Below are 57,532 nucleotides of genomic sequence, written 5' to 3' on the forward strand. Positions count from 1 at the left end.
TGAAGGTTTGCATTTACATCAGGGAGTATTGTAGGTTATTTTACATGCTCCGGCTGTGAACGGCCAATTGTGAAGTGGCTTTGCAAATACATGATGTTGTTCATGAGGCAAGCACCAATAAACCTTTTTATGGTTCTGCAGAAAATGAAAATACAAAACTATTTGAAATGCCTAACCCCTTCAAACCAATTGCCTTGGTGTCAGAACTTATTAGTGTTGGTGTTTCACAATGGCTGAATGCATAGGTGCAGCCAGATTCTTGGTTTGGGCAAGGGGGCACCAGGCTCACAGAGGCCTCCTGATTGTGATTGCCTCCCTAAGAAAGAATCACTTGACATCATGAAATCATTAAAACCACTTAGATTTAAATGGACATAATTTTCTGCATTTCATTATTCTCTCTGTCTTTTGTGTCACAAGCGGAAGCTAGAAGTCACCAGGAGATGTAATTATTTTCATATTTTGAAGTCAACAAATTGAAGGAACCAGGTGTTCAATGACTGCATGGAAGAAACTGCCAGCACTACTCTCATTTCATGTCTGTCCCTACTCTGTATATAGTTCATACTTCATATTCAGTACTGCTGTCATTTCACATTTCATATCTCATCATATACTTTTCCTGGTCATCATCTCATTCTCTGTGGCCTGCCTCATTTAACAATGACTCAGTGGACTCCTAATCTTTTGGAACTCAGGTGCTTGGATGTAATTTTTCTAGGTTCTGTACAGAGATGTTTAGGATATAATAAACATACATTGTGGATTGAAATCATGTCAATATTGCAGATTTATGTCACCAACTCATGTTTGTCTGGAGTTATTTGGCATGCATTGATAGTTGAGTAGTGAAAAGGCTGTGTGATACATGCATGCTTGCAATGTTGAGAGGCAAAAAAACCCAGCACTGCACTATCCGCGAGCTGTGCGGCACCAGCCTTGCTGCTTAAGTTAGATGGTAGCTATCAGCTGGATGAAAACTATAGGGTATCTGAAAAACATACCTTTGAATGCTTTTAGGAAACCAAGTCCCATCAATTTGTGCCTTCAGAAGGTGGTCTGGCATATATTTGGTATGTGTGCCCTTTAGATAAGTGATGAAACAGATAAGCAGTTACAGCACAGCAAACTAGGGTTGGAATATGGTTAATTTGCAATAATAAATGTAAAATAGCGATTTTTCATGTTGCTGTAGCTGGCAATCTGTCTTGAGAATGGCCTTAGAATAAGACAGGTGAAATGTATGCCCTAGTGCAGCCTTTGAGTGGCACAAATTGATTTTCAAAAACATTCTGAAGCATTATTGTACGGGGGTCGCTCTCGCGCGTCCGGCGCCTGCCGCCTCATCTTAGCTGCAGCGACCAGTTCCGTTCGTTTTAACGGGGAGTGCATCCCCGACCATCAGGGCTCTTGCTTCTAATGTTGCCAGCGTGCAGGCTCAGAGTCCTTATACATAATTTGTTTCACTAGTCAATTCTGTAACAGGATGAAAATCCTCAGGTAAACATGGGCGGCATTGTTTATTTTCGAAGGATTTCTACTCACCATATTGAACATCGACCCTTGCCTTTTGCGGGCAAGGGGTCCCGTCGGAAGCACACTAGTGGGTACATTGTAACAGTCAGCGAATGAAGGGCCACTCCGTCCTAGCACATGGTGCCCACTGGCTACCACTAACAGCCAGTGATAACATGGCCATCCAGATGCCTTCAGAGAGATGCATCATACATTTGCCTCCTCACCAACTCGGAGGCCGTTTGGCCTTGGAGGTTGGTCCCGGATTGGCGCAGTGACCTTCATTGACACAGAAAGATCCCTCATCGCCGCAAGGGGTTCAATAGTTGGTGAAGAGGCTCCAGCTCAGCTTAACAAACCCCTGGCTGAAATGTGGTGGACGGTCCGTTCGGTACTAAGTCCCCTGACTGACACAGGGCCCTTCTATTGCATCATTGTGGACTCTCGTTGTAAGTCTTTGTGACAACTCTTCTTGTCTCACTGTTGTCATGTCTCCTTTCATTGTCAGAGGACCCCAACCAACGTGAGAGGCCCTCTGGCATTTGGGATCCCGTCCGTGTTCCTGTACAGAAAATGTTCCACGGGCCGACTCAGGGCTCCTTGCAGACGTGGGAACCCCGGTTAGACATTGTGGGCTCTGACCAACACAGGCGCCCGCCATCGTTCAATGCAAAGACCGTGTACCGGCCTTCTCCCTTCTTGAGAAATGGCCCCCAAGGCTCAGAGCTACATGGAACCGACTGTTCGGTGCTGGGGGTGCCTGACCAACATAGAGGGCTTCGTCGACCCAGAGCGTCCCCGATTGGCGCAAAGGGCCCCCTAACTGATATTTGAGGGCCCGACACCGCGCACCAGGGCCCGATTCGGACCCGGCTAGCCCGTCAGGTTCCTTAGAACACTGCCCTTGGCCAAGTCGGGATCAATGGCTAACACAGGGCTCCCTGTAAGGCTCTCGGCACCTGACGGACACACGGACCCCTCGTTGACTCGGGGTCCCGACCAATGTAAATCGTGAGCGCTAGCCTGATTCCTGCTTGGGAAATGGACGCTTAAAACGAGACCTACATGGAGCCAACTGTAGGTCCAGTTGGTTCCTGACTGACAAGGAAACACTCATCGACGCAGCGGACCTATTGGACCCCTGTGTGGGAAATGGGCCCCAGGCTCAGACTTACACGAAGCTGGCTGTTTGATACTGGTGGTGCTTAACCGACACAGAGCAGTGATACGACAATTTTGTTCTTATCTAACAAGAAGCCAAAGCAAATACCAAACTGGGTGTAGGCAAAGTAAGGAACCTCGTTGGCTTCTATTCCCCAGCTCCGCAAAAATGTTAATGCGCCCAAGCTCCGGAATGGCGTTGGTGTTGTTGATAATCGGGCAAATGCCCCTGTTGGTAAACACGCTGCGAAGAACTTGTTCGTTGTTTGACCTTGTGAGAATCCAGGCTGGTTTTAGAGTAGTCTCCGTCGCAGAGATCTCTCGTTGAGGACTTGTTCTTTATCCGGGAATTTGCCGGTCGCTGGAAACCTGTTTGGTGTGTTTCACGTCACACGCAATGTTTTTGTACACACACACACACACACACACACACACACACACACATATATATATATATATATATATATATATATATATATATATATATATATGTATATATATATATATATAATATACGCAACGTTTTGATATACGTAACCTTATAATATATATAAGTTATACGTAACCTTGTATTTCATGGAAGCGATGCATGAAGTCATCATTGGTTGCCTGTGTCATAATGTCCCTCACCACCCCGTCTCGTGGGAAATGGCTCCGATGGGTGTCATGATCACGCGGCGAGCCGTGGTACCCGTCACGTTGCCGCAGCACTTCCGCTTGCAATAAACCTCAGATGATAGGCTCAGGTACATCACTAGGTTTGAAAGGTTGAGGCGACAAAACATGTTGCCAGAAATGGCAACGTTGTGATAAATGTTGCTTAATAATTTAACATGCCATGTGCTGAATGACATCATGCATGGCGTCACTCTTACTTTCATTTTAGTTATGACTGCTTTCGTTTTACTTTATTTCCTTTCACTCACTGCTCACTGCTGTAGAGAGCACAGGGCTGCATTCGGTCCGTTTGACTGGTTGATCCTCTGTCTGTGTTTCAGCCCGCGGGCGCACGGCGTCGGAGGTGTGGACTGTACAAGGCATGTGACCCTTGACACTGGACAATGATGGCGTTCAACCAGTCGACCTCGGTGAGTGTTCCCGCGTCCCTCAGCGCCGAAAGCGATGGGAAGTTCCGTGGCGTTTACCTGGCGCTGATGCCTCCTCACCGCAATGTGAAATGGCAGGCATGCCATCACGGCGCGCGCACCGCAGACGAGACTGCCGGGTGCTAGCACCCCCACGCTGGCCGGCGAAGCGTAGCGACGTCGGGCGCGGCTGGAACGGGCCTGCGGTGGCGGCCGCCGGAGCAAGCCCGCGCGGCGCTCGCGGCCCGCCGGCGCCGTCTGCAGGCGCGGCGGTGGCGCCATCTGCATGACGTCGCCGAGTACGTGCGAGCTGCGGCAACAATCAGAGCGCAGCGGCCCGGCAGAGCCTGCAGGCTTCTGACGACGTGTCCGCCTCCGGCGCGGAGCCGCCGCGGTGGCCGCTGCTGCCCGCCGGGCCCGGCTGCCGTCCCGCGCGCGGCGGCGGCCGACAGCAGCAGGCGGCGCGAGCTGGGCGTCACGAGCGACAAGTGTGCTGGGCTGGGCTCTCCCGGCTGAGCAGGCCAGCTTCTGTCGCTCCGTTGTCTCTGATGCACGCCCGGGCTGTTTTCTTTGCTGCTGTGGCCAGTGGAGTGTTAAAGCTTGTAGCGCCAACGGACCGGCGATCACGGGGCGATAAATGAACATGCTCTGGGTGACATCGCTGGTCGTGACGGTCTTTCGCAAATTTCCCTAAAGTGTGCTTGAATTATGATTTCGCAACGCATCCGCGATTATGTGGCATTGCCATCGCATTGCACAATCCTGGAAACAAAGAGTCACCCACGTTTTCAAATCACCGGTCCCGGCGTCAGAGACATTCCAAATGCATTGCGAATGCCGAACAGGTACCAGTGCTCCGACATTTTTCACTGGTTTCGGTATGGCGTGTGCCATGTGGGCTGAACCGGTTGCATTCAAGCCTTTTCCATCTCGGACCAAGGCCGCGCGCCCGCCGGACTCGGAGCAGACGGCCGCCGTGGGAGCGACCCCTGTCGCCGGCCGGTCGGGCCGGGCCGGGGCGGGCCGGGGCGGTGTCGGGTGCCGGCGGCCGCGCGGCCGCTGGCGCCGGCTATGGCGCGGCACGCCCCGCAGGCACAGTCACGGCGGACCGGCACGTGCGTGACCGGTCGCCGCCGGGCCGCACCGCTAATCGGGCGGCGCGCGCCGGCCGGGGCGACGCCGAGTCATGGCAAGCGCGCGACACGGCGCGGCGCCCGTCGGCAGGCGGCGCGCCGCTCGCCCAGCCAGCCAGCGCGGACCGCGCTGGGGACGAGCTAATCTCCTCGGTCGTAGCCTGGCGGATGTGGGTGTGATGTGTCTGGATCATGGCCATTTGTAATTAACTGGATCGTGTCCACGGGTCTCTCAGACATGATACGTAGACCGGAACCTGCTGAACATGTCCTAGACGCCGCTGATCCTAGAGGAGCGCCCATAAGCCGAGTCATCACCATTGCCGTCGTTGCCAGTCGGCGGAGCTTGTCGTTGCTAAGTCGCGTCGGTGCTGAGAGTTGGCAGTGCCATTTCCGTCTCTGACGACACCCTCGCGCGTGACGGCGTTGCAACTCGCCCGCGTTCCGTGCCACCGAATGTGATGGTCTGCGGGAATTAAACGGCAGCTTACCGCCGGGCTGGCGCTGGAAGTCATGCCAAAGAGCCCGCGTGACTGGCCCATTACCGCCGAAGCGAGCCGGCGTGGGCTTTTATCGCTCAGTAACGCTTGCTTTACCCTCGCGTTGTGGAAGATGAGAGTGCAGGAACGCGCGTGTTTTGTTTTGCGTGGGGGCTGGCCGGCAGGACTTCTTTGATCCGTGCTCATCATGCAACGCCATTGGGCCTCCAACGCACGCTATCAAAGCGAGCTCTTCCGGCACGGCTGCTTCCAGCAGCGAGTCGGCGGGTTGGTCCGCTGGCTGTTCCTGCCGGGCGGTGGTTCGTGCCTGCATGTCCGGTGGGTAGTGAGCCAGGAGCGTGGCGGAATCCGGTCCGGCCGGCGTTGCCCGGTTTTTACGCTGCCTCGCCTCGGCATGTGCCGTATGACGGCTGTGACTGACCGCGCCGTCCGCCGGTCGACGGGCGCGCGCGCGCGTAAGGCCGGCCTGCGCTGCCGCGCTGCTCCAGCGCGGCAGCTGCTGCGGGAGCCTGCGAGGCCAGCTGACCTGACCTCGACCGTGGTGGGCGCAGAGTGGGCCGACTGGAGGGGTGCGGGCCTGCCGGGCCGGCCGGCCTGGATGGCGTATCACAGCGAGCGCGGCCGCTCACGCCGCCCGGCCGGCTAACGGTGTGAGAACGGACCGCCGCCAGAGGCTCCCACGGCGCGCATACCTGGCCGGACAGCGGCCTGACCAGGACGTCATTGCGGCCGGCCCGACCCGACCCGCGGCCCCGGCGGCCGCTCGCCTGCCCGCTGACCGGGTCGTGTCGGCCGGTGACCGTCGGTGGCCGAGGGACGGCGGCGCCGGCGGCTGCCGCGCGCCGCCTGCCGGCCGGCCGTCGGCGGCCCTGGCCGGCGCGGCTGTGATGTGGCACGGCCATCCCGGCGGCCGGCCGGCGCCGCTCGAGCGCTGGCGGCGGCGCATCCCGGCGCGCCGCGCAGTGTCGGGCGTTGCCACCAGTCCACGGCCGCGCGGCCGCGTCCGGCGCCGCCCGCGTCACAGTCAGCCGCCAGCGGTCGCCGCGCGCTGCGAGTGTGAGTGCAGTGAGAGGTGCCGGCGAGCGCCGCCGCCGGCCGTGGCGCGGCCGCCGCCTCCGCGTCCGTCCGCCCGACCGGTGACCTTGCCCGTGGACTGACCACACCGGGCCTGACTGGACCCTCGCCACCGCTGCCGCGGCCGTCGTCGCTGCCGCCGCCGCCACCCGCCCACGCGCCGCGCCGCCACCTGTGGCTGTTTAGCGGCAGGCAGGCCCCGGGCAGGGGCAGATGCGGCCGCCGGCGGGGTCGCAGTGTAGCCGCCGGCGCGGGGTCGGCAGTCGGCGTGGGAACGGCGCCCTTGGTCGGGCCGTTCGGACATCGACGCCGCGCGTCCGGCCGGGAGCGGGTTGCCGCGCCGCCGGGCGGGGTCCTCCCGCCGGCCCGAGCCGCGTGTGGTCCCGGACATCACGGTTAGCTCTCCGCCTGCCGCCGCGGCCAAACCCAGCACCGTGACGGCGCGACCTCCCGGATGTCCGGCCGGCAGCCGGTCAGGCCCCGCTTCCAACAACAGGGAGCCAACGTCGGTTCGTGTCTGACAACAGGGAGCCGGCTCCGGTCCGTGTCTGACAATGCGAGTCAGCGCCGGTCCGTGACTGACAGTACGAGTCGGCGCCAGTCTGTGTCTGACAACACGGAGGCGGCGCCAGTCCGTGCCTGACAACAGGGAGGCGGCGCCAGTCCGTGCCTGACAACAGGGAGGCGGCGCCGGTCCGTGTCTGACAACGGAGAGTCGGCGTCGGTCCGTGTCTGACAATACGAGTTGGCTTTGGTCCGTGTCTGACAACAGGGAGTCGGCGCTGGTCCGTGTCTGACCGTACGAGTCAGTGCCGGTCCGTGTCTTACAGTACGAGTCGGCGCCAGCCCGTGTCTGACAGCACGAGTCAGCGTCGGTCCGTGTCTGACAACGGGGAGGCGGCGCCGGCCCGTGTCTGACAGCACGAGTCAGCGTCGGTCCGTGTCTGACAACGGGGAGGCGGCGCCGGTCCGTGTCTGACAACAGAGACTGGGCGTCGGTCCGTGTCTGACAATACGAGTTGGCTTCGGTCCGTGTCTGACAACAGGGAGTCGGCGCCGGTCCGTGTCGTCAACAGGGAGTCGGCGTCGGTCCGTTTCTGGCGGTGGGAGTTGGTGCTGGTCCGTGTCTGACAGCACGAGTCAGCGTCGGTCCGTATCCGACAAGGGGGAGGCGGCGCCGGCTTGTGTCCGACAACAGGGACTCGGCGTCCGTCCGTGTCTGGCAATACGAGTTGGCTTCGGTCCGTGTCTGACAGCAGGGTGTCGGCGCCGGTCCGTGTCTGAAAACAGGGACTCGGCGTCGATCCGTGTCTGACCATACGAGTTGGCGTCAGTCCGTGTCTGCCAGTAGGGAGTCGGTGCCGGTCCGTGTCTGACAACAGACACTCGGCGTCGGTCCGTGTCTGACGATACGAGTTGGCTTCGGTCCGTATGTGACAACAGGTGCTCGGCGTCGATCCGTGTCTGACCATACGAGTTGGCGTCGGTCCGTGTCTGCCAGTAGGGAGTCGGTGCCGGTTCGTGTCTGACAGTACGAGTCGGCGTCGGTCTGTGTCTGACAACACGAGTCGGCATCGGTCCGCCTCCACCAGCGCCTCTCGCTTCTGAGTGGCCTACTCCAAGCCTCACGCTGTTCGGCCGGCCCCGGGCGCGTCCGGCCAGTCCGGCGCGGCCGCCCCGCCGCCGTCGGCCGGTGCTGACATCTGTGTGGGCCGCGCGCGGTCGGCGCCGGCGGGCGGTGACTCACGCAGCCTGTATCGTGCGTGGGCACGGACAGCCCCGCCCGATAATGCTGGTCACGGCTGGCGGACGCGGTCCGCGGCGCACTTGGGTCTGGCACCGCAGGAGCAGCCAGATCGCGTGGATGGCAGTGCGGTCTGGTTCTTGGTGTGACGTCTCGACTTTCATTCGACCTGAAAATGCAAGCATTTGTATCGAGCACTGTGCTTACTTGTTCCGAAGACTTGGGTTTCTTTGGAGCGTAGGATGGATGTGCAATCTACCAGCCTCGAGTTACGTCCCAGTCAGCCTACGAATGCCCAAGCGTTTGACGGGATTGTCTGCATGAAAGACCTCTCAGGGAAAAGGAGAAAATATGTGCCGGTCATTTCGTTGCAATGCTTGGTTGGTGACCACATAAACTGCCGAAAACACCAGCGGGAATGTTCCCACATGGTCCGTGTTCGTCGGCCGCCAGCGGAGCAGCGGTCGTCAGACACGGACTCTGCATCCATTGGCCGTTCAGAGCATCAGACGGCCCGTGGCGGTCCGCAGTACAGCGACGTCCGCTCGTCTCAGATAGCTGGTCATTGGCTTCTGCTTTAATGATGGCTGAGTAATCCGCTTTTTGGTTCGCAGAGCAGATTAATGCGACCGGCTTCTCCCGTTGCTTTGTGTTCTCGATGTTTGTGGAAACAACGCAGACAGTTTGTTCGGCATAATCCGACTGTCTCAGCCTGTCCAGCTTGTCTCAGGCAGTTTTAGCCTGTATCAGCCTTTTTCTGCCTGTCTCAGCTTGTTAAGCCGCTTCACTCGCTTCACCGGTATATCGGTGTCAAGAGCAGACTCCTGTTCAGCGCTTTCAGCCTTTCTCAGCCTGTTTTGGCCTGTCTCAACATGCCCAGCATGTCTCAGCCTGCTCATCCTGGTCATTGTGCTCGGACTGGCACAGTCTGTTTCCGCCTGCGAGTCGTCAGTTATCCTGCTCGCGATCGGTCCGCAACCTCTTTGCTGTCGGACCTGGCTCGACGCCGCGGTCGTTCGGAGCGTGCTGTGAGAGCGATCTCCGCGCCGTCAATCTCTGTGTGGTCATCTGTAGCAGCTGTCAGCCCTGTGTCCTGTGGTTCTCTGCGCTGTGTCGCGACCTTGACCGTACAACCTTGACCGTACGACCTTGACCGCTCTCTGTTGCCGCCCTGACCCCTCTGTTGCCCAGCTCCGCCCTCCGCCCAGCGCGCCGCCGTCGCCGGCCCCGGAGGCCCCGACCTGGCCCGGTTCGGAGCCGCGCTCCCCGCGGGCGGACCGCGGATGTGCGTGACGCCGCCGTTTGTCAGGTGTCAGTCGGGTGTCAGCGGCGGCGGCGCCAGCCGTGCCGCCAGCCTGCCGACTCGCTCCCCTCCCCTCCTCTCCCCTCCCGTCCCTCTCCCCCTCCCCCTGCGGTAGACCGTCACGATCCGCCCGCGGCCTGCGTCGGCAGCAGGGGAGGGGTGACCTCTTCCCCTCCACGCGCGCAAGGCCGCGGTGGACTGGCCCGGTCAGATCAGACCAGGGGCTGCTCTACCAGAGCGCTGCCCAGTTCCCTGTGGGCCTCTCTGGGTGCGTCGAACGCGCGTTTTGTGGTCTTTTGGGTGTTGGATTGATTTGGACGAGGACTTAACAAACCGATGGCACCCAGTGTCGTCAGCCGTCGGTCACTGGGCCGCTGGGCGACGTCCTGACTTGTCACTGGGCCGCTGAGCGACGTCCTGACTTGTTACTGGGCTGATGAGCGGCGTCCTGACCTGCCACTGGGCTGATGAGCGGCGTCCTGACTTGTCACTGGGCTAATGAGCGGCGTCCTGACTTGCCACTGGGCTGATGCGTCCTGCCATTGGCGTCCTGCCGCACTGATCGTCAATAGCCCTGTTCCGCCAGGGTTCCAGGGACCGACGGCAGTTCTGGCCGCAGGAAGCGACGCGGTCCAATTTGCAATCGTTACCCGACAGGGAGCCGTCCATTCGGGAGATCGACAACTAATCCGCGTCGCCTGGCGCTGCGGCGCCGCGTCGTAAGCGACGTTCCATTGGTCAAGTCCGAGCGGCGCCGGCTCCTGATCGGATTTGGGCGTCGTGACGGCGGCGCGCTCCGTGGTCTCTCGTCATCTCGGCTCGGGGCCGGCGGGAGGTCGGCGGCGGCGCCCGTGCTGGCGCCGCGCCCCGCTTGACGGCGTCGGCCGGACGACGGCAGCTGCAGCGACCCTTCCGGTCCGGAGAGTCGCACGTCCTGCTCCGGCCGGCGCTCTCGCTGGCGCTGCGTTCGTCTCCGGAGCGCCCTGCGCCGAGACCGCGCTGTTGTCGGGGGATCAGGGCGGCCGCGGCTCATCGGTGCGTCACAGATCGCCGATAGCGGCCTGTGGTGTGCTCCGCGTATCTAATCGGCGATGGCTGCGTGCGGCGGCGGGGGCCGGACGGCGGGGGGCGACGGTGCGTCCCTGTCGGGCTGGACGGGGGCGGCGGGCGGACGTGACGCACGCGCGCTCCACAGTCGGCCGGCGGCAGCGCTGTGACGTCGCGGCGAAGCCTTACGGACGGGGTGCCGGGTGGGGCCGCGGGGCCTGCGCGCGCGGCACGAGCCGCCGGCGCCGGCGGGCTGAAGATGAGGTCGCTCTCGCGCAGCTCGGTGAAGATGGAGCCGAGCGACACCGACTCGCTCACCGACGGCGAGGTAAGTGCGGCTGGCGCGGGAGAGGCGGCCGACGGTGTGGCGGGGTGCCGACTGGCACCGCTGCGCTGCGTTGGACCAGGGCTACAAAGCCGAGAGGCTGTTCTGATGGGCGCCAGATCACCAATGTGATCAGGCGATGGACTCAAAATGCTGAGCAGCCTATGTCTGGCTAGCATGAGTGATGCGGCGAACCGCACAGAGCGCCCTCAAGGCCGGAGAGTGGCGCCGACCCTGCAGTGCGTAGCAATGTCCTGTCTGATACGTGGCCGGCGTATGGGGCCGGTGTCAATGTGCTGCTTTTATGCATGACTTTCAAGCTTCGCAGAAACGGTCCGGCGCCCGTGTCGGGTGTCTATGCAGCACGAGCGACTGGTGACGCGCGGCGGCCAAAGACCACCATCTGTGGGAGGTGTTACTGGGGTGGGATAGGGGGAGGGGGCTGCGGGCGTTGGGCGCGCTGTACACCTGTGTGACCCCGCGGAGCCGGTCGATGTGGCCTTGAACCGTCAGTGGAACGACCGACATTGCATGTGTGGTACCACTCAGCGGCGCTCCCAGCGCATGCGCGCTGATTTCTCAACGCTGAAGCATTTCTGCCCGCGTTTCGCCGGTTGCCTGTCCAGCATGACGAAGCGGCGTCTTATCGCGGTGTCACATCGGCTTCACGTGCGGAGCGTATCTCTTCAGAGCTCGGAGCATTCCTGCCAGCGCTGATCCGCCGATAACGGCATCTGTCCTCTCCTTGGGCCCCGGGATCTGGGTGCGGCGGTCCGCGTCATCGGGGAAGGTCAGCCGTCGGGCGTCGGGCGTCTCTGTCGCCGTGCTGAGGGTCGGCTGGAGCCGCTGGACACGGGACGCCGGGCAGGGCCTGCAGACGCAGGGAAGCTGGGACTGTGGCGCCTGTCATCACACGTGCGCTGCACTTCACTCATTGGTACTTGGCACTTCACCCATTGGAACACTCGTTGGTAATTGGTATAACATTGCAGTACATGTGCGTGCCATTACGTTGTATTGGCGTTGGACCACGTTGGTGTCCCCCACAGGTAGATAAATGCTCTGGAGCCTCCCCCCCCCAAAAAAAAATAACACAGGATCCGATGGCAAGACCCCATACACATGAGACTCGATGGTAGCCTGCATCCACCTTACGGAGCGTTCGATGCCGTTCCCGCATGAAGTATCCGTTACGTTGCCTTTGGATTTGTCTTGGGGACAAGTGACTTTGAATTACCCTACGATTATGAGCATTGAAGGAAGCAAACATGAACACAAACGACCATCCAAGTTGTCACACTACCTAGCCAGAGAAGCTATGTTAAGTGCAAAAGGCCGCGATCTCGTGGTCTGGCTTCGTTTGCACCCGCCCCACGCCTTCCTGTCCCGGCCTTGCTTCGGCCCTGCTCTCCCCCCCCCCCACGAGCGGGGGGGGGGGGGGCGCCCGCCGCGTGCCTCCACGTACCCGTCTGCTGGCGTCGGTCGCTGTGTCGGCGGCGGACAGGTGGACCCAGTGCGCAGATGTGAGGCGGCGCACGCCGCTGTCGGGCCCGGCTGGCGTCAGTCGGGGCTGCGCGCAGTCACCGCCGGCTGCCTGCCAGCGGGCCGCAAGGCACCGTCCCGAAGCTAGCATGGCCCTCGGCACGAGGTGACCCGTGCAAAGTGCAGGCGGCACCTCCGGGGCATGATAGTATTGTTTGAATGGAATGTTCCAAGTTGACGCATAGTTTTGAACTGAAGTAACCATATTGAAGACCTTTCGGTGCTGTTCACAATCCTACCCTTCTTAAGACCTGAGCCCCTCTAGTTCCTGAGCTACACACCCGCGAAAATGGGGGGAGCTATGTGGGAAAGAGCATTTCAAGGTCACCTGGCATTCATGATGTCATAATAACGTCATTCAAATCCTGCTCAAGGCTGCTCAAATCCACAGGGCATATGGCGATCAGGGCTAAGGCAAATGTAATTGTCGAGGCGTTCATATCAGACGTTCGTCAGTGTGATTGCCCGATATAACGGTCTTCGATTCCTTTCCAATTCAAGTTCAGTATAACGGCCTAACGGCTCTCAATCATTGTGGAAGGTACGATGATGTTATCAAACCATGATGCACTGAACAGCACATTTACTAAAAGAGAATTGTGCCGTCTGGCGCCATCGTTTCCACTTCAGAAGCATACCAATAGTTATAAGTGAGCCTGTTTCATCATATCTGATGCTTGCTTCACTTTATTCGAACAAAGGCGAAGCATTTCCTTGAAGGGTGCGGGCCGATGTCACGGCGAACCGAAGGTCTCGTTATCTGCACTCAACTGTGGGGAGCGCGCCGACGTCCTGTGCCGTATCAGCGTCGGTGACGTATTGTTCAACGTCGTGGCCGTTATCCGCCGGGCGACAAAGGCGTCCCCGCTGCAGCACTCCTTCGTCACAATGCTCGACACGAAGCAGCTCTCTATCCGCCTATCGGGGTGTCCTGCACCCCTCCAGCTTTGTGTGGGGTTCGAGAGCGCGACCGCAGGGTTCGCGACGCTGGCCGGTTCTTCTCGCCATAGCCGTATCACAGTCAGATTTGTCAGATCGGTAAGGGCACGTCCCCATGTCATATATGTCAGCTGCACGTCCGGAGAGGGGTTCGATTTGCGCGGAGCGGTGCGCGGAGCAGGCTGCTTCGGTGCGACGTCGTGTGGAACGGAGACTCGCTCTGCACGCCGCTGTCTCGGGTTGCTGCGCCATCTATACGGATCTGCACCTTGGAAGGCGGCTCCACCTGTACGGATCTGTGCCACGATAGGATTCTTTGTAGGCGGTTATCTGTACCGAGAGAGGGCTTCGTCTGGGGACAATGTTCAGCGAGAGCCTCCCCTCCCCCCCCCCCCCCCCCCCCCCCCCATCTGCTCGGCTATGCGCGGCAGGGCGATGTTGCACCTATGAGGCGCCGTGCCACGAGAGCAGGCTCAACAAAACGCGATGTGACTCGAAAGAAGACACCAATGCGTGCTCGCCCCGGAAATGGTTCCATCTATTTTGCTCTCTGTCTCGAGATCGAGGCGATTCTCGAGATTGTGAGACTGTGTCTCCGTGGAGCCGGAGAATACACCATTCACGCGATCCGTGTGGCTAGCTATGGATCCGTATGCTGTGCTCTCTGTGTAGGGCTTTGTGTCTTGAGGGAAGATCCACCTGTACGGCCGTGTCCAGAAGTGCCATCGGCACAACGACGTGCAGCGGGAGGTGGCGTCATCTGCACCGCTCCGCGTGTCTGGAAGAAGCTTCATTTGAACGGATCTCCGTGGAGAGAGGCGAATCCATCGGCACAGCCCTGCCTCTCGAGAGGAGCTTCTCTTTGTTCTACCATGTATTGTTTTTTTGTGTACTTGTGTACCATCCTGGATCTCGAGAAAAATCGCACGGCTGCGCGTTGAGGGGGGTTTCTTTTCGTGCGGTTCTATGCGTGTCTAGTGAATGCAGCATTAGTGTGGCCCCGTGCCCCTGGAGGGAGCCGTATCGGTGCGACTGCGGCTAAAAAGATCCATCGGTATTGTTTTGTGTCTCGAGCGGAGACCCCATCTGTGCGTCCGGGGTATCGAACTTCATCTGTGCCGCTGCGTCTCAATAGGAGGCTCCATCTCTGGGGTCTTGATGTCAAGAAAACCCCTATTTGTGCTAGGCTTGCTCTGGAAGGGAAGTTTAATCTGTACATTTCAGTGCCCTAAAAGTGCTCAATCGGTTCTATTTCGTGTGTGTGGAAAGAGGCCTCATGTGTGAGGCTGGGTATTTCAAGAAGAGGCTTCATTCGTACTGGTCTTAAAAGTTGCATATGTTGTGCTCCATACGTCGAGGGGAAACTCCACCTCTTCGACTCCGCGCGTTGAAAGGAGCTTTGTGTTTGGAAAGAACGCTCGGTCAGCCCGCTCCATCTCCATACCTCGAGAGCTGGCCTCAGCCGCATGGCTGCACGCGTGTCCAGAGGAGGCTGCTGGAGTGCCCGGCGCGTCTCGAGAGGGGGCTGCACCCGTACCGGTCTGTGTGCTGAGCGTGTCGGCAGGCGAGGCGGCGCGGCCGGTCACGCGTCTCGAGCCGGACCGCCGGCGGCTGACGCGCGGGCACCGGCACGTCCGCCGCCCCGGCGCCCCTCCGGCCTCGGGAGGTGCAACAGGGTCCCGGTCGGAAATGCTCGGCACCTGGCCGCGGCGGCCGCCAGCGCAGTGGCGGCGCGGGGCGTGGAAACGACCAGGGCCGCGCCGGCCGGGGCATACAGACGAGCTGATTTGCTCACCGGGTTATTCGCTATGCATGAACTGAGACCAACCGGAGCGACACTGGAGCTCGCTCGAAATGGCACATGAACGCCGAGTGGAACCCGGTACGCGGAAGCCATCGCGCTGCCTGCAGCCGGGGGTGATATTGTGGCTGTCGGGCCGGCCGTTTTGCGCAGTCCCTCGTGCTGGTAGGCTGACGTGTCATCGGCGTTAGCTGGCGTTGTTTTGCAAGGTGAGTTTCGAAAGCAATGCCACCCGGCTGCACTGGCTTGCCCGCCCGTCAGCTGGTGACGGCCGGATACCGGCGCTGCCGAGGAGCTCATGTGTTGCATCCGCCGATTATTGTCGCGGCACTCTCGTGCGGAGTGCCTCACGCAGTCACGAAGGCCGGCCGGTCCGTACCCCCGGCACGTGAGCGGCGCTCGGCAGCGCCGGGTCCATGCCGCGGGCTGCCGGGTCGGCTGACGCCGCGCTCCTGCACCGAGGTCCGCAGGGGACAGTGTTGACCCGGGGCTCCCCGTCCGTCGGCGGTGCGTGATCGGCCAGGTGCGGCCGGCCGCGCCGCCGCGCCGCCGCGCCGCCGGCAGGGGCCGGCTAACGGAGCCGGCCGGCCCTCGGCGCGCCGCCGCTCCATTGGTCGGCGGCGGACGACGCGCGCCGCCGCCGCGTCAGTGTGGGCCGCGAGCGCCGGCGGGGAGGACGCGTGGACGCTGCTGTCGCCGCCGCGCTGCGTTGTGACGTGACGTGACGTGACGTGACGGGACGGGACGCCGCGGGCAGCATGTGAGAGGGGGGAGAGAGAGGCGTCGGCATGCCGTTCCTCTCGGGCGGCAGCCTGTTCTGGGAGAAGCGCTCCAACTTCAGCCTCAATCTGAATGGCAGCGGCAAGTCGAGCAAGTATTATGAGTCCAAGAGCGCCAGCCTGGACAAAGTGCGCAGTGTGTCGGCGCACGACCTGGGCACCGACGTCAACTGCATCCCATACGGCCGCGGCGGCGGCGCGCCCAACCGGCACAGCTCGTACCTGGACGTGCGCGCGCCGCCGTCGCGCGAGTCGGGCGGCCGCGGCCGGCGCGACCCTCGCGGCCCCGGCCCCTTCCTGGCGCCCTACTGCGCCGGCTGGGAGCAGTGGACCGCGCAGCGGCCGGCCAGCCAGCCGGCCAGCCAGCCGGCCGCCCCCTCCCGGGTGAGTCTGCTGTTTACGTTGGCGGCGCGGCGACGACGACAGCCGCCGGTGGCCGCGCCGGGGCGGCGGCTCCGGCCGACGACACCGGTCACCGCCTCGACGCTAACTGCTGTCATGATGTGGCCGCTGGCGCTCATAACAGTTGACCCGCCGCCTCTCGGCGCAGTCAGATTCTCCGCGCCGGCAGTGAACGGCTGGTAATCAAGGCGTGTTTCAAAGCCGTGGTTGGTGCATTTCGGCGTCGTGATTGTTGGCTGACTTTTGTTTGAAAACCAAGTAGCACGTGTCAGTGGTGCGTCGAACCTATGCCTCGCCGGTCATGACGAAGTCATTCTCATTCTCTGTCACGGCGTTCCCGAGACAGGCGGTTCAAACGCTCATCGCGATCCCGGGCCCATGCGGCGTAGCTGTTGGCTAGCCGGCTGACCTGCGCACGTAATACGGGAATCGGGTCGCCAGTCGGCGGGGTTGTCCGTCGCTGTCGCGCCGGGCTAACGTGCGCAGCTTCCTCTCGGTGTGGCAGTCAGCAGAACCCGCGTAATTTACGACCGCCGGGAAAACGCTGCGTTTTAGACAGCTGTGCAGCTGGTTGGCTTTCCGACGCCCGGGGCGTTTGTCTCGCGGCGGACGAGCTCGCCCGTTCCCCTCCCCTCCCCAGTTAGTCAGTCACGGTGTCAGTTAGTCGGGCCGTCGCTCGAGCGGGCTGCACGCTTGGTCGTCCGACCGGCCGGCCGGCCGGGCGGTACAGACGAGCCAGACGAGCCGGCAGGCCGGGCCCGCCGCCGCCGCCGGTCCGGTGCCGCTGGCCGGCTGTGGGTCAGCGGTCGCCCCGCCCCGACCCGACCTGACCCGACCTAACCAGACCCGTTTGATCTCTGGTGCCGCCGCTGGCGGGAGCGGCGGCACGCGGCCGGCGCGGCGCCGTCGCACCGCCCCGGCCGGCGCTTGGTCAATACCCGACGCCAAGACTGGCGCCCTATGCTAGGGAACGCATCAGCGGCGGCGCGCGATTTAGGAAGGTGACGCCGGTCCGAGGCGGGCTGACGGCGGAGCGGCCCGGCTGATGCAATATCGACCGGCGGTGGCCGAGGCGGAACAACCCGGGGCCCGTCGGTGCCCAGCCCGAGGCCGCCGCTGCGAGTAGTCGAGCTCCAGTTCCAGTTCCAGTTCCAGTTCCAGGCGCCGCTCCCCCTCCGCCAGCTGCATCCGGGTGTACAGCACGCCATCAGCGGCGCGTGCTGACCGGCCGCGCCGAACGCACCGGCGCGGCGACCGGCGGCGCCCGCTGCCGGCCTGCCCGGGGAGGCCGGGGCGGCCGGGGCGGCCGGCGGCTGAGGGCCGCCCCGTGTGCCGCTCACGAGCCGCAGCGGCTCAGCGGCCCATCGGCGGCGCCATCAGGCCGCGGGGGGGGGGGGGGCGATCCGCGGGGCCGGTCGGGGCGGCGGCCGGCTGCCGGCTCAACTTTCAGCCCGAGCCAAGGTCGGCCCGGCGGCGGCCGACAATGCAGCCCGGCCGGCGGCACAGCGCGCGCGGCTCCCAAAGGTCGGCAAAGGATCGCGATCGAAGCCGCGCACAATGGCCGAGGTCGCCCGGCGCCCGGTGCCCGCGGCGGGCATGGCGGCGCCGCGCGCCCGCCGGCGCTGTGGGGGACCGGCACCGATAGGTCGAAGCCCCAGGCTCGCGCGGGCTCGGCTGCCACAGCCCAGAGGTGGACTGGGGCTTCATGGGCTCGGTTGTTCCAGTCCGGAGTGAGACTGGGGCTTCATAGGCTCGGTTGTTCCAGTCTGGAATGAGACTGGGGCTTCATAGGCTCGGTTGTTCCAGTCCGTGATGGTACTGGAGGCCTCACGGGCTGGGCTGCCACAGTCCGGAGTGGGGCATGGGCTTCACGGCGCTCCGTCATCGCTCAGTCCCGTTATGCCCAATGCCGGTTTAGAGTGAAGCTGAACCCTCGCTTTAAGTGACGACATTGACACCATAGGGACATAGTGAGCCCCTACGGTGCTTCAATTTCGCACAGACTCGTCCACTTGGTAAGCCACGGTGCAGGGCTGTGGGCGTCTAGACAGGTCCAGCCCCGATGGATCCACAGCTGCAGCCAGCCTTCAGTCAGGACCAGTTCCTGGCCTGACAGACGTCGTCACTTACCCTCCGTCCGGAATTGTTGTGGTTTGCAGCGTGCTATCGCATGCAGCCACTTTCCTCGGTTGTTGGCCGCGGCTGACCCTGAACCCTTGACCGGAATACCGCCCGAGGCACGTCGATACCGACTGGAGCGATGTTTTGGTGGGCCGTGATTGGTCGGTGCGCTGCGAGGGGAGGAGCGGCCGGGTGAGGCGACGCTCCGGAGGACGCTAAGCAGCATACTCGCGGACACCTGGCCGGTGGGCAGGGAGGGAGGGGGTGCTGAGACAGCTGACCGGCTCAGGCCGCGCCGCCTCACCTGTGCGATCTCCGCGCTCGTGCGGCCCGCGGCAAGCCCGCCGACCGGGCGCTGCCCTGGCCCGCCCAGCGTGCATGCGGGCGTGCTGAGCCCGGGCGCCCTGGCAGGCGGCGGCAGATCGGTGGCCTCGTTTTCAAAGTGCTGTTGTTCGCGTTTACAGGTGTTTTGAGTCGCTCCGCCTTCGGCCGAAATGGCGGATGTTTGTGCATCCGAGCGGCAGCGGAATGGATTGTTGTGTAGCGCGGCGGCGTCATCAGCGGCGGAGATTGGGCTGGACGCCATTTGTGGGCGGGAGATACCGACTTTCCAGGGACGTGCCATGCCACTGGAGCGCTCAGTGGGCAAACTCGAACGACGCCAGAAACGTTATTCGGGCGTGCACTGTTGGGCTCGCTGGACCGGCGTGGATACGGACCGGCGCCGGTTTAGTATGACTCGAGCCTGGCTATCGCCGATCTGACCCGGCCGGCGGCTGGGTCCGCAGCTTCGCCACAGCTTCAGACTTCGTGTCGGTGACGGCGACGGTCGGCGGCCGCGCGGCTGCCGTTTCTCCGCGGCCTCGCCGCCGCGGCGAGCGGCGGGCGGCTATGACTCAGCTCGCGCCCGAACCGGAGGCGATCGATCCTTGGCGGTGGACGCCATCTGTTCACGCCGGTGCCGTCCCGTGATTAGGGACGTGCTGCCGCCACAGGTGCCCCTGTCAGAGCTTGCCGGGCGGCCAGGTGGTCCCTCTCCGCCCGCGGCGGCTGACGCGGCGGAGGCGCTCCCGTCCGGTGACGTCATGCACGAGGCGAGCCCAGGCGGGATCAAGACAACGGGTCTGCACGGGCACACCTGTCCGCATTTGGGACGTCTTCAGAGCAGCGCTCCCCCACTGCCTCCGGCTCCGTCTGCCGGGCGTTAATGCGCTGCGTGAACGGTCCTGGTGGTGGGTTCTTTGGGGGTCTGCCTGTGGATTCCTCTGATGGTGGTGCCGGTCGGCTCCGCCGAAGCGGCCTGCCTAGTTTACATACGTCATCACCTGGTTCCGCCACGCTGTCGGGGTTTCCCACGCCTTCCCACGGCGGCGCCGGCGCCGGCGGGTTCCACTGGCCGCGTCGGCGTCCCTGGCGGCCGGGCGCGGCTGCCGGTCGTGTGCGACGGCGGTTAGCGCGCCCGGACGGTGGCCGGCATTCCGTGCCGGCAGGGCGCGGCCGGCCCGCCCCGACCCGGCGGAACGGCCTTCGGTCAGTGGGGCCGAAGCTCGGCCGGGCGGCGCCGGCGCGCCTGCGGTCCCGGCCCGGTCAGGCCGTCTGGTCACCGGCTCACCGCAGCACCCACTCAGGCTGGGACTCAGGCTCGCAGACTGCTGGGCTCAGGCACCGTCGCCGCCGACCCAGCAGCATCTCAGCCAGCTGCTTCTCAGCCGGTCGCCTCTCAGCCAGCCGCCTCTTAGCCAGCCGCCTCTCAGCCAGCCGCCTCTTAGCCAGCCGCCTCTCTGTCTGCAGCCTCTCAGCCAGCCGCCCCTCAGCCAACAGCCTCTCAGCCTACGGCCTCTCAACCAGCAGGCTCTCAGCCAGCCGCCTCTCAGCCAGCAGCCTCTCAGCCTGCAGCCCCTCAGCCAGCCGCCTCTCAGCCAACGGCCTCCCACCCAGCCGCCTCTTTGTCTGCAGCCTCTCAGCCAGCTGTCGCTCATCCAACGGCTTCTCAGCCAGCCGCCTCTCAGCCAGCAGCCTCTTAGCCAGACACCTCTCAACCAGCAGGCTCTCAGCCAGCAGTCTCTCAGCCAGCCGCCTCTCAACCAGCAGGCTCTCAGCCAGCAGTCTCTCAGCCAGCCACCTCTCAACCAGCAGCCCCTCAGCCAGCAGAATCTCAGCCAGCCGCCTCTCAGCCAACGGCCTGCCAGCCAGCCGCCTCTTTGTCTGCAGCCTCTCAGCCAGCTGTCGCTCATCCAGCCACCTCTCAGCCAGCGGCCTCTCAGCCAGCAGCCTCTTAGCCAGACACCTCTCAACCAGCAGGCTCTCAGCCAGCAGTCTCTCAGCCAGCCGCCTCTCAACCAGCAGGCTCTCAGCCAGCAGGCTTTCAGCCAGCCACCTCTCAACCAGCAGCCCCTCAGCCAGCAGAATCTCAGCCAGCCGCCTCTCAGCCACCGGCCTTTCAGCCAGCCGGCTCTTTGTCTGCAGCCTCTCAGCCAGCTGCCGCTCATCCAGCCACCTCTCAGCCAGCGGCCTCGCAGCCAGCCGCCTCTCTGTCTGCAGCCTCTCAGCCAGCCGCTTCTTAGCCCGCGGCCGCTCACCCAGCATCCTCTCAGCCGGTATCCTCTCAGTCGGCCGCCTCTCAGTCAGCAGCCTCTCAGCCAAGGGCCTCTCAGCCAGCCGCCTTATAGCCCGCAGTCTCTGAACCAGAAGCTTCTCAGCCAGTTGCCTCTCAACCAGGCGCTTTCCAGCCTGCAGCCTCTCAGCCAGCAGCCTCTCAGCCATCCACCTCTCAGACTGCAGCTTCTCAGCCTGCAATCTCTCAGCCAACCATCTCTCACCCAGCCGCCTCTCAGCCAGCCGCCTCTCAACCAGAAGCTTCTCAGCCAGCCGCCTCTCAGCCGGCGGCCGCTCAGCTCGTCAGTCAGGCGGCGCAGGCCGATCGTCCGGAACGAGAGTCGGTTCGTGCGGCGGCCGCACGCGCTGACCTCGATCGCTCGGCCGCGCCCGACGGCGGCGGGACCGGCGGCCGGGCGCCCCCAGCCGTACCGGGCGCGGCGGCCGAGCCACCGGCTGATGAACTGGTCTGTCGGCCGTTCCGCTGCGGTGAGAGCCGCTGATGAGAACGCTCTGCCGACGGTTCCGCATCCTTACTCCTGTCGCTCATCGAACGAGAGCAAGCCTGCCGAAGCAGCGGAAAGCAGCCATAGAGCGGGCTAGTTAAAGAAATGGTGTAGTTGGAGCTCCTACCTTCTGTTGGGTCGTCATGAACAGCTTTGTGTCAGCCGCTTGATTGTGAAGTCCACACCCAGCATGTTAGCTGTCACGATGTTTGGAATAGGCGGAACAATTATTCCAGCATGATGTGATTGCTGACACTTAACGGCGGGAGCCGGGTGCGCTGTATTCCGACAAGAAAGTCGCTGTGACGAGCGACTGAACGTAGCGCTCTGAAAACATTTGCTCACAATGTGAGCGCGCGAGGCGAACGTGCGCCCCAATGCGGCGACATTGGCGATGGAGATGAAGCTCTCCGCTTGCGGTCAGTTTGTCGTCTGCTGCTGCTTTCTTGCCATGCGTATTACTTTTAGCTCTTGTGTCGGGATGAGGTCGTCTCCTCCCGCTGCGAGGCGGACAGAGCCCCTGTCAGTCGCTGGCCCGCCCTGTCGGACATTTCCCTCGCGTCGCGTTCGGGCCCGGTTGATGGTGGTCGACAAATGAGTCTCGGCGGGCGGCCGGGCCGAGCCCGCGCCCCGCTCCCGCTCCCGCTCCCGCTCCCGCTGATTGGGCGGGGGCTGGCGTGCCGGGGGCGACGGAGAGGACACGCCAGGGACGGGCCTGCGTCCGCGTCATGGGACGGTGACGGAAGAGAAGACGAGTGGCCGATTATGCGACGAATACCGCGGCGCAGCATTCCCGTTCACTGTAAAGGACGGCAGGAAACGACGGACCGAGATAGGAAGAGCGGGAGCGAAAGGAGAGAGAGAAAGAGAAAGGGAGAGGGAGAGGCGGCTGCACGCGTGCCAGAGCCGCCATGGGGCCTGGCTGATCTGCGGCGGCGGCGGCGGCCGTAAAAGCGCGGTCGACTTTCACATTGACGTGGAATGGCGGGACGGCGCTGGCCGGCCGGCTCGCGGGTCGGCTCGGTGTCACGTCGCCGCCGCCGGCCTGTTGACGAGCCGTTTGTTCGGCCGGCGCTGGGACACGGCGAAGCGGCGGCCCGGCGTGCCGCGCCGCGCCGCACGCGCCCGACAGACCGGACGTCCCCTCCAGTGTAAGTGGACGGGTGGCTCGATGTTTGACGTGCGTTGTCTCGTGCTGATGCATTCACGCACACCCTCACACACGCGTGAGTTCATTGTTGCACTTATTTACCGACTCATTCAGCCACTCGCTTGTTCGGACAGCCCCCTCCCCCACTCACTTCTGCACTGATTCACTCATTCACCTTTGACTTATTTGTCAATACGGTCATTTATCAATTTCCTCACTCACTCTTTTGCCCACGCATCCACTTCAAGCTTTGCTTTCCTCTTCACTCCCCTCTGTTTGGCTGCCTTCTGCCTTGTGCCGTGCTCTTTTTCCACGCTTCATGTTCTGCTCTAGGTCCCGGCAATATCGCGTACTAAAACTCGCGTCTCGCTCCACTCTGGTCTATTGTACATTGTTCCTGGCTGAAGGGGGTTCCGATGTTTTCGTTGCGCTGCTCTCTGTCCCTTTGTCTGCCTGCTCTGCCTCTCCATTCGCCCCGCTCTCTCCGGCCGGGCGGGCGGCACGGCGCGTCTGTGCGGTCGCTTCGTCGGCCGGTGGGTGCGCCGTCGCCGGGGGCGGCGGGCCCCGCACTGCCCTGCGCGCCTCGCGAGCGGCCGAGCCGGCTGCCGCGCCGCCGCGGAGCCACCGCCGGGACGGCACTCGCCGGCACGGACAGCGCACCGCACCCCGTCGTGAACGGGCGCCCGGTCCGCACAGCGGCCTAGTACCCAGCACGGAGCCCCTGCAGGCGCGCTCTTTGTTTGGGAGGGACTGCAAAGAAGGGTGGACATTATCACGAAATCCGCGACTTTTGTCGGCGAAACGAGATTGAACCTTGTATGACAGCTTGGAGCATCCGTTGCGTGCAAGATTGCTGCTATTGTAATGCAAATATGCGTGATGTCAACGCCGGCGTGCTACCCACGAACAATCGCGAAGGCATGATGGTTCGTGCACTGTTCTGTTCCTCCCGGTTTTAACGTCGTTTCGTCATTAAATCTCGATCCGGCATCACCGGTCAGGGCACCGAACAGCACGCCGCTGTCAGCAGTAGCGGGAGTTCGGAGCCCGGTCAGCAGCCCAGTAACCCACTGGGCAGGTGAGCCTCAAGGCCGGCGCGGGCCGCCGAGCCGAGAGCCGCGCCGAGTCCCGTCACCTCCGCCCGGACCCAATCACGTCCGCGTGTCTCCGATCGGACCGCGGAGCCGAGCCGAGTCCCGTCACCTCCGCCCGGGCCCAATCACGTCCGCGTGTCTCCGATCGGACCGCTGAGCCGAGTCCCGTCACCTCCGCCCGGGCCCAATTACGTCCGCGTGTCTCCGAGCGGGCCGCCAAGCCGAGCCTTCCCGTCACCTCCGCCCGGGCCCAGTCACGTCCGCGTGTCTCCGAGCGGGCCGCTGAGCCGAGCCTTCCCGTCACCTCCGCCCGGGCCCAATCACGTCCGCGTGTCTCCGATCGGACCGCTGAGCCGAGCCGAGTCCCGTCACCTCCGCCCGGGCCCAATCACGTCCGCGTGTCTCCGATCGGACCGCTGAGCCGAGTCCCGTCACCTCCGCCCGGACCCAATCACGTCCGCGTGTCTCCGAGCGGGCCGCCGAGCCGAGCCTTCCCGTCACCTCCGCCCGGACCCAATCACGTCCGCGTGTCTCCGAGCGGGCCGGCCGCGCCGCCGTGGCGCCGGGTTTGTGGGCCGGGCGGGGCGCGGCCGGCGGCTGGTGCGACGTCTGATGTCGCCAGGCGTCTTGGTCCGAGCCTCGGCGGCGGAATGCGGACGCCGAAGGGTGCGGGCGTTCATGCTGCCGCAGCGCCCGAGTTTGGGGAGGGCATGACGCAGGACGGTGGCGGCGTGTTCGGCACGAAGGCAGGCTCCGGCATCGGAAAGGTTTTTCGTGTCGCGCTCGGCAGCGAGGCCCAGCGTGGCACGCTGCCGGCACGTGTGACGCTGCTAGGAGCTGCGGACACCTCCGGCCGGCGCTGCGGTGAGGCTTGGGTGGCAGGGAGCGGCCGCGCGACGCGGCGCACAGGTGGGCCGGCGGACGAGCGGCCGCCGGCCAAGGTCGGTCTGCGGGGGCGGCGCTGACGCGGCCCGTGACGCGGCCCCGGCCGGATCGGGGAGCGGCCGGCCGCTCGGGCCGCGGCCGGACCTGCGCGATCGGTCGTGTCTGCGGTACCGTTGTCGCCGCCGACACCGCCAGTCGGCGTGCGTCGTCACACCGAGAGAGCGCAGGGGCCGGCGCCGCGAGCGGGCGGTGCCGGCTCGGCCGTGACGGCGCGGCCGGACCCGCACGCCGCCGACCGGCTCGGGAGAGCGCCGGCAGCTGGTCCGCCGGAGAATGGAGTGTGGTGCCGGGAGAGGGCAGACGCGAGCGAACTGCGTCACACGGCTCCAGGTGAATGTTGGCCGCTGCTGGGGCGCTGCTGATGACTCAGCCCGGCACTGGGCGCCGCAGTGAACGCCGAGGAGCCAAGTCCCCAGCCGGTCAAGTATGACTGCGTAGCAAAAGGCCTGCATCACGGACAGTCGGCGCCGGTGGCCGCGGCGTCAGTTTCCGGGAGTGGCCGCGCCGGCCGCTGCCCTCCCCGCACGGCTGTGTTCCCCGCAGCGCCCGCCGCCCCTCGCACCGGCCCTTCGGGGCGGAAGCAGCAGCCTTGGTGGTCACGCCCCGTGCGCGGACCACCTGTCATCGTTATTTCTCCTCACCTGATGGCCGGGAGCGGTTAGCGCCACCTGCGATCAGTGCGGCCGTACCCAGAGCCGGATCTGGGGGTTGAACGCCGGTTTGCGGCGCGTGCCGAGTACCGTGCAGACACTGCCAGCGCGGTCCAGGCGTCACGGAGAACGTTCACGAGCGGCGTGCTGGGAACGGCGGCCGCCGCCGCCGCCGCCGGCCCGCCCACCAGCCCGCGCCGGCGCCGTGACATGCATTTTCAGCCGTCGAAATGCACTGTCGTGACAATTATTTAAGGCAGCGAACGGAACGCTAGTTTGTATGTCGAAAAATGCAATGAAGTTTTCTAAGCGAGCCTTTATGCGCCTCTGTACCGGGCTTGTGGCGGGCTGCTAATGGTCGTGCCGTGCAACACACTGCTCCATATTACCGGCCATGTTACCGGCAACGCCAATCCGATGGCTACATGCACTCCGTCACGGACCAGAAACGGATCCGTGTCCTGCACGACGGCCGAGCCAAAGCATTTCTAGCGCGCGGAGCTCAGCCAAAAGCGCCACACGGTGCGTCTCGGTCCGCTGGAGGAAAACTTTCGGCCAAGGAAAGCCGGCGCCAGGCCGTCGCGGCGGGCTTGGCGCGTCCTGCGGAGTTCGGCGGCGTGACCCGGCGCCCGTGCCGACCGCCGCCGTCGGCAGGGTCGCGGGCGACGCTCGTCCTCGCCCCGTAACGGCGGGGAGGTGCGAGAGGCGCGTTGGCGCCCACCGCGCGGCGGCCGAACCCCCGCTCTCGGGCTGGGCCCCGGCGGCGGGCGGGTGCGGCGCCGGCAGAATGCCGTCCGGTCGTCCTTGCGGCTGCAGTCCGAAGTCGCGGACCAAGGCAGCGCGGCGCCGCCCGCCCCGACCGGCTGCCGGCCATGCCGCGTCAGAAGGTGCGCGCTCCTGACGTCGACGGAGGGCCTGCCGGCGCCCTGTGCCGTGCCGGACAGGCTGTGCTAGACCAGTGAGGCGTGGGAACCCCGGGCTGCGACCAGCCCCGTTAAATATGCGAAGGATGTATGAGAGGCACGAGAGACGACCGCGCTCGCCGGTCCACGCCGTGTCGCCTGCAGCTGCGCCGCTCCCATCCGGGGCTCCACCTGTGCTGGCCGACGCCGAGCGCGGCCCCTGTGACGTCACGCCGGCAGATGACTCGAGGGGCTCGGCCAGCGGCCGGGGAGCGGAGCCCTTGGTACCGGTGCTGGGCGCGCCGCCGCTGGTGCCGGCCGCCGCTCCGACCTCGGTTGGTGGGGGGCGCAGCGCGCGGCGTCACCACGCCGCGGCGCTGAGGGGTCGGTCTCGCCTCATCGGACCGGCCCGCTCAGACCCGCCGGCAGCCAGAGAGCCGGGGAGACGCGGAGCCGCTCGCTGCGGTGGGGCTGCCCGACGCTATCGGAGAAGCGCTCCGAGTCTGAAAGCCGTCTGGGGCTGGGCCGTTCGGCGCTGGAGGGCTTCAGGGAATGGGACATTTGTCGGCTGTTGCAGGGCTCCGGCGAGCCGGAGATCTGCCCGCCGCCAGACGGCCGCTGACAGCGAGATAGAGCATCGCGGCGGTGTCCAGCCGCCGTAATCGCCCCGATATGGATTGGCTCTCGCCCTGAGCTGACGGAGTGGACCCACCAGCCCCCTGCTCTCTCCCGGCGCCTGCGAGCCGTCTCCGAGGACGTCCAGACGGTGCTGGGTACCCGCGCCGCCCTCCGGCACGCGGCCCGGCGTCTCCGCCGTGTGTTCGCCCGCGCGGGGCCGGGACCTCAGTCAGGCTCGCGGCTCTGTTCGGCTTGTGTAATGCCATTGAAATCCATCGCGATCTGGCGTCTGGGGCCTCCACGCGAGCAGTCGAACATGGTCATCCACTGGGAATGCGGTTTTGCAGGGTCTGTATTTGGGATGTGTGCCATGTCGGAGTGAGCCGAGTCGGGGTTTGTATGGGCGGAGTTCCGCACGCCGGCGTTCAAATGTCGAGATGTGGGCTCGGTTACTGCAGCCACCCTTGCATTGCACGTCGCTTTTCCGCCGGTGTACGCCATGTTCTCGCATGTAGCAGTGCGGGTCACGCTATGGACGGAGTGCTGCGTGAACACTGGGCGCTGAGCATGCTGTGGGCACGGTCCGTGGGAGAGTGCGGTCGGCCGTTCCGGCGCCAGCTCGCGCTCTCCGTGTCAAACGGAGGTCGCCATGCGTCGGCGTCGTGCCCGCGGGGGCGGGCGGGTCTGGACGGCCGTGAGTGTGCCGCTGCGCGCCGACCCCTCTGCTGTGGCGACCCGGCCCGCGCCGCGACCCGCCGCGCCCGCGGCGAGCGGCGCGGTGCTGACCTCCGCAGCGACATTACCCTCCCCGGAACAAAGGCGCCCGTCGGCTGGGGAGATGCGGACTGTCGGCTGGGAACCGGTCGAGGACTCGCTACGGCCGGCGAGGCCCGGCCCGGCTGCGCATGACTCAGCTTGCCTGGCTGCGTTGCGATGAGCGTGGTGTGGCCCTCTGGCCTCTTGCCGACGCTCGCGGCAGCTCCCGAGCCGGACGCCCAGGCGTGGGCCCGCCGTGCCGTCCTCGCCTCTGCTCGCCGTCCACCGAGCGCGTGTCGGCCAGCCAGGCGTCCCCGAAAGCCGCCGCTGTTGATCGCGACATGTGGAATTCAGCGTGTGCCGCCCCGGGCTCAGCCAGATCCTCTTGATCTCCACAAAAAGCGGCTCTCCCGCGGCGGCTCGCGCTGTTTTCGGGGGCGCTCACGCCGGACCGGGCGCGCGGGCGGCGGATCCTCCACACAGAGCCTCCCTCGTCGCAACTGGGATCTGTCTGAGGAGCGCTGCCGGCCGACCCCGGACTCCGAGGAGCGCTGCCGGCTGTGCCGGCCGCCGCTCGGGACGTGCGCCGCTGGAGACATCGGTGGCGCTGAGCGCACGCGCGGCCATCACCTGCGCCGGATCGCATCAGACGGGTCGTGTCCAATCACGCCACAGATGGCGCTTTGCGGCACCAGAACTGATTGGTGCATTGTGGGCCGGCGGACGAGGCGGCGCCGGCCGGCCCGCGCGCTGTCACGCAGGCGGCGACACAGCTGCGTCGCTCCCGCGGCCCGCTGCAGATCTTATCAGGCAGCTGCGGCCGCCCCGCAGGGCCGCCCCCGGGAAACCGCGCAGGCGAACGCGCAACTCTGCGCGCAGATTTGTGATCGGGTGACCGGACTGGCCGTGGGAAAGGGCGTCGCGACTGGACTCGGCTCTGCGTCCGCAGCGGAAGCTTGGCGGAGCTGTCCCGCGCCCGGCGGACCGTGCGGACAAGCGGACAGTCGTGGCGCGGTGGAGGCGCTTCTGCGCGGCGTCTATGTGCCTGTGTGTTTGAACGCCGAGCGCGGGCCATGCAAGTGACAAACTTGTTTGTTTTCCCAACGCGGCTGGTCGGTCGGACGTCGAGCCGTTGCTGCATCGCCGCGTGCTAGCGGGGGGCGCGACGCCGCGGCCCGCGTGGCCGTCATATGACCGTTCGTTCCGCTCTCTTGCAGAAGATCGACCCCGAGCTGATATTCACCAAGCAGGAGCGCATAGGCAAGGGCTCGTTCGGCGAGGTGTTCAAGGGGATCGACAACCGCACGCAGCAGGTGAGAGCCCGGCCAGGCCCGGCGCCGGCGCTGCCGGGCCGCCGCGGCCGGCTTTTCTCTTTCCCTTTCTCCGCGGCGGCGGCCGGAACGGCGCGCGACCCCGGCCGACCTTCGGTGACCCACGGCGACCCACGCCTGACCCGGAGCGCCGTCCACGCGGCGGGCGGCGGGACCGGCACCTGACGGTAGGGGGGGGGGGGGGCAGCAGGCGACAGCTGTGGGTCAGGTAGTCCGGTCCATGGGAGCGGCAGCCGGCAGCTGTGGGCTGGAGTGTCGGGTCCGAGGGAGCGACAGGAAGCAGCTGTGGGTCGGGGAGTCAGGTCCAAGGGAGCGACAGGCGACAGCTGTGGGTCCGGGAATCAGGTCCGAGGGACCGGCAGACGGCATCTGTGGGTCAAAGTGTTGGGTCCAAGGGAGCGACAGGCGGCAGCTGTGGGTCGGGAGTCGGGTCCGAGGGCGCGATAGGTGGCAACTTTGGGTCAGGGAGTCCGGTCCAAGGGAGCGACAGGCGGGAGCTGTGGGCCTGGAAGCGGGGTCCAAGGGAGCGACAGGCGGCAGCTGTGGGTCAGGAAGTCGGGTCCAAGGGAGCGACAGGCGGCAGTTGTGGGTCGGGGAGCGGAGTCCAAGGGAGCGACGGTTGACAGCTGTGGGTCGGGGGGGAGGGGGATCGGGGCCATGGGAGCGGCAGATGGCAGCTGTGGGTCGGGTAGTCGGGTCCAAGGAAGCGACAGGCGGCGGCAGTTGGCCGGGAGTCGGGTCCAAGGGAGCGATAGGTGGCAGCTTTGGGTCAGGGAGTCCGGTCCAAGGGAGCGGCAGGTAGCGGTTGCGGGTCGGGAGTCCGGTCCATGGGAGCGGCAGGCGGCAGTTGTGGGCTGGAGTGTCGGGTCCGAGGGAGCGACAGGAAGCAGCTGTGGGTTGGGGATTCGGTCCAAGGGAGTGATAGGTGACAGCTGTGGGTCGGGGAGCCGGGTCCAAGGGAGCGACAGGTGGCGGCCGTGAGCCGGGGTTGAGACTGTGGAATGACCGCCGACCGCCGCCGACTCGGTGTGCGCGACACCACTGGCGCCGTTATGGCTGCGCAGCACTGCTGCAGCCAGAGGCGGGTCACGTCCCGCAGCGGTATCGACCGAACTAAATGCCGTCGGCTGGCAGACTCCCGGACGACGCGAACGCAGGCTGCGGGCAATCAGGGGGACTGGCGGCGAACCGCCCGCGCGGTCTTCGGCGCGACTGTCTCCGCCGTCGCCTGGTCGCGCCCGGCAGCGCGGGTGGAGATCGGTGCCCGGCTCGTCAGCCGGCACCGATCGGCCGGGACGCCGCGGTCAGAGCGACTGCACGCTCCGGCTCCGCCGCGGGGAGAGGGTGGCGTCGCCCGTCCGCGGCCGACGGCGGAGCGGGTCGGCGCGCAGACGGCAGTGCCGCCGCGTCTGGGAGCCAGGCCGAGAACGTTACCCCGTCGAGGGGAGCAGGGTTCGCCCGGTTCGTCTGGGGCTGGAGCTGTACAATCGCTTGCCACGCGCCTTTAGTGGGCACACACGCTACGTTTGGACGTGCTATTAAGAAAGGCATTTGCGCACATATAGGCGTGGTCCGCATGACTGGTTAAAGCAATATGGAATCCAGGCCGAGGTCAAGTGATTCGAGTTTTACAAATGGTTGACCGGTGACCAGAGAAAGCTGTCCACTTCTTCGGGCGACCCGTCCTCGGTGCCGTATCGGAAACAGGTGTGCGCATTTCTAAAACCGGCCTTGGCCCACACCATAATTGAGCGTGCGGAGGCATTCGGCATTGTTTGTCGCTACCATTCGAAGCGAATGAATCCCGACGCAAAAAGCTCATTCCGATCGCTTCCCCGGGCCTTTTAGGTGTTACATCGATGCAGTTTATGACCAGTTGGCTATCGTCATCACGCTGCGCTTTCTTTGTTAATTTTCGTCAGCCGCATACGAAACTTTTTGCGCCAGACCATGAATGCCCTCAGGGTAGACAAGCATTTGCCGTTTTTTGTCAGTGGTTGTATGCCACAGGTGTTTGCTTCTCGGCCGTGCCACTGTCGTCAGGGCACCCGCCCAGCGTTGTCCTTGGGCAGCTGCGTCCCGAGAGGCAGGGCTTGCTTCTCAGTCGTGTGCCACTGTCGTCAGGGCACCTGCCCAGCGTTGTCCTTGGGCAGCTGCGTCCCGGGAGGCAGGGCTTGCTTCTCAGCCGTGCCACTGTCGTCAGGGCACCTGCACAGCGTTGTCCCTGGGCAGCTGCGCCCCGGGAGGCAGTGCTTGCTTCTCAGTCGTGTGCCACTGTCGCCAGGGCACCTGCCCAGCGTTGTCCTTGGGCAGCTGCGTCCCGGGAGGCAGGGCTTGCTTCTCAGCCGTGCCACTGTCGTCAGGGCACCTGCACGGCGTTGTCCCTGGGCAGCTGCGCCCCGGGAGGCAGTGCTTGCTTCTCAGTCGTGTGCCACTGTCGCCAGGGCACCTGCCCAGCTCCGCTGCGGGAGGCGGGAGATCAATACCGATTCTGCAGCGGCTAATGCAGTGTCACGCCGACCGCAGTGCCCTTGTCAGGGCTGATTAGCACTTTAAGGAAATCTCCTCACTGTTCATTCACACCATGACAGCCGGCGTCTGCACAAAAGGAAAACGGCTCACCCACGCGGCCTCGTAGCGCCGCCGTTTGTTTTTCCGCGGTGTGTTTTCCTCGGCAGACGCTGATGTTTTCAGCTGGGTTGGGCGCAGGCTTGTGGTGTTCACAACTCAGGGCGTTACCGCCAGGGGCGGCCGCCAGACCGTGAGCAGTGGCAGTCAGGACGCCTGTGGTTGTGGTCAGCACGCGCAACTCGCTGGGGCCACACGTGGGGTTCGTCGTCCAGGTCCCATGTCCCGTGTGGGACCGTCAGCGAGGGAGGAATGGGGGGGGGGGGGGCCTGGGGGGGATGGGGTGGTCGGCGTGGGGCTGACAGATGGCGAATCCCTGTGTGACCGGCGGATGGACTGTGCGGCGGGCGGGGCGGGTAGGTGGGTTGGCGAGCGGGCCTGATGGCGCCGTGTGCGCCCGGCTGCGGCCCATCTCCGGAGCGGGAGATCGTCTGTCGGATGGACTGTGCGGCGGGCGGGTGGGTGGGTTGGCGGGCGGGCCTGATGGTGCCGTGTGCGCCCGGCCGCAGCCCATCTCCGGAGCGGGAGATCGTCTGTCAGATGGACTGTGCGGCGGGCGGGCGGGTGGGTGGGCGGGCGGCCTGATGGTGCCGTGTGCGCCCGGCCGCGGCCCATCTCCGGAGCGGGAGATCGTCTGTCGGCGCCGACAGCGGTGTCACCGGCGGTCGGTCGTACCCTGTCGCCACCGGTCGGACGGGCTGCAGGCGGGCGCGTTTCCTCCGATTACTGACGAGCCATTTGATCGCATGCACAACATGATTGCTAGAAGATACGTACGTCGGAGCTTTTGTTGACAACGTCAAGGACGAACCGGCGGCTGGTAGGAAAACACTAGAAATGACGGCATTTTGCAGGAAGTTAGCTGGCTTGTTTGTAAAGAAACCGAATTTGAGACAACGCCACTAATTGTGAAGGCTTCTTGCGACGATCCAATCCACAGGTTTGGACGCGTTTAGTTTCAGATTTAGTTTCTTTAAGCAGTTTGGGGCGCGTTCTGAAAAAGTTTAAATAGTTCCAGGATTAGATCGTTGGAGAGATTGGAATAGTTTCAGAACTCGATCCCCATCTCTGTTGCCGTCATGTTCGTGTTCTTTGATTGTCCAATTGACCGTCGATCGGCTTGTCACGCGCCAGTGAGTTTGTGGACATGACGTCTGAGACGGCGCCGGCGGCAGCTGGCGCTGGACCGTGATGTCCGGTGGCGACAGACTGCTCCTGGTCCGCCCGGGGCCGTCTGCGCCCTGTGCCTCCGGTGACGGCGGCGCCCCCTGCTGCAGGTGGTGGCCATCAAGATCATCGACTTGGAAGAGGCCGAGGATGAGATCGAGGACATCCAGCAGGAGATCATGGTGCTGTCGCAGTGCGACTCGCCATATGTCACCAAGTACTACGGCTCCTTCCTCAAGGTGGGTGTGGTGGACATGCCGCAGACGGCACAGGACAAACAGCAGACAGCGCAGGGCAGATAGCAGACAGCAAACATCAAACATCACAGGACAGACAGGAGGCAGCAGACAACACAGGACAGACAACAGACAGTACAGACGGGGTGGGCGGACCCCGGTCACCGTTGTAGTGTTATTCCACAACCGTCGTCTATCGCTAGAAGACGTTCTGCAGAGCGCCACCATTGTTGACTCACTAACAACTGTTGTACCTTCGCTTGAGATGTCGTTAGCACCGTGTATTGCCGGGCGAAGTTGGCATGACCGGTGACCTGTATCTGATGAGGCCGCAGCACCAGTCGTGGCCAGTCACTGCTGGCCACGACACTGGTATGGGGACGCGGCGGGTGAATGCTCGGAGTGACCTAGGAAAATCACTGGTCATGCAAGTGCCGCAAACGCTGATTTCAACGGTCCGGCCCAGTATTGGTCACTGCCGTCTTCATTCGTTGCGCCTCTTTGTACTCTTCGTTATGCGACACTTCTCAAAGACTGGCTTTGTCGCGAGCTGAAATCGCGCACTTGGATCGGTCGGGATGACCCAGTTTTGATGTGTTTGTTCCCTGTGTCCTTTCGTCACTAGAAGCGAAAACAAAACAATTCCCTGTTGACCACTTATTGGGAGATAAAGTGGATCATTGCACTACCACACCAGTCACGAAAGATCTTGTCGCCTTTATCTCGCTGGTTATTTAAGCGGCTGTCAAGAATTTCTGACTCAGTCAGGCTGCCAGGGGTTTGGGTTAGGGAGGGGAGGGGCATATCACGCATGTCTGACACCAACCATGGCTGCTGTTGTGTGTTTCAGCTTAAGGCGCCACATTTGTGTCATGTGCGTAAAAACAGTGATAGTCATGACAATATGTCAACGGAAAACGTAGCATATGCCCGTGACATAAATCGATAATATAAACCAAAGCACTCTGCCTAGCACTTTATATCTATGTGATACGTGACTTCATGACCTCATGCTTAAGGTGATAATGCTGACGTGCCGTCCGGGACGGCGGGTACAGGGCTTCGGTCAGAGCCCCTGGTGCTGACTGTGTGTTCTGTGGGCTGTACCCTGCCATTGTTACGCGCCGCAGGGGTGGCGCTGCCGCCGCTGTAACGCAGCGTACGCCGCCGGTTGCTGTGGCTGTGGGTATGGCGCACCGGCGGGGCGTTCGCTCCATGGCCGCGGTCTGCGCCGGCCCGCCGGGCCTGAACTGGATTCCCGGCCCACTCGACGACGGCGGCGCACGAGCGGCGCCGCTCGTGACGGCTTGTGACGGCGCCGGCGCGCACTGACCGTTCCCCGTCACTTTCTCCGCGCCGGCGCGGCACTCACGCGGTCGGCGGGCGCCACCGCCGCCGCTGCCGCTGCCGTCACTGCGTGGACGTGTCATGTTCGACACGGGTCGGGTCGGCACGGCAGAGCAGGCGGCGCCGCCGCCGCGCAGCCGGCCGCAAACACGCCGACGGCCCGCCCGACGAAGGCCGCGTCACGCCCGAACGGGCGTAAACACCATCGGGCTCACCGCCGAACGAAGGCCAGGCTGGGATCCGTCATGAGCTCGGCGAGGGCCACGGCGAGCGACGTGGGACGCACCGCGCGCGATCTGGACGGCCGATCTGATATCGTGCAAAGCACTGCTCGTTGTCGGCGTTTGCGGCGCGGCTGGGAACCAGCGGGAAGAACCGTTTCGTTTCGTGACATTTCCCCGGAGCGGTGTGATGAGCGGGTACTGGTTCACACCCGGCGTATTTTGCGACCGTCCAGCCGGCGCCGGCTTGTGAAGCAGCTGAAGAGAGCCGTCATGCACGCTCCCACCGGCGCGGCTCTCTCGGCCGCCGTGCGCGACCGGTCGCGTTCGGCGGACGTCGCCGACTTTCTGCGCTCGGTTCTCACGCGGCGGCCCGGTTGCGCGGCCGGCCTGCGCTGCTGCACGCCGCCGGCGGGGTGGCCGCGCCGCGCTGCCGCCGTTTCACAATGCGCCGGTTTTTGGCAGCCGTTGCCCAACGGACGATGGCCGCCGCCGGGCGAGGATCGGCTCGTGTCCGGCGGCGGTCCGTGACCCCGGGCCGTCTCCTAGCTCGTCAGCCGACCGGTCAACTGACGGGTCGGCATGCCGTCCGGCAGGGTCGCAGCCGTCTCATACGGCGCCGCCGCCGCCGCCGGTCCAGTTTTTGCGTCCGGCTGTGTGTCGGCCCGGCTCGGATGGCTTGGGCCGGGCCGTGTTTTGCCGGCGCTGGCCGGGTCGGTCGAGGTCGGGCGTGAGTCGGCCTCCGGCGGCCGGGTGATGCGTGCGCCGGCAGCCCGGCCCCGACGGCGCGCGCCGCGCCGCGGCCTCCGAGCCCGGCGGGGGGGCGTGCGACGCCGGGCCACGCGCGTGAATCACCGGGCCCCGCCCGCCCGCCGCCGCGGCACGTACGCGAGGCCTGCGCGTGTCGCCCCCGCCGCCTGTGCCAGGCAGATTTGCCGGCCTGATCCGCAGCCCCCGCGGCTGTCAGTTCGGTCCGGGCCGACGTGTCCAGTCCGGCCTGGTCCAGTCCGGGCGGCCGGGTCAGGTCTGTGGGTTACGGCTGTCGGCCCGGCCGGCGGCGGTGGCTGATGCCGCTACGGGTGTTGAACAGCGGCGCTCCCGCGGCCACCACCGGCCGCTTCCGGTGCGCTGTGCCAAATTCGTCAGCGCGGCCGCGCAGGAGCGGCCCTCGTCGGCCGTAGCGGTGACGCAGGCGTGGTTCGGGGCTCGGCCGCGAGGCGGCGCGTCGAGCGGCGGCGCGGCGTCCGCCACGTCCCCACGTACCGGCGCGGCGGGCGGCAACAGATGGTGGAGGACCGCCGGAGGACGGCGCGCCGTCCGGCGTCCCGCCCCTCGGCGGCGGCATGCGGTCCCAGGAAGTGGCCGCTCGCCTGGCCAGCGGAAGATAGTCATCCTCGGCACGGCCGACCGGCGAGGCTGGCCGGATGGGATGCGGGTGAAGGTGGAGGCAGCCGGCGCTCGCATTCCGCGCGCCACAGGTGACCCGGATACGGGTGCTGGCCACTGCACGCCGCGCACGGGCGCGTGCGTGCCGGTGCGCCCGTCGCGGCGTCAGCGACTGGTGCAGGGAGCCGCATGTCGCCGTGACCTTGGCCGGCCGGGGACCTGCGGCGGCCGTGCCATTGTAAACACGGCCCGCCCCGGCGCCGTGCAGATCGCGCGACCGGCTCGGGTTCGGCGCCGCCCGGTCGGGTTCGGTGGACGGCACCTGAGCGGTGCCGGGGCGGTCAGGCCGGCGCGGGCGACGCCGGTGCGCGGCCAGAGGCTCGCTGAACGCCGGCTGGCCGCGGACGGCCGCGGGGAACGGCGGCGCGGCGACACGCCCGGTCTCGGGGGCCGCCGGGCACGCTGGGAGACGCCTGGCGCGATGGTCAGGCGGAGGCGCGGGTCGCACAGTGCGCGGTCGGGGCGACGAGGACGACGGCTACTGCGGCTTGTCGAACCGGTCGGCAGCGCGCCCGGGGAGGGTCCGATCGCGACCGGCCGCGGTCGGAAGAGTCGACCTATTGCAGCGCCGTCGCGGTCCGCGCCCGGTGGGACGCGGTCGATGGGGCCCGTGGAGCGAGGCGGCGACAATGCCAGGCGGGCGCGCTGCGGCGCGCTGCGGCGCGCTGCGGCTGCCAGCGACGGGTCGGCACGTACCGGAGCCGTCATCGATCATCGCTGGGCCGGCGGACAATCTGCCGGCGATCTGTTGACTCGGGCCGGCCAGCGCCGCTGTTGACTCGCAGACGCCGACGTAAATAGGCGCCCTCTGCTGATGGCGGCGCCCCGGACGGGGTGCTCGCCCGGAACGAGTCTGGGTCCGCGAGTGCGGCAGGTACGGCTGGGATGATCGTGGGAGGACGAAAGTAGCCTTGGAGTTGCTTTCTGCGGCCGATGAATGCGAGTAGCGGTGGCTAGTGTGAGGGTTTCTCACCGGGATGACATGTCGTGGCCATATGCTCCGCGGCTTGCGCTGTTCCTATTGGTAATAGAAACACCTCCCCTGTACGACGTCCGCTATGGATTCTGACGCTCTCGAACGAAACTTTGGCTCACCTAGGGGTTATGTTGCATCCAGAAACGACCGCTGCTTAATGGATGAATCAAGCGCGACCCCATGCGTGCCCTGGGACAGGTTTTTCACTCGTGTTTTTGCTGTTGTAGTTACGCGCGTTGCCTTGACGTGCAGCCGGGGCTGTTGTCGGCCTCCAGAAAAGCCCGGCCCTGCGAGTGGGCGTTTTTGTGTGTGTTGTTCCGCGCGTTGCCTGGTGCTTGATCCGCCCCAGCACCGTTATGGCCACGGTGCGGCCCCGCCCGGCCGGCCCGTGTTTATGTGGTGTGTGTTCGTGGCGCTGCCTGTTGTGAAGTCCGTGGCGCGCGGTCGGCACCGGCGCCGCCGGGGCCACGCCGGCGTTCCGCCTGCTGAGTCTGTGTGCAGGTGGCGGTGACAGCCCAGTGACCCAGCTCGGCCGCCCGGCGCCCGCCGCGCCGCGCCGTGCCGTGCCATGACGCCGTCGTCGTCCGGCACCCGCTGGCCGCCGCCTGACCCGCGCACGTCCCCGCAGGGCACCAAGCTGTGGATCATCATGGAGTACCTGGGCGGCGGCTCGGCGCTGGACCTGATGAAGGCCGGCAGCTTCGAGGAGATCCATATCTCCATCATCCTGCGCGAGGTCATCAAGGGGCTCGACTACCTCCACTCGGAACGGAAGCTGCACAGGGACATCAAGGGTATGCCAAACCTCTGCTGCGCTTCACTCCTGCGTGTCGTATTTACCTTCGTGTACATTCCGTGCTGTCTTTAGCTTTGACTGACATCCAGCGCTTTGTCATCGCAATGTCCCACCTCGACTCGCCTTTCACTCTGATTTCACCTTGGGTGCTTGCTCCTTGAGGGGGCTCCTCCGAGGAATTAGTTCGTAATCTTTCACGTAAGCTGTATCACCCGTTTTGTTTGCCAAGATGCGCGCATATGTCAGATGGACTCATCACGTTTGCTCGTCATGTTGACGCCTCCGTGGAACTCCGTCAGTGCTTCTTCGCAAGTTTCTAGTACTTTGTTCCGTGACACCGTTTTGCTATCACCTCGCGAATTGCCTCGCGAGATTACAGCTCTTTGAACTCGTGTCTCGATTTGCATCCCTGGAGCAATTGGATCAGTGTGTTGGCGCCGTTGTCGTGACTCCCAAGCCCTTAATCTCATTTGGCCTTAATTGCCGCGGTCTACTGGGAGCACTTCGGCGACGTGTTCTGTCTTGCCTAACCCGCCCTGGTCTGTGCCGTCCTGCTCTGCACTGCCGACGTGTTCTGTCTTACCTAACCCGCCCTGGTCTGTGCCGTCCTGCTCTGCACTTCGGCGACGTGTTCTGTCTTGCCTAACCCGCCCTGGTCTGTGCCGTCCTGCTCTGCACTGCCGACGTGTTCTGTCTTGCCTGACCCGCCCTGGTCTGTGCCGTCCTGCTCTGCACTGCGCCCAGCTGCCTCTTCCTGCCGTATCGTGTCCAGTCCTGTCTCTCCCCGCTATTCCGTCGGAGCTTGTCCCCTTCCCCCGTCTGTGTCGTCCGGTTTGTCCGAGCGACGGTCCGTGTGGCGGTCCGTCTGACGCCCCCCCCCCGCAGCGGCGAACGTGCTGCTGTCGGAGCTGGGCGACGTCAAGCTGGCCGACTTCGGCGTGGCTGGCCAGCTGACCAACACCACCAGCAAGCGGCAGACGTTCGTCGGCACGCCCTTCTGGATGGCGCCGGAGGTCATCAAACAATCGGCCTACGACTCCAAGGTGAGGGTTGTGCCGGCCGGCGCCGGCCCGGCCCCGTCAGTTGCCGAGGCGGCGCGGCCGGACCGACGCTGTGCTGAGGTGTGCAGCTGACGGAGCGGCAGCGACAGGGCCCGGATGGGTGTGTATCAGTGGGGATTGGCGCTGCGTCGTCTGTGTGAAGAGACGGTGGCAGGTGATGACGTTGTGCTGGTGTACGCGGGTCGGCGGCTGCTGAACGTCGTGCTGCGCGTTTGATCCGCGGTCTGTGTAGTGTTCGGCGTCTGGGGGCCGGCAGGTAACTACACCATCCGGCATGTGTCCCCCCCCCCCCGCTCCGCCGTGCTGGATGGGTGCCGGGGTGGAGTTTTGGTCGGAGGCGGTGAGGGGCGGGGCCTCCCCAGAACTCCGCCGGCGTGCCGAGACCGCTGGACTGCTGTCCGGACCGGACAGGACCGGCTCTAACCGGTGCGTCGCCAGCCGGCGACGGACTGCAATTGATTACTGGGCCGGAGGCGCTCTGGTGGCGTCGCCACGGCGACGCCTTGCAGCCGGCCCCACGGCCGTCGCTCCCGGGCGCTGCCAGCCACGCGGCCCTTCCTGGAACGGGGTCCAGTGTTTAGGTCCCAGCGGCGCCCAGGCCGGCGTAGCCGGGAGACGACGCCGACGCCGTGGTCGACATATCTGCGTCGTCTCCACAGGCATTGGCGCGCTGACAGTGTTTGTTCATGTGCGTATTGTTCGTGGGTCGTATGGCCCTTCCAGAGGATGAGCTGTGCGTGCGTATTTATATGCGCCAGATGATGGGAATGCGACCCCACCACAATGTGCCCTGACTCGAGCCTACCTGATAAAGACATGAATGACGTGTGCGTGCGTGTGCCTCTTGCGTTCGTTGTTTTTCGTCGACAGCTCGCTTCTGCGGGATTGAGCGGACTGTTAGCCGGCCGGCCGTCTTCTGCGCGTGTGTACGCTGGCCGTGGCGGCGTCTCACCCGGCCGCTGGCGCGTGCCCGCAGGCGGACATCTGGTCCCTGGGCATCACGGCCATCGAGCTGGCCAAGGGCGAACCGCCCAATTCGGACCTCCACCCGATGCGCGTGCTCTTCCTCATCCCCAAGAACAGCCCACCGCAGCTGCAGGGGCCCTACACGCGCCAGTTCAAGGAGTTCGTGGAGGCCTGCCTCAACAAGGACCCGGAGAACGTGAGTGGGTCGGGCGCGAGGGCGGCGGCGGCCGCCGCCGGCCGACGCCGTCTGGACGGCGGCCGACGCTCCGGACCGGCGGCTGGAGGCCGGGCGGGTTGTGCCCCGGTCGCGCGTGGCCGGCCGGCCAGGCAGGCTGTGTGCCGGTCTGGGGGCGGCCGGCGCGCGCCCACGCGGGAGGCCGCGCGCCGCCTTGTAAGGCCTCGCCGGGGCCGGCGCCCGCACTTGTGCGATTTCCCCCGGGACCTGGGGCTGGAGAACGGTCAGGGCACGGCCGGTGAACTTTTGGACGTCCATAACTGGTGGAGTGACCACTGCTTGGCGCCTTGCAGTAGCCCTGGACTATCGCCCGATATACGACAGTGGTTTATGCTCCGGGCTCGCTTGTAGTCGCCAGTAGGAGCGTGCCCGCGAGTGATGGCAGATAAGTGACGTGATGCCATGGAACGTAGACCGATAGCATGATAATCAATTCGAAAAGGGGAGCGAGCGCATGACCAACGCCGCTCGCATCATGTAAAGTTACAATACTCCATACTAATACACCCACGATAGACTTCAGCGTGGTCGAGGGACCCGTTTTGGTCAGACACAGCCGATGCCGGATTGGAGCGCGTCTCGTGGGATTGGGAGCCGTGTTCGGCTCCACGTTACGCCCAGGTGTGCGGGACGGCGGGAGCTGGCGGCTCTCGCCGCGTCTTGGGTGGTGCGGTGGGGCGCTCATGTGGCTGATCCGCTCCCCGCCCCCCCCCCCCCCAGCCGGTCTTTCCGTGATGACGGGGCGGGCGCCCTGTGGCGATCCTTATGGAGCTGTCTGCACCGCATGAGCCGCGCCGCCGTCCCGGACGAGTTTAGAGGCGTGGGCCTGGTCGCGGCACAGGGCGGATTTGCTCCGGATCCGACCTGCTCGGCAGTCGGGCCGGTCTTGGCGCGGTGGAACGTTATGCAACAGCTGCCGTATTGGTCCACGAGGCATTCTTTTGTCCGACGCCGTGACCTCGCCGACAAGCGTGGTGGAACGTTGCGCGTTTCGGCATTCTCTGCCTTCTCGCGGCGTCAGCGCCACAGCGGGGATTGAGGCGTGCGCGTGCGTGAGCATTAGCCAACGCAACTTTCGCTTTTGAGGGCGACTGAAGCGCGATGGCCGTTACCAGCTCCGTGGAAACCGCCCCGGCGCAGCGAAGGCCGCGCCCAGCCGTCACGCCCGTCCCTGTCCGCAGAGGCCGACAGCCAAGGAGCTGTTGCGGCTGCCGTTCATCCGGAAGGCCAAGAAGACTTCGTACCTGATCGACTTGATTGACCGGCACAAGAAGTACAAGATGACCAAGCAGGACGACTCAGACAGCAGCGAGGAGACCGACTCGTGAGTAGCAAGGGACTCAGTACCGCACGTTCTCATCGCCGCAACGCGCGACCAGCGCTACACGCGGTGGGGCGGGTGGCTGTGTGGGCGCGCGCGTGACTCTCGCGTCATAAGTGGCTGCGCTGGTTATGGAGCAACCCGATGCATCCGGCCGATATTGGGCCACGTTGTAGTCTGTGCAGGAAGGATAAAGCTGCGCGGGACTTCAACCTACAGGCGACGAGGGTTCGCCGATGTCGTGAATGGGTGTAACCGCCCGCGGTGGAGATAACCGCATTCCTACGCTTGGCCTCAACCGGTTGCTAGGTCATTGGTTAGGCGCCCTATTTCAAACCGATTCGGAGAAGTTGTATGGGCGTATTTCCGGCACGTTGGATGAACGAGCCCCTTGCATTACGTAATGACGTAATCACGTCACTTGTGGTTTGTTTGTTTAATTGCGTGTTCTGCGCCCAGCAACAGGACATGTGCATGCTTCGGTCACGTGATTCTGGCGTCGTGGTTTAAATTCCTTTTAATCGCCAATCTAATGTTAAGTATCGTGGCTCTCGAGCACCGCGCCGCATCGGCACACACTGGGAAAATGTCACTGATCTGAACAGCCAAAACGACAGTGATTTGTTGACGTCGACACAATTAGACAGCGATGGATGATCTAAGTGATCTTTTAAATCACCATTATCGCTCGCCAAGCCTGATTAACAACGCAACCGCGTTTACATTCTGAGACGAACATTTTCATAAGCTTTTCCAGTGAAATGCTCGTTATTCGCTCGAGCAATTCAGCGGCTCTGTCAGTTTTATCCTGCCATCGATTGCCGCTGATGGCTTGCTTTAATTAATGTAATCGATATCTGAACGTGGCTACCTGCGACGTGTGACGAATTGAACGGTTTAGAGCACATTATGGCCATTAATCTTGAATTATCTGGTACGAAATAGGCTTTTAAGTTGTATTTGCATTGGCTGGTTACGCAGTGTTCTTGCACTGCAAAGGATTGAATGATTCTGGGAAGATCGCGCTACAATGTTCTTTTAGTGTGCGAAATTCTCACCAGCTTTTAATGATCTTCGTAGATTATGCAATTGATGGGGCAGGCATGAAGTGCGCAAGGGGCCGGAACACTCGGAACTTCAGCACTCGTTTGTATTCCTATTCGTCTGGAGCTAAGCTAACACTCTGCTACTTACGTGCAATCAAAGCGGACACGTTCGCCACCCCTTGGCCCATTTCTGTCCGACTGTTTGCACAGTGGAACATGCAAACCATCGTCGTTGAGTCATGACTAATGAACTGTACGTGGGGCCCGTTAAGAGGCGTGGTTGGCTCATGTTCTGGCGATGCGCGGATACATGACGTACGCTGGGACTCACTCGGTGTGTGTGACAGACGTGGCCGGCAGCCGACCGGCGGCGCGCCGGGCCGACCCTCTCGTGGTTCGGTGCCGCGGCCCGCCCGCCCCCTGCAGCCTGACCCGTCTCGATCCGCAGCCCGCCAGGGGGCGGCGCAGTGCTGCGACGGCGCGGCTGCAGGAGAGCGCGCCGTGTGACGGCTGTCGCCTCTTATGGGGCCGCCGCGCGAGGCGGTCCAAACCCGCCGGTCGTGCAGCGACCATGCGTGTCGGTTGTGGCCCATGTCGATGATTGGATCATTACTTATTCGGGGTGCAATGAGCGCGGTACCATGCGTACCGGATAGGGCGGGATAGTCGACGTGATGTCCTCAGTCGCGACGGGGTCGCCTGTGGGACGCCCTCCGCTGCGCTGGAGTCACCGGCCGTGCTGACGCCGGCCGGCGCCGATCGCCCGCAGGGAGGGGTCGCGGAACGACTCCGACCTGGACGAGCCGTGGGTGCCGACCATCCGCGGCCCGTCGTCGGGCCGCCGCCAGACCGAGCTGGACACGAGCGTCGACAACGGCGGCAAGGCCGACCGCGACATCGACAGCATGAACCACAACAACCGGATACCGCCCCAGGTCATCACGCAGGTCAGTGACGGGGTGCCGGGCCATCACTTGGAGCTGTCAGATACCGTGGTATGTCAGGCCGCCGGGCAGCTGCGTTCGCCCGCAGAGCCAGGCCCGTGACCCGTGCGTGGCGGTGTGCGTACCGTTTTCCTGTGGATCTCGCTGGGTTTGTGTCGCCGTCCCGGGTGGATCTAGCTGCGTTGTGTCCCCCCTCACCCCCTCCCCCTCCGGCCTGCAGCGTCCCGTCCAGCCCCTAACCCGCGCGGTCCGTCCCCTCCGCAGCTGCAGAACGGCTCGGCGCTGCCGGACGTCTCGCCGCTGACGACACCGACGCCGCGGTCTCCGGAGAAGGAGACGCCGCCGCCGCGCAGTCCGGTCAGTGGCGCCGCCGGGGCATCGACCGGGGGTCACCCGAGGCGCGGCCGGCCCCGGCGCGGCGGGGCGCCGCAGACCACGTGCGGGGTAGAGCTGGCAGCCGGTTGCACACCGGTTGACCCGTGTTGAGTTCGGGACGTGATGAGATGTCGCAGGTGGCGGACGACGCGGTCGTGTGATCTGTTGTGGTCGGTCAGAGCGGTCGTCGCGACCTGCCTGCGTTGTCGGGTGTCGTCGCCGTGCTGTCCGCCGCTGTCGCCCGCCGTTGTGTCGGCGGCATGGCCCGTGTCGGGCTGCGACGCCGCGCTGACGCGCCACCCATGTCGGACAGACGCGGCCTACCACGTCGGCGCCGCCGCCGCCGACCGAGCACCGCCGGTCGGTGGCGGAGAGCCCGGCCGAGCCGGCGACGCCGGCGGCCGGCAACAGACGCCGCTCGTCGGGCAGTCCGAGCAAGGTCGTCAGTCCCACCAGCCAGCACCCGAACCGGAGCCGCACGCTCAGCGGTGTCATCCACCCGCTCATGTCCGAGGTCGGTACACCCGCAGGCGGCCGGCGAAGCGAGGGGTTGGGGGTGCAAGTACTGCGCCACAGGTCGGGCTTTGTTTCCCAGTGCAGGGCGACTTGCAGGGGCTCAGTTTCCACACGGGGATTGATGATGCCAATGGAAGCGGCGTTGTTGACCCGACGGCTTTCATTACTTGGCCGCGTCTAGGCCGAAGTCAGCACCTGGAGTAACGGCATGCGCTCCCTCTGGACCGGGGGCATTCTTGACGCCCGTTGTGCATGACTGTGTGTGATAGCGGCGGCCGGTGCGTGACCGACTGCGACCGTGCCGGCAGCTCCAGCGGCGACACCGGAACAGCTACCGGGCGCGCGACTCGTCCTCGCTGGCGCAACGCACTGACGCCATCGACGAGCTGCGCAACGCCTTCGAGCTGGCCGAGCGCAGCGCGCCCGGCATCAGCGACCAGTTCGTGCAGCAGCTGATGGTCAAGCTGGTGCCGAGCATGGGAGAACAGCGCCTGCGCGCCGCCATGGACCGGCTGGCGCGGTGAGGCGGCGACTCCCGGGCGCGCGCGCCCGCCGCACCCGCCGGCCAAAGAGTGCTTGTGATAGCGGCGCCGGCGGCCCGTCGACGCCCGGCAATAAGCGAGTCCGCGCGCCGCTGTACATAGCGAGACAGACTATTTTGCCCAGTCGAGAAGTGATCCAGTGTTGTTGACTTTGGTCGCGAGTCGCATTCCTTCGCTCACCGGGCGGCAGCGCGCGCCCGCTCGCTCGCGCCGAGGTCCGCTAGTCGCCGGCCCGCCCGCCCCACCACGATGAATCCGCCGAGAAATCAAAACCTGCGAGACTAGTACGACCGACGCCGCGGCGACGGGTCGCATCGAACAAACGTGGGGGCCGAGCGCGGGACGGGCCCGCCCGCCGCCGGGGCGGCCAGCCCGCCGGGGCGGCGCCTCGCGGCCCCGCTCGAGTCTAGAATATATTTATTGGCTGGACGCGCCTGTGCTCGATTGACATAGCGTTGTTGATTATAGCGACAATTATGTGTGTAACAAAATGTATATACTAATAACAATACAATATTTGAGCGCGCAGTGCGTGGGTTTCGTCGGAGACCTCAGAGAGGCGCGTTGACAGAGACCCAGGGTCGCAGTGGTTGATGTTCTTAACACTCGCACAGTAATTGCAAAACAAATTTATCATCTTTGAAGTCAGACAACAAACTTATCGACCGGTCTTCGGACCCGTCAAGACCAGTCTTCGGAGCCGCTCCGACATTCATCGGCCCGGCTGTGCGTCTCTGCGGACTTAATTAATCAGTCAGTTTACACACGCCATTCTCCCCTGCACGGGAAGGCACGGCACGGTTCCCTCGACAGATGCGTCGCCCGGGTCCGGTCCTTCGGAGCCGGACGCAGACGGAGATCCACTGACAGACCCACAGCGGTCACACAGGCTCAGGCGCTGCCGGGGTCACGCCGCGGGTCGTGTCTGCCGTGGTCAGACCCCGGTCACCTTCCAGGCCAGGCCTAGTTCACATTCGGCTGATCCTTCGGACTGGAGGTGGCAAAGACCTTTAACAGCTCCTCCCGACCTGGCCGAGGTCATCCCAGGCCCGGGATCGTGCCAGGTCAGGTCACACGTCCAGATCGTCGTCGGGATCCTCCTCGTCCCAGTCGTCGGCGGCGTCCGGCTGGTAGAAGATCTGACCTCCCGACCCGGCCTCCTCCCGACCCTGCTCCGGCCTGCGGGCAGAACGTTGGACGACTCCAGTGCGACCTCGAGCCAGACTGCCACGGAAGCAACGGCAGCCAGACTGCCACGGAAGCCACAGCAGCCAGACTGCCACGGAAACCACGGCAGTCAGATTGATACGGAAGCCACAACAGCCAGACTCCGCGCTACAAATGTACGTTGAGAGCAGTGCCGTCCTGTTGTAAAGGCAACAACGACGCAACTAACAGACCGTGATCCCCAAAATGCGTGGAAAATGTTGGGGCCGCTCCACTAAGTCAAGAAATAGCCACCAACGGGGTATTCTCGTTTTCCATGGCGGATTAACAAGCAACAAAAGGTTAGAAATGAGCGACGCCCATAGCATACACATGAAATACAACTTGTCATAGTGAAACATGACTGCCGGTGCAATTACAACTGTCATTGATTGAAACCAACTCTTCACAACCACGCAAGTGTTTCAAAGTTTACTGAATACAACAACGCCAAAGAAGCATTTAAGGGATTGGGCTAACTCAAGGTTTTTAATTTTAACTGCCCAAAATATTTTAATTCCAAAAGGCCGTTTTGCACAGGCTGCTCGGCAGGCGCAGGACAAAGGACATGCCCCTTATGCCACTTTTTGTTCGGCTGATGACGCCATAAGCCATGATTTAACGTACTGGTGTATGCAGCGACCACATAAGGTACGAACCTGCAATAGGACCCATATAAAGCCAAAACTAGAGGCATATTGAAGCATTGAGGGAGAACAGCTGGTAAAACTATACAATCTGAATTTGCAAAACATGACGCTCTCTGACATACGTATCCAAATATTAGTCTCGATTAATATAACGTCCCTTAATGGCCGAAAAAATGATTCCACCACTATCAAAACAAGAGTGGATGCTGAACCTTATCAGCTTACGCGCACGTTGTCTTTGCTCAGCTTGCCCGGCACATCAAACACGAATAGCTACGGCGACACAGGGCCTGGTTTCAAAGGAAGCCACCAACCAGCGCACTTCTGATTCCCCACGCATGAACAAGCGCTCCATAAACAGCTTGGATTTGTACTTGCAAGGCCTTTCGGAGGATGATTTACGACCCACATTGTTTGCCTTTTCCGGTCCATTCACTCGCACGTGGTGATTAACAAATGCGCAGTTTCGTAGTTTGGTTGTGATGAAACCACGCCCTGATCTACCTGCGAACGTGCGTGTGCTACGCATGCAGGACCTCAGCAACGGCCGGTCGGAAAAGGCCGAAGATGCGGCCGGGTGGCGGACAGTGGCGTCGATCTACGTCCACGAGCCTGGGCCGCACCGCGTTTGCGGGGGCCGTCAGTAATGCTGAGGCATGTCTGTGGAAAGTATCCATAATTACGCACCCGTCCGGGGCGACCGCCGAACGGCCTTGCGGCGCGGCAGGGCATCTGCCAGCGGAGCAGTGCCGCACTGGAGACTCACCTGAGGTGAGGCGGCACGAGCCGGGCCTTATCTGAGCTGGGGCAGCACCAGCCTGGCCTTATCTGAGATAGGGCAGCACGAGCCGGGCCTTATCTGAGCCAGGGCAGCTCGAAACGGGCCGTATCTGGTATAGGGCAGCAAGAGCCGGGCTTTATCTGAGGTAGGGCAGCACGAGCCGGGCCTGACCTGCGATAGGGCAGCACGAGCCGGACCTTACCTGAGGTAGGGCACCACCAGCCTGGCCTTATCTGATCCAGGGCAGCTTGAACCAGGAGGTATCTGGTATAGGGCAGCAAGAGCCGGGCCTTACCTGAGGTAGGGCAGCACGAGCCGGCTGCGCGCCTGGCGCTCCTGCTCCGACAGCTGCAGGGCTGAAGGTGGTGAGGCCGGTGGTCAGCTGGGCGGCCCGGATCGGGACCCGGAAGCTGCAAGGGGCGAGTTGGGGCCGCCGCGGCTCACGCGGGTCACCTGCAGCCCGGTGTCCAGGACCACCCGATCCTCCTGACGGGGACACGGGGAGGTCAGGACCAGTGACAGGGGTACAGATAACCTGCAGCCGGTGTCCAGGACCACCCGCTCCTTCTAACGGAGACACGGGGAGGGGGGGGGGGGGGCGTCACGACAAGTGATAGGGGGAAAGACCACCTGCAGCTTGGTGTCCAGACACACCCGCTCCTTCTCATCCGATCACGGGAAGCCAGTGAAACAATGACGGACACTGGGCCGCAAGAAACTGACCGCAAGAACAGTCTAGCACGTTCATGAAGTCATCACGAATACCAAAGCATTTATCTTTGAATGCATTCTCACAACTTTCGACATGTTTTTACTCCAGCAATACATAGATTGAATGATTGATTGAAATTAGGGATCGAACATATCACACGCACTAATAACGCCCATCGTTTGTAAGCCATTTCTGTCACGTTCATTCCCCATGCAAACAGTTCCCAAAACACCTCATCCACGTTTGTGGCTGACGTGGCAGCGGCCCGGCGATCTATGCCGCGCGCGCGCCGCTCTGAGCACACTGTACGTAACAGCGTATCGACCTTGCCGGTCCTGGAGCGGCAGGGTGACGCTGATGGCCACCTCGCGTCCCGTGCCCTCCACCGCCACCACGTGACTGGCGGTAGTGGGCAGCTGGGCCAGCCCACTCCTCACCGATGGCGTTCTCACCCACCGCCAGCACCATCTGGTGGCCGGGGCTGGGGGAAACAGGCCGTGGTCAGCGCCATCTGGCGGTCCGAGGGGGAACGGCACATTGATCGTCGAAATGTTGGGGGCGAGCAGTTTAACAAGTCGGTGGGTGAGGTGTTAGTTATGTCTGTTAGCATTAGCCCAAATGAACTACAAGGAACGAAAAGATGACAAAAATACTGCTTTGTGCTCGCTGTCAACCCGATAAATAACACTTAACATATGGCAGTGCTCACTCGTCCTTCAAAGACCACTGGCTGGGTCAGATCCCAGCTCACCTCTGGGCTGTGGCCCGCTGCACCACACCACCTCACCCCTCGCTGTGATCCACTGCACCACCCCAGCCAGCTCTGGCTATGACCTGCTGCACCACCCCAACTAGGCCTAACCATGACCCACTGCACCACCCCAGCTCACCTCTGGCTGTGACCCACTGCACCACCCCAGCTCACCTCTAACCATGACCTACTCCACCATCCCAGCCCACCTACTGGCTGTGACCTGTAGCACCACCCATGGTCACCCCCAGCTGTGACCTGCTGCACGGCCTCCAGCTCATCTCCGGCCATGACCAGCTCCACCCTCATGCTGACCTACCATAACTTGCCACACCATCCCAGCTCACCTCTGGCCATGACCCGCTGCACCAGTCGCAGAGTCGGCCAACACCAAGCCAATGCGCCAGACACGAGGCATCCTCCAGCACCATCAGCTGTGCAGGCGGGCCAGCGGCAGGCACAGCTGCCTCCAACTGGGCGGCCAGCTGGGCAGCCGACTGCCAGCAGCCTGGCTGTTCATCCAGCGGTCGGCAGCTGAGCAGTGGCTGGCCAGGCAGCTGCTCCGGCCGCTCGCCGCTCGGCACGAACGTCACGGCACCTGCTGCTTGCAGCCGGTACAGCACGTACCCCAGCAGCAGCTGGCGCGAGCAGCTGGCTCCCACATCTGTGGGCAGCAGCACAGGCTGGTGGGAATCTATGTCTGAACTGTCTGTTCCTGTGCTCATACATGAACCACTCCCCTAGGCATGGTGTGAGGTATGGTATGTGAAGAAACTTTTTTGAGAGTGGTAAAGTTTAACTTTGACCATGTCACACTGAATGTGGTTGGAATTTAATTATGAGTCACGACAGATGACCACAGTTTCACATCACGTGATACAATACTTGAGGGAAAAATAGCTTTGACTGTGTGAATGGCTTGATGTAGGGTGTGGTCTGTCACTACAACAAAATGTGGTGCAAAGCACCTCACAAAAAATAAAGTGAAGCATGCTTTGGGGTTAATGACCACATAAAATATTTTAATTCCCAAATGACCATGATGGCCCCTCTCTCTCCTCCCAACACACAGAGATGGATCCTTATCTTGTACCAGACATGAGAGCTACAGCATCAAAAGAATAAATAGTGTAAAAACTGTAAGCATCCTGAGGCATGGAGACATGCATCATAGTGTCATTAATGAATGTTCTAACTCCATGCTGCAATATCATTATGGCCTTTCCTCATACTGCTTACTAATCACCATGACCATCTTGCTAAACAAAACAGCAAACTGCCAGGTATCAGCACCAAGTACATATCACAAGCCCCAAATAAAGCACCAGCCAACCCACAAAATTAACTTGGCCTTGAAGATCCAACTCACCAATAAATAATACTGATGATCCATCTGGTTTGCAGACAAGACTTTCTCATACATTGTGCTTCCACAAGTCTAGTCCTGCGCTGAAGATTAAGCTGGAACCATATAATGATGTCATTGGACAAAGTGCAACATGTGTACTGTCTTCATCAAATGGTAGCAAAGAGAAAAACCATTCCATATCAACTTTCCATTTGCAACACAACCTTCACTATGTGATGAAATCTGATCTGCAGCCATGGCTTTTAAAAAAGCCTAATGACACAAATAATGTATGCTAGTCTACACAGTCACAGTCCAAATGTGTGTCAGTTTAACGGGGACATCACACATTACAAACGCTTTCAGTCTGCACAATACCAATACTTTCTATTTAATTGATTGCCTCAAATGTATCTGAAACCAATAGCATGGCCATACATAAAATAAACATGCATGGAGAGGAGGGACTTCCATGACACATCACCAAAATATAACAAAGGGAAGGAAGATTTTGGACTGCACAATGTGTTCACACTGTTACAAATCCTCAAAATACCTTCTTGATATTACAGAATAATCAGGGTGAGGGAGGTTCTTCTCCAAACACAATTGTTACCACAGGGAGGAAAACATGGAAAAAATGCAGAGGTTCTAGTCCAAGCACATGTGTTACCAGGGGATGAAAACATGGGAAAATTAATGTTGCATATGAAGGACCCAACATATAATAATACATGCATGTGTGTTCCGAAATTATGGAAGGGTTGGAATGGACATGACTCTCTCACCCCACTTACGTGGAGCAAGCACCTGTTTTTGAATCCTCATACGCACATCTCTACAAAGAACAGTTTAACATTTTAAGAGCAAAAAGCTTTAATGTTTAATGAGCTGTTTAAGCCTACGCTTGATATGCACTGGGCGGATATCATTTATGACATTCCTCACTGAATCTGCCCATCATTTGAGACTGTTTGGCCACCGGACCGGGAGCTTGACCAGATCGAGACCAGCGATACAACTGACCTTTTTACTCCTATCACTACAAAGCAATGCAAAGTTATACAGCGCTGCACGGGTTAATAGGTAAATATTGGCACCTGGTCCCACACTTCGTAACATCTCAACCGTGATTGTATCAAAGAATATTACACTTGCCTTGCGCCCGCCGCTCATGCAAGTAAGTGACGTCATGGCAATACCATAATATACCTACAATGAAAAGTAATTACAATGCTTTACGTAGTACGAATTTGATTTAGCGGGATATTCAAATTTCAAGTCTACGGCATTATGATAGTCTTCTCATCACCATCTTTAATATTGAACCAGTGCTGATGGTACTACGGGGGTGCCTAGGATGAATGGTGCTGTCACCCCCGGATGAATGGTAAGCAATACAAATCGGATGTGAGATATCTCAATGCATATGGAATGTAGTTGGGTGGGCTCACACGTGACATTATATCCCAAGGTCATTTTGAGACGAGTCCCACAAGCCATAGCCCCACCTCCAGCACGATACGTAGAGCCAGGTCAACCCGCAGGGGCACCGGGGTCCCAGCTCCGGTAAGGGTGAACAGCGCAAGCTGCTCCTCTCAGGGCGTAGCGACCCTGCCGGTACGTGAGCTCCCGCTCCTTGTCTCGCCCGCTCCCTCCCCACTACCCGCTTTCCCGCATCTGACCCACTCATCACTCCTAATCCTCGTTTTATCGGGGTTGCCGTGCCCCCTCGCCCGCGTCCCCGGGTTGATCGGATCCTGGTAGCTGAGGGGCGCGTCGTGCGGGTCAGTCGCGGCTCGTCCCAACACTCCACTTCAGCCAGGATATCCGGAGACGCGGGGGGGTCCGTGGGGCCCCACACGGGCCTAGCGGCTTGTCGCTCACGCTGCGACTGGGTGCTCCGTGCGGGCCTCCGCTTGGGTCGCCTGGCCGTGCGCAGCGGTTTACGGGTCAAGGGACGGCGGCGCTGAACCACGGGTCAGGACGGGGAGGGGTCCTCCCCGGTTACCCCTGGCCGTGTGGGAGGCGTCGTTCGCCCCGTATAGCACCGGCGTAGCCCTGGCGGTAACCACCTCCCGAGGGAGTGTTGGGCCGTCCACCAGTTGGGCTCCGTGGTGGGTGGGGAGCCCCGGTGCCGAAACTTCACTGAAACTTGCATGGCATATTATAACCAAAAAACCATTCGACCCCCGAAAGGGGGGAAGGACCACGTTCATAACAGGAAGCGAGGGGAATCTTCGTCATCTCCCCGAATTTTGGTTTTCAAGTGACAACGAGACCCTCGTCTCTCTCGCCGTTTGAGCGAATAACGGGTGTGATCGATTTGGAAATGTGGTTCGGCGTGCGACAAATTGCGTGACGGAGGGTTAGAGGTATAGTTTGCTAACGGGGCAGAGGCTGATCGTGCGAGGGCTGCAGCCGAATTCACGTACCGCGTTCGGGACAAGGATGGCAAACGAAGCGTTTCTGTACCTGTCCGAGTGACACCACACCTGTCAAAAAAAAAAAAAATGCATCCAGGGGAATAATCAACTACTTTGACTTGCATGGCGTTCGTGAAGAAAAGATCGCTGACGAGTTGTCTGTGTTCGGCGTCACTGCTGCACGTAGGATCTCCACTAGAAAAGGAAGTGGACAACTGCCGACAAATAACAGCATCTTGACTTTCAATCGCCCGGATCTGCCTTCTGAAACGCGTTGGATACGCATGTGTCAAGGCGCGCCTTTTCATTCCGAACCCCATGCGATGCTTCCACTGCCAGCGATTTGGCCATACCAAACAGTACTGCCGCAACAAGTCTGCCTGTGGGAAATGCGCTTCTTCCGAGCACACAACGGAATTTTGCGATTCAGAGACAGCGTGCTGTGTGAACTGTAGCAAAGACCAGGCTCCGCACACGACTTACGACCGCACGTGCCCAGCGTGCGTGAAGGAAAAAGGAATTATCTCGATTAAGACCACTCGCAACATCTCTTTCACGAGGCCAAAACACTGTACGAGGAGAGCCACCCTCGAACATCATACGCCGAAAAAAGCTAAGATCTCCACCACACGTCCGACCCCCCAACGATCAAATGACCGCTGTTCAGTTTGTAGCGCCCTTGAAGTCCTTTGGTCTCTCGGTTGTGTCAACGAACCAGGCGCTGGACTCCAATCTGGCAGCCCTGGATCCCCCTTCCTCGCTGGAGCGGTCGAAGGAGACCGTGCTGCTAACCTCCTCGCCCCCCACAAGGGTTTCGCCATCGGTGGCAGGACGGTGGTTGGACGGTGGTTCGGCGTGACCGGGGTAACCAGGCGCTGTCGGCTGCCCTCCTGTCTGCCAGCCCGACGACTAGTGCAACCTTGGCGAGCGCGAGCTCGCGAGCGGCAGACACGCTTGAGCGTCACGAGGCAGACAGGCGCGCCCGTGAGGCAAAGCGGGCACGCCTGGCTGACCAGGAGCGTGCCAAGGCAGCCAACCGGCTGTCTGGAGCGGACCAGGTGACCGCTTCAACGGGGGAGACCCTCCCGCCGCCCCGAAGGCGTGTGAAGGCCCCCGCAGGCCCCTCCGATCCGCGCAGAGGCCCGCCTATGGGTCCTCCGCCACCACCGCCACCTAGGACCACGACGTCGCCGGCGCCGGCCCCGTTTAGGACGGGGCGCCCGGAAAAGCGTGGCCCGCCGGGGCCGATTTCGCCAACGGATGGCGGTAGTCCCCGAATGCGCCCCGGGATCCGCCCGGTCTCTTTGGGAAACGGTGCTGAAGACAGGACCAGCAGCCATCGGCCGGGCTCTAGCGCTGCTGAGTTCTTTTAAAACATTACAGTGCTTTTAAAGCCCCCTCATTCAGTCGGCCTTACAGTGGAACTGTAGAGATGTAAGGTCAAGCACCCAGGACTTGCAGACAATTTTAAGTGCGCACTTCCTGGTAGCCGCGTGTCTCCAAGAGTCCAAGTTGGCGCCTGACGCGGCCTTCAGCCTGAAAGGGTACACTACATTCCGCACTGACATGCCAACAGACACCGTTGCTTACGGTGGCGTTCTGTTGGCTGTACACCAAAGCGTACCTACCACGGCGCCTGGTGTTAAGAACAGGACTTGCAAGCTGTCGCCAGCATCGATGAATTTCAACCGCCGCACCATAACTGTCCGCTCTCTCTACTTACCACCTGCTGTTTCATTTTCATCTGGAGGACTACGAGAGTCAGTCTCTCAACTACCTCCCCCTCTGTCCGTTTTAGGCGATTTTAATACACATCATACTGTGTGGGGGTGTGCTTGCACGAACACTCGCGGTAGCCTATGTGAGGCTTTCGTGCGTGACGAAGGTTTGTATGTTTTAAATACAGGAGCGAGAACGCATTTTACATTGTCATCAGGACGATCGTCAGTGCTAGACCTGAGCATTTGTAGTCCGCAGTTGGTACCACACTTCACCTGGGATGCTTCAGAGGACCCCCTTGGAAGTGACCATTTTCCGGTCTGGGTTCGGTACCGTGATGGTACTGTTCTTGGTACGCGAACTCAGCACTGGAACTTGAAGAAGGTGGACTGGAGCGGATTTGGTACCCGCCTAGAAGAAGTATTTTCTAACGATTCCGACTCTGCGACGCCGACCGCGGAGGAATTTACGTCTCGTGTTTTGGACGCGGCAAGCGAATACATTCCGGATGCCCTCGTCGCATCCCTGTACCTTGGTGGAGCGACGAGTGTCGCGACGCTATTCGCGCACGTCGGAGAGCTTTTAGGGCTTTTGACCGGAACAGCAACACTTTAAACCTTTTGGCTTTCAGGCAAGCACGCGCGGCCGCACGCCGCACTATACGAGAGGCGAAACGTGCATCATGGCGCAGCTACGTCAATTCACTGAATCGCCACACGCCGACACATCACATGTATGGGGCCGCATTTAAAGAATCGCTGGATTGCACCCACCAATCTCACTTCCCGTATTGCGAGTGGGAAATCGAGACATCACTCACCCAAGTGATGTCGCGGAAGCCATTGGGGAAGCCTTGTCAGAGCGTTGCCGAAATGGCACCTGCGATCCACGGTTTTTACGACACACGGTTAGTTTTTACGACATGTGAAACTTCGCAAGTTAATTTTCATGCAGATGACATCCTACCATACAACAAGCATTTCGCTATGATGGAACTTCAAGCGGCCATTCGCTCACCGCGTAGTGTTGTGGAGGGGCCCGACCTCATCCACGATGACATGATACAGCATTTTCCTCCCCGCATACTACGAGCGCTGTTGGCCCTTTTGAACCGTATATGCAAGTCAGGCAGCTTCCCGCCAACCTGGCGAGAGGCCATAGTAGTGCCTATTTTAAAGCCCGGGAAAAGTGAAACAAACGCCCTTGACTACCGCCCGATCGCCCTTCCATCCTCGCTTTGTAAGCTCATGGAAAATGTGCGGCTCTCGTGGACTTAAGAACGTCAAAACTTTTTTACGAATGCTCAGTGCGGATTCCGTAAGAACCGGAGCACGACTGACCACATCTTAACTCTTGATACCGCAGTGCGGCCGGGTTTATTAGCAAACGCCATACCGGCGCCATCTTTTTTTAAATAGAAAAAGCTTATGATACCACGTGGAGGCATGGAATTATGATGAAGTTACTCGATTGTGGCTTCCGCGGTCACAAGGGAAAGTTTTTACAAAACATTTTTGACTGACAGATTCTTTCGGGTGCGTGTTGGTTCTTATCAATCCGACAGGTACCCACAGGACAATGATGCGCCTCAGTGCAGCGTATTAAGTGTCATTCTTTTCGCAGTGATGATAAACGATATAGGGGACACGCTTCCACATGGGATCAGCCGTTCTCTGTTCGTAGACGACTTTGTTATTTGGTATATCTCATCGACCACTCGCACGATAGAGCGACAGCTGCAGCTGGCTGTCACACGTCTGGAGAAGTGGAGTGTGCTCAGCGGTCTCCGGTTTTCTACATCGAAGACAACTGTAGTTCATTTCTGTCGTCGTCGCCGTCACTGTCCTGATATGGAAATCAGGCTGTATGGGCAACGCGTCGCCAATGACAATACTGCGAAATTTCTCAGTATAAAATTTGACCGACGCTTAACATACCGTGAGCACATAAGAAATCTCCGCGACAAATGTTTAAAAGCTCTTAACATCCTAAGGTGCGTGGGACGTACATCATACGGCACTGATAGGACACTCTTACTCCTATATCGTTCCCTAATTCGTTCAAAACTTGACCGCCGCTGTTTTATCTATGACGGTCCATCAGACCTGATTAAACGTATTTTGAACACGGTGCATCACGCCGCACTACGTATCGTCACAGGGGCTTTTCGGACATCGCCCATAGATAGTCTGCTGGTGGAGGCTCACGAGCCCCCACTAGCATTGCGAAGGCAGATGCTGGGACTGCGCTATACGTGCAAGCTGGCGCAGTTCCCAGATCATCCCACCTACAAAGCAGTGTTTTCGCGTAGCTTACGAAGGCTTGTCCTACGTCAGCAGTCACCAAAAACTTCTCCCTTTTGTGTACGAATGAGAGAACTTTTAGACGCGAGCGGCCTCGACCTACGTCGTGTCATCAGACCTAAACCCATGAAGACTGCTCCTTGGGAGCTAGCATCGCCAAGAGTGGATGTTCCGTTATCAAACATGCAAAAGCAACGCGTTCTCATGACGGAAGTGTCAGTCGCAGCCTTAGAGCAAATAGTCTCCTTTGACGCATACGTGATGACTTATACGGATGGTTCGAAAACGGATGCAGGTGTAGGGTGCACTTTTGTGTGTGGATCCACAACACGGTCATTCACACTGCCTTCACACGCGTCGGTCTACACTTCCGAGCTTATAGCCATCAGCAAAGCTCTCTGTTTTATTGAAGTGGACGATAGCAATCTGCATTTGATTCTTTCCGACTCCTTGAGCAGTCTCCTGGCTGTTGGCGGCTTTTCCTCGTCGAATCCATTGGTCCAGGACATTCAATTGCGTCTTAGCTCACTGGATCGAGCAGGAAAACGATCGTACTATGCTGGATCCTAAGTCACGTGGGGATATGCGGAAATGATCTTGCTGACGCGGCAGCAAAGTGCGCTACGACAGGAACACGCATTCCTATAACACCACTACCAGCTCAAGACATGTACCCCGCAGTGTCGTCGTTTATGCAGAAGCGATGGCAGTTCTACTGGAACTCGCTGAGCGCCAACAAGCTGCGGTCCTTGAAACCCCGTACTGGACTATGGCAGTCGTGTTTCGGGACAATCG

At 62.1% G+C, this 57,532-nt stretch overlaps 1 protein-coding gene and 1 long non-coding RNA gene across 4 annotated transcripts; one reads left to right on the forward strand and one right to left on the reverse strand.

Moving 5' to 3' along the window:
• Positions 1-3,674: 3,674 nt before the first annotated feature.
• On the forward strand, positions 3,675-45,325 carry LOC119109440 (serine/threonine-protein kinase 26). 3 transcript variants are annotated; one of them, XM_037233060.1, is made up of 11 exons: positions 3,675-3,764; positions 28,905-29,000; positions 32,924-33,052; positions 37,668-37,833; positions 38,721-38,878; positions 39,873-40,058; positions 41,279-41,421; positions 43,234-43,411; positions 43,673-43,765; positions 44,097-44,297; positions 44,608-45,325. In XM_037233060.1, exons 1-11 carry the CDS (start codon positions 3,738-3,740, stop codon positions 44,821-44,823), a joined length of 1,593 nt encoding a protein of 530 aa, XP_037088955.1. In that variant the 5' UTR covers positions 3,675-3,737; the 3' UTR covers positions 44,824-45,325. The 3 variants fall into 3 exon arrangements, with proteins under 3 accessions (XP_037088955.1, XP_037088954.1, XP_037088956.1); XM_037233059.1 differs by lacking the exon at positions 3,675-3,764 and adding an exon at positions 10,767-10,890; XM_037233061.1 differs by lacking the exon at positions 3,675-3,764 and adding an exon at positions 16,294-16,332.
• A 97-nt stretch (positions 45,326-45,422) lies between these two features.
• On the reverse strand, positions 45,423-47,872 carry LOC119109441 (uncharacterized). The gene is made up of 2 exons (XR_005095414.1): positions 47,774-47,872; positions 45,423-46,020 (listed from the first exon to the last, which is right to left on the reverse strand). It is a non-coding gene; the product is annotated as an uncharacterized LOC119109441 (long non-coding RNA).
• Positions 47,873-57,532: the final 9,660 nt, after the last annotated feature.

The sequence above is a fragment of the Pollicipes pollicipes genome, unplaced genomic scaffold (assembly GCF_011947565.3).
Source record: "Pollicipes pollicipes isolate AB1234 unplaced genomic scaffold, Ppol_2.1 Scaffold_7231;HRSCAF=8579_pilon_pilon_pilon, whole genome shotgun sequence".
Classification (NCBI taxonomy): domain Eukaryota; kingdom Metazoa; phylum Arthropoda; class Thecostraca; order Pollicipedomorpha; family Pollicipedidae; genus Pollicipes; species Pollicipes pollicipes.

Coding starts and splice junctions, on each gene's coding strand:
- LOC119109440 (XM_037233059.1), top strand. CDS start 10,822: ATGAGGTCGCTCTCGCGCAGCTCGGTGAAGATGGAGCCGAGCGACACC. Junction 10,891..28,904: donor ACTCGCTCACCGACGGCGAG/GTAAGTGCGGCT, acceptor GCTCTCTTGCAG/AAGATCGACCCCGAGCTGAT. Junction 40,059..41,278: donor TCAACAAGGACCCGGAGAAC/GTGAGTGGGTCG, acceptor CCCTGTCCGCAG/AGGCCGACAGCCAAGGAGCT.